At 34.2% G+C, this 60,126-nt stretch overlaps 1 protein-coding gene across 1 annotated transcript; it reads left to right on the forward strand.

Annotated features, from left to right (window-relative positions):
• The first annotated feature begins 1,883 nt into the window (after positions 1-1,883).
• LOC146998794 (uncharacterized) lies at positions 1,884-16,111 on the forward strand. The gene is made up of 2 exons (XM_085811624.1): positions 1,884-3,013; positions 15,541-16,111. The coding sequence occupies exons 1-2, from the start codon at positions 1,887-1,889 to the stop codon at positions 15,824-15,826; spliced, it is 1,413 nt and encodes a 470-aa protein (XP_085667750.1). The 5' UTR covers positions 1,884-1,886; the 3' UTR covers positions 15,827-16,111.
• Positions 16,112-60,126: the final 44,015 nt, after the last annotated feature.

The following is a 60,126-nucleotide window of genomic DNA, read 5'->3' on the forward strand; positions in this document are numbered from 1 at the left end:
CACACCATTCTTAATTATGCTTTTTTTCCCGTACAATCCATTTTGCTAAGATGTTTCTCGAGAATGTGCCACAAGGTCTTCGGTTGTATTTCAGTTAGGTGAATTTCCAAGCCAATATAGCACAATAATTTTATTTTCCAACATGAACCTTCTGATCTTGGCATGGAGCCAAGTCATGCTGAAACGATCCTGCAAAGGTGTTCGAGAATGGCACAATCCTATGTTTTAAAATTTCTGTTATATTTCTCCGAATTCATCAAGTTTCCAGTTCCATATGCAGCGAAAAAAAAAAATTGAAACATTCGTTTCTGAAGGTATTTAGCGGTCTGTCGGATATATTGAGGTCTTATTGATTCACTGTTGCTTCCTCTAACAACATCAGATGTGAAAAAATAAACGAGACATGATCTTTTCCCAGTCAGTTATAGTCCTAGATTTGTATTTGTTTGGACCACAATAATCGTTTTCCTTCATTTGACGTGTCGAAAGTTGTTTCTTATAGGGTTTCTCGCCGTTCTTCTCGTAGTGAAAAGTATATATGCTGTACGTTTGAAGGATGAATATCAATACCGAAAGATAACAGATTTAAGGTCTTTACTAGTTTTCATTGCATTAATAATGCCATTTCGAAGTAGGTATCGATCAACTTTTAGACTTGTTTTTCTTCTCCTTACCCATTTATCCTTCCTTTTTTGAGAAAATGATCCAGTTTCATTGTGTCTCCTCGGAGTTTGAAAAACGCTCGATTTTCCACCAGGAACCCCAGAACAATATGTGTTACTGTCATGGTGGGTGACTGAGAATTGCAATAATATTTGCTCTCTTTTCTAGGTGTTATATTTATTTTCAGTACACTCAAATGAGTGAATTCAAAACATACTTAAAAAGTATGTAAAAATAACTTCTGTTGCTCACAGATACAAGCTTAAAATGGTACAATAATCCTAACTAATTGTCGAAACCAGTTGCAACTTGTCAAAACTAGACATGCAGCTGATATTACGGCAGATGAAACTGCTTTGCGGGACCTGCTGGAGCTAACTGTCAACCAACTTAAAATTTCATGAAAAAATCGTTTTTTCCCGATTAATTTGCACACTATAGTAACTCCAAATTTAAATGTGTAAGCAAGTTTCCTCTTCTTTATCATTTCTCTTCGTCGTATGATTGGAAAGTGTGTCCGGTTACCAGTCGGAACATTCGAAATCACGGAGTGGGCATTCCTAATTTTTCATGTTTCCTGTGCGGCAATAAACCTATTGACTCTACAAATGGGCTGATACTTTCTCCTCATCGGTTAACAAAAAGATAGTTTTGTAAGCAGACTATTTCAGGAAATTTTAGTTTTTACACCCGATGTTGTATATATGCCTCAATATTAAGTGGAATTCCAATACTTATTAACAAATTATATCTATAATTTTTTGTTATTTTCTCGCGATGAAACAAGGGCCACAGAAAAATGCCACATGTGGTCCCCTGGTCGCGAGTCAGCATACCTGTACTCACATATGTTCTTGCTAAGATATCCATATGCAGTCTGTAGGATAGATTTAGTTTAAAATTCGGAAATAGAATGTTTTAGAAATTTTATTCAAAATGCGTAATAAAATTCTTCTTTTAATGCTATCTCTGAATGGTCTGTCACATTAAAAAGTTAACATATCCATTTCCTTGCTTTTATCTTGAAGGGACAAATGTAGCATTTATAGTGCCAATTTTTGCAGAAGATACGGTACGAGATATTTCAAAAATGTTTATTTTCTATATCTTTTAATCTATTATTTGGAGCTGTTCTTTTCAGTTTGTTATTGAAGGAAACCTTAAAAAAGTTTGCTATTTAATATATTGTATAATGAAATGCATTAATTACTCTTTGATAGGTAATGGGCCCTACTTTTAAGGTCAGAAAGAAGATGAGCAGTACCATGACCAGTATCATTTGTTTCCTGTTTTTATCATTTTGCAGCACCTTTACAGTTGCAACTAACATACTTTGTGCAACTCTTTGTGAATGTGAAAATATTGAAGATAATGAAGTCGTTATAGCAGACTGTTCGAGAGTTTACCTTGCTATCGTTCCATCGGTGGATGACTGGCCGATCAATGTAACTCACATGGACTTGAATTCGAATAACATCTCATCTTTAGATGTTGGAATGACGCATGATTTTCTTCAAGTGTTAGACTTAAGTCATAATAACATCCGGAAAATTGTACAATATGCATTTGATGGCTTAAAAGGTTTGCGCTATCTCAACCTTGCAAGCAATTTAATTAAAACTTTGGACTATAATACCTTTTATGGCTTGGAACATCTTGAGTCTCTCAACTTAAGCAGCAATATTCTGGACACACTACCAGACGGTATTTTCTACAATTTCGTTGGTCTTCAAGAACTATCCCTGGCAAGCAACCCTTTGGTCCATATAGATCCAATTCATTTCAACAGGTTGATTAACCTGAGATGGCTAGATCTTTCAAATATCGATGGATATTCTTTAGCACCAAACTTATATCACACTGCAGCACAACTAGAGTTTTTAGATTTATCGGATAATGACTACCATGATGTTCCCACGGATGCCTTACGCAGTGCCAAGAAGCTCAGGCACTTGAGATTGAACGAAAATCCAATCGAAACCCTAGACAGAAAATCATTCGTTCGTCTAAGTTCTCTGGAGATTCTGGAACTGAATTACATGGAAAATCTGAAGGAAATTGGAGAACGTACGTTTACAGATCTTGTCAGACTTCATACTTTAGAAATGAAATATAATCGTCGGCTGAAGCAGATCAATGCATTTGCTTTTGAGGGGTTATTCAATGAGACTAGACCTACGCTTCAAGAGCTGGATTTCGAAGGCAACGAAATTAGCTCGTTTCGGAAGGGTAACATCCAGTGCGCAAAGATGAGAAAATTCAACCTTCAGAAGAATCCTTTAAATTGTGATTGCAATTTGAAATGGATTAAGGAATGTCAGATTCAACAAATATATGCTGCAGATTTAAGGTAAGTGCTTATCTGAAAGAAAATTTTAAGATAAGTTTCTCATACTTTATTAACATTGAGGTCTTATTGATTCACTGTTGCTTCCTCTAACAACATCAGATGTGAAAAAATAAACGAGACATGATCTTTTCCCAGTCAGTTGTAGTCCTAGATTTGTATTTGTTTGGACCACAATAATCGTATATATATAACAATAACAATAATTTTTCTAAAACAATAATTTTTCAATTTGTATTTTAATTTTTCAAAATTTTTCAAAATTTGTAACAATTTTGTAATATAACAATAATTTTTCTTGCACAGAAAAAACATTCAGCTAGATCAGGGGTTCTTAACAAGGGGAGAATTCTCCCCTAGCAGGAATTCCATACTTTCAAAGGGAATGCGGTCAGCCTTTTATTTATCTCTTAAGTATTTAATTATAGTTTGTGATTATAAAACGCAAATTTTATTCAAGTTTTGATATTTATCAATATTTTTTTTTTACTTTTTGTTGTTGAATTTTTAAAAAAAGTTTTAAAATGATTTAAATTTAAATGAAATCATCTATGCAATTTGCGAGTTTTGGAAAGGAGAAATGATCTTCTAGTAATAGTGAAAGTAAAAGTGGATTCTAGTAAAAGTGGATTAAAAAGACTTAGTGAGTTAGATCATGCACCATAAAAGCTGAAGAATGATTTTCAAATGTTAAATTTTATTATGTCCCAATTTAGGTTTGCATACATAAATTTTGTTAGCATGCATTTTTGCTCCGAAGATGATGTCTTTGAGAATGCTTTTTACTTCCTTGTACGAAGCAAAGGAAGTATTATAATCGCAAATAATTTCAGGTATCATATTCCAAGGAAAAAATCCATTCCAACCGCTCTCCCAATGTTATTGCATAACATCTGTACGTACGGATAGAATAAAGAAGTGTTTTTACCAAAAAGGATTGCAAAATGGGTTTAAAATGAACTCAGAAGACATTTTTTTACGTCTATTTGTCTGTACGTCAGTACTACGTATGTATCTCGCGCAATTCAAGAACGAGTAGCCATAAAACGTTGAAATTTTCTATATGGAACTGCTATTTGTTGCAATCGGCTGCACCAATCGTATATATATATATATATATATTATGACATATATAATATTATGATATATATTATGATATATATTATGATATATATATAGATATATAAAACATGATTTGGAACTTGAGGTGGCATAATAGATGGGTAGCGAAGAAACTTGGCAAGGCAGACATGGCCGGATTCATGATAATTTTATTATTCGGGGAAGGAATTCTGGATTTGCAATATTTGGTTCACATACGGACGGGCGTCTTATGCGCCCTACATTTTTGTTAGCTCAGCACATATTCAGTGAACAAAGAAGATAGCCGCAAAGTGTCTTGCCAGGACGAAAGCGTAAGCGAAAAGTGTTGCAACACTTCAGAGGAAGAAGGGAGGGAGTCAAAAAGTTTCAGTCCGAATTAAAAAAAGTTTTGGTTTAAAATTATTTAGTGATTCGGAAGAGGTATCTTCTGCATTAAGCGTTACGTAACGCAGTCTAGACTTCAGCGCTATTTTTAAGATAGAGAGAGGAAGTCCCCAAAATAAATGAAAAATAAAAGAGGTTATAGCCAATTAAAATGAGAAGTTTGCTTTCATATTTTTTATCTTACACATATATATTCCGACTGTACTACCTGGCTCCATTAGCTTAGTTTATTAATTCTTGTATGTTGGTAAATTGTGAATTTTTTGTTTTAAAAATTATTGAATTATGTAGATTTTGTGTTCCGGTTAAGGGCTTTTCTGCCTTTAGTTAATCCGTACTAAATTGTTGTAAAATTATTAACAATTTAAAGTTTTAAGGGGCGAATTAAGCCTAACGAGCTACCATTTGTTTACATTTGAAACTCAGTACAATAGTGTATTAAATCAGTTTCTGCATCAAGTGCCTTTTTACCGAGGAGGAAAAAAATAAGTCAGTTTCTGCATTTTCAATATCTTTTTTCAGAGTGGAACCAAAAGTAAACTTTCAGTTTTGTGAACCAAAAAATCTTCCTTCTTGCCCGCTGGCCGAATTGCTTATTTTTGCCTAGAAACTAATTTTAACTGTAAAAATTGTTTTTTAACTGTTTAACTGTATTTAACGTTTTAGGTTTTTCTGTATTTTACAATTTGTAATGAAGATGTTTTGAGTTTTTATGTATTTTTGCTTTGCGGCGAAATGAGAACTCAATTGATTGAATGAGAAATATGCCTCTAATGAAATTCGAGGAAATACTAAAAGGTACTTCTCCCGCATTTCTAACATGCCTTCGTGGTTCTAATATAATGCTCACTGCTTCTAATATAACGCTCATGGATCGGTTTGACACCATTACAAGGGAACATTCGTTTGTTTCACGGCAAACTCCACCAAAGTGGTAGAATCCGTCCCGCATTGTTTTTCCGCTTCGTCAACATACTTTCATCCACTTAGAGGATCATACCAGGTCTTCCTGTTTTCCGTTGTTAACATTTAAGCAAAGAATCCACACAAACCTCGCGCATGTAGTTAGTCCAGTTCACAACTGTGATTTGCAGCTCCTTTTCACACCATTTAACTGAAGTTAAATCTTCGCTCCAACCATAAGTAAATCTCACACAATTCAAGAAACTCAATTTCAATGACTCAAATTATGTGCCTTTCCGGATACTTCTTTTACTGCGACAAGTTGAAAGGTTACAGCGCCATTGAATTGTGTATCCGAAATACAATTTTATTTCATGATTATTATCACAAGTAGCAATTTTAGACAAAATACCTTATTAGGAAAAAGATGTGACTGATAAGAAATGGCCCTGACTTGTTTTGAAAATGTGGCTGTAAAAGGTTACCAGCGGGGATATTCCGTTTGGCGTCAGTTGTATCATTTTTGGCGACGATACCGCCTGTGATACTGCGGCAAAATGGAAAAAAGTGCCAAAACTTTTTCCCTTCTCCCTAGTAATTTAGTGCACTGAATCACTGCAGAATCTGCTTCAAACATTTTTCATATCTAGTTGTTAGCAGCAACTCACCGAATAAAGTTTTTGTAATAATTAAATATATAATATTGATGTGGCTACATTAGAAAGATAATAGTTTCTTCTTACGAATTGAAGCCATAAAAATTAGGTAAATCTAAATGCACTACAATTGGTAAATGTGTTTTCCATGACAAATATGCTTTACCTCGTGATTTTCTTAGACGTATTTAGTTTTCTGTAACTTAGTTTACTATAAGAATATATAAGGTAGGTTATGCTAAATAACAAGTTATTATGATTTTAGTCTTTACTATAACTTCTAACTATCCCATAAGTAGTCGAAGTTTCCTCTGCTTCTTCTGTTTAATTTAAGACTAAATAAAAAAGATTACTTTCACCTTTGATATTTGACAGTTGTTTGAGATGCATCGATTACTCGCTAGTAACGTCTGCAGAAATTTAGCTTGCATTTACAAAAGTACCCTACAAATACAATATCTAACATACATATTACATAGAGTATGAGTTAATTGATTCTTTATATTATCTGTAAAGTTTCCCTTCAATAGAGGTTGTAATTATTACAAGTTGTATGGGAATTCGAAATTTATAAACGAATTTTTGTCAGCGCAGAGGTGGTGTGGTGTATTTAATTATGGCAAAGCACACTAGGGCTATCTGCCTAAGGGGAGGGATGCCTTCGGGGAGGACTTTCTAAGGGAAACTGGCTCGCATACACGTTACACATGGGGAAAACCACGAAAACACCCATGCAGCCAGCCCGTTCGCGTGTCAGCGCAGAGGAAAGAAACACCTACCCTCTTTCTACGTTTTTCTTTTTTCTACGTCTTTGCTTTCTTCTTTGATTTAACCATTTGAAAAGATTGCTGTCTCACCAGATGATGAATTTTGTTTTGGAGGTCTTATATTAACTCATCTTTCAGGAAGAACTGTAAAGATCTCAACAATTTAAAATCACCATTTAGAAATTACATCCCCCTTTTTACTTCCTTCTACGAAGTATAGGAAGGACTGTAATCGAGAAATATTTCAGGTATCATATTTCAACGAAAATATTCATTTTGATCGCTCTCGAATCTTTCTGAACGATGTTTTTTTTTGTGCGTGACATTTGTATGTACAGACAGTTCCCCAGACGGATGAAAAATGAATTTAAAATGGATTCAGAACAGATTTTTTCGTGACGTCTGTACGTACATATGTCTGTATATCGCATAACTCAAAAATGAGTAGCCTCAGAAGGCTGAAATTTCGTATATGGAGCTGCTATGATACGTAGTTGTGCACCTTCATTTTTGGTTGCAATCTGCCTCACTAAAAGTATGTAAAAATATATATACCCACTTTGCTTCTCGGCTCGGCTAGCTCAATTTTTTTATTTTCTTATATGTTGGTAAATTGTGCCCTTTTTTTGCTTTAAAAGTGATTGAATTATATTGTTCTTATGTTCCGGTTAAAATAATTATGCCTTTAGTTAGTCTGCATGCAATAGTTGCATGCAATAGTCAACAATTTAAAAGTTGTTCAAGTGCAAATAAGCTTAATGGAGCAGCCATTTGTTTACATTTGAAACTTAGAAGAATAGTGAATTAAGTCAGTTTCTGTACCACCTTTTACCGAGTCATTATTTATTAGGCGTTTTATAGTTCAACTAACAACGGTAAATTTCTGATTACAGTTGCAATGAGTATGATTAAAATAAACAAATTTTCCATATTTAGAATTTAAAAATATATTTATTTTCGAAATTCGTTGAAAGAGTAGACGAAAGTTACGGATCAGGGATTGCAACGCAATCGTTTTGCAACTGAAGTTGAAACGAAAATGGGCATTTTGAAAATTTATAATTTCAGTCTACCAGTTCTTAAAATTACATTTTTATAATTAAAGGAAAAAACAATCTGAAATCTTTTAGATTTTACATTACGCCCAAAGGAACTTTTTTTAACCTTTTGTTTATTACCTTTATTTATTAAATGTTCTTTGCACTTAAACCATAAAATTCAATTCAACAGCAATATCGCAAAATAATTTTAAAATGAGCATATCTTTAGAATTTCCGATACACAGTCTCCCGCGCTAGCGATAATTTCTTTTTTTTCTTTTTTTTTTTTTTTTTTTTCGTACAGTGTTGCCATTGTTGGCTTTGAAATCGTTGAGTTTGTTAATAAAAAATTCGTTAAAGTGTTACAAAATATGAAATCGGCAATAAACCAAATTCCAAATTAGGGCTTCCAGATGCCCATATTCGCTGGAGGATTACGTTATTCAAACTTCAGTTGCTTTAGGTACCGTCGTTTTACGACAATGCGAAATAAATTCATACATTTATGCAGTTTCTTCATCATTTAATTTCTTTAAATATAATACAGGGCGATAATATTTGGTGGCAACAATTTACAACATATCTAATATTCACTTTAACGATTTTGTCCGTTACGCTTGTTTTCACGCTACTTCATTTTCCAGTAATTTCACGTTCAATACCTCTGTCGTAGAATCATTAACGAATTGTTCGTTCAAATGTAACGTACGTTAAATTCAGTACCTGCTCTTAAAGTTTACTTCTTAAAGGAAGAAAATAATTCCAGTTTTAGTGTAATATTGTCAAAACGCCCGTCTTTCTTGTAATTTTAAATTCACTGTTTATTAACAAAACTTATAAGAATTTTAAAAAAAAATTGGCTTAACATTAAAAATTTGTGACTAAGAAGAAACACACAGTAAATGAATTTGCGTAATTGAAACACACAGTAATTGAAGCTATTAAAAATTATAATCTTTTGCATCGCCAATTTCGAGGGTCATATGTCGCTCAAGTTTAAAGAGAATACACTTTTAATAACTTTGTATTGAAGAAATTTATCAGCTTTCTTTCTTTTTTTTTTTTTTTTTTCTCTGATCGTTTGCGAAACAGGATATTGCCAGATTACTTAAAGACTGCTTGCCTATGCTCTCATTTCACAATTAAATGACGTAGATAAAACGGAATGGTTGTCTCCGTTTTCTATCGATGATAAACCGGAATGGAATGCGAAGCTATCATCAAAAACTAAACAGCTGGTAGTTTAGGCTTGTAAATAAAGACGACGCTATAATTTACAGTAATATCATTTTTCTAGAAGTGTATTATGCTTTATATTTCGCCTCTTTTTCCGTTTTCCCTCTCTAATTTAAAACTGATATTCCGTATAAGGAGACTGAACTAGCCAAATTCGTTAGATAAAATTCATTTGAGCCTTTTTTTCATTAGATACCATTTTGAAAATTTTCATTATCTTTCACCGTTTCTTCCAGCGCTGAAAATGAATTGTTATTAATTGCTAATGGGAATCATATTTAAGCTATATTTTAGTTCACTTTCCAAGGAAATGTTTTGGATAGTTCGGAGAATTCAGTGTTCATTTCTGAGAAGATGAGCAGAGGATGTTATCAGATAGTTGTGAACAACAACTAAAGTTAATCTATTTCCTGTAGCTCTGAGCTAAACACAAATACACTCTTCATGGAATTTATGGTATTTGCAAGGCAAATGTAAGCCATCATCAGGAAATACCTTATACATAAGCATAGAAAATACAGATAATTTAGCCTTTCTGAATTTTAGGTAACTAGTGTTTAATTTAACATGAAGTAATGATTAAAATATTATTACTAGATATATAGTGAGACATTTCATCCCAGTTGCCCTTTCAATAAGACCTTCTTTAAAAGTGACTTGTATTTCGGAAAGCATAATTATAAAAAATAAATAAATAAAAAATCTGAAAGGTTTTTTACGTCCAAAAGGGCGTTTTTTTAACGTTTTGTGTGTTAGCTTTATTTATTAAATATCGCACTTAATGACAAAATTCAGTTCAACAGCAATATCGCTCTTTCCGCTTAAACCATAAAATTCAGTTCAACGGCAATATACAAAATAATTTTAAAATGAGTATAACTTTAGAATTTCGGATACGCAGTCTCGTGCGCTGGAGATAAAAATGTATTTTCTATGCAACGTTGTCATTGCTCGCAATGAAATCCTTGAGTTTGTTATTCAAAAAGTCGTTAAAGTTTTACAAAATATGAAATTGATAATAAAACAAATTCCAAATTAGGGCTACCAGATGCCCATATTCGGTGAAAGATTACGTTATTAAAAATTCGATGGCTTTAGGTACCTTTGTTTTATCACAATGGGAGAAACATATATACATTTATGCAGATTCTTCACTATTTAATTTCTTTAAATATAAAACAGGGCGATAATATTTGGTGGCAACAATTGAAAAAGTGAAACAACGCAGAAAGGGAATCGACACAAGATGATGCCAAAACGAGATTAATAGTCGAGATCAAAACGAGATTTCATTACGGTTATTCCCGAAATAGCTGCATTTGCTGCTAAATGGGTTAAGGGAACTGGCATCTCATTTTCATTTCCTGTGGAAAATGAAAATGAATAAACGAATGCGGAAAATAAAATGTGTCATGATTGGAGAATAAAACAGCAAGGCGTGATTCTGCTTTTCTAAGGGTTTTATTATATATACTGTGCTACCAATCAATTCATTGAATTCAGTTGTCACTTCCTGACAAGGCAAAAATACATAAACACTCAAAGCACCTTCATTAAAAACTGTAAAATGCAAAAAAACATAAAACACCAAATGCAGATAAACATAGTTTAAAAAAATTTTACAACTAAATTTAGTTTATACGTAAAAACAAGCACTTTGACAGGCGGGTGGGAAGGCAGATTTTTCCGTGCATAAAACTGAGAGTTTACTTTTGGTCCCACTCAGTCAAAAGACACTGAAGTTGGTGCAGAAACTGATTTACTTCACTAGTCTACTAAGAGTATCAAATGTAAACAAATGGCGGTTTCGTTAGGTTTAGTTCCACTTAAACAACTTTTGAATTGTTCATAATTCTACAACTATTGCATGCAGATTAATTAAAGGCATAAATACCTTACATAAGAAGAACATAATTCAATCACTTTGCTTTAGCAAAAAATGCACAATTTACCAACATATGATTATAAAAAATTGAGCTCCCCGACCCGGGTATATACGCTTTCGATGCAGCCGATTCCAACCAAGAAGAAAAAAGGTGCACAACTACATGTTATAGCAGTCCCAAGTACAAAATTTCAATGTTCTGTAGCTACTTGTTTTCGAGTTATGCCAGATACAGACATACGTACAGACGTCACTAAAAAACCTCTTCTGAATCGATTTTAAATTTATTTTACAATCCGTTTTGAAAAAAGAATTCTTTATTATATGCATACGAACAAATGTCAGGCAAAAACATCTTTAAACTGGATTCGATAGGGGTCAAAAGGGATATTTGCGTTGAAAAATGATACCCAAAATTTTTCTCGATTACAGAATTCGCGTACAAGAAAGTAAAAAAAGAATGAAACATCAGATCAAGTCAACCGTTGGTACTACTATGTCGTTATCGTTTATCAGAAAAGGTATTTTTGAAAGTTTTATTTTTTAAAAATCAGAAATCATTTTTCTGAATCTATGAAGCTGCGAACAAAAATTATAATAACAACTATGATTTAAAATAGTTATCCTTGTGTAATATAAAATATATTCGTATTCTGCGAATCCACCTTTAGAAAATCACCCATGGTTCCAGATGATTGCCGTCATCTCTAGAGGCAGTTGCTTTAGAAAAATGATGTTCGGTACCGATGCTTATTTACTTTGACAGAAGTAATGGTCATTATGATGTGAGTTCATCGGAGGAAGTTGGTCACCATAAAGGGTTTATTTTACATAATTTGGCTGTAAAGCGTGCGTGTTTTCCTATTTGCCTCTGTTGAAAAATTATCTAAACACAGTTCTGACCAAAAGCCACATTATCATACTCAGTGGCGTAGCTAGGTTGGGGCAAGGAGGGGGATGTGTCCCCGGGCGCAGCATCCAGGGGCGCCAAACTGATGTTACGAAATTTTAGAATGAAACTTTTTTCATTCTTGGCACACAGAAAGGGACGCAAGATCTTCAGCTGTCCCCGGGCGCTGAAAAACCAAGCTACGCGTCTGATCGTACTTTATCTAGTAATGAAGTTCTTTTTACGTAACTTATAAATGCCAACTCTATAGTTTTGAGTTATAAGCATTATACAGGCAGTTTTGTTACTTGATTACAGGTTATTTGATTAAGGGGAGAAATGTCTTCGCGAAGAACGTTTTGAGGAGAACTGGCGTACGTTCACGTTACAAACCGGAAAAATCACGAAATCCCCCACTGCAACCAGCCCGTTCACCAGGATTTGAACCCGGGTAGAGCTATGATTCAACAATTTTGCCATTCGGTCACCAATGAATTCAGTATCAGGAACTTAAGTATAAGAGATTAGTCACAGAAAGTTAACCCTACACGTACTTACGACACAGAAAGTTAACCCTACACGTTACCTACTTAAATCTTCGACAAACTCTTCGACGAATTCTCAAACATATTTCATCATTCTAAATTTCAGTTTACGCTTTTTTGCTTTGTTTAAGGTTCTAGCAGTCGTTTTTGATTAAAAAGAAAATGGTGTAATTATAATAGTAGTTCCACATTACCAAAGACACAATACAAAATTTTAAGTCTCTTTGTAAAATGCAGCGTTTTTATTAAGAATGACATGTCTGCTTGACATCAAGGCTTCGCTGAAGTTTGAAACGATGTCATGTACTTTTCTGTAATTCATCGGTTTTTCCTTATGTCAGTCAAGGCCTAAAACTGAAAACTTGAAAATTCTTCCTAGATTTTTGTTAGCATAATTGACATGATTACTGCCATACCACAAGGTTATTTGATATTTTCTTAGATCAGAAATGCAAACAAGCAAATAATTTTGTTTTCTGAATTTAAGTTTCAGAGAATTCACGAGATCAACAAAGATTTACATGTGAAAGTATTCCTCGATTTGTATTCTAACTCCGTTTCATATTATAAAAGTGGGAAGTGTACTATATTATCTGATGAATTTTAAAGTCATCTTTTGAAAATATTGCAGAAGGTAAGCTTAACTTCCGGAAGAGACTATATCGGCAAAGAGCAGTTATCTGACAGCCAGTTATTCAATGAATATTGTATTTAGAATATGAGATACATGAAAAACTAAACAATAACGGAATTTTTGCATTAATTAGAAAAAATTATTTTTCTTTCAAATTTGGAACATTCATAATTGAAATTTTCTTCGTGACAGCAACTGTAGAATTGCAATATATTTCGATAAAAAAATAATAATATGCTGCTGACGATTAAAATTACTTCACCTAAAGGTGCATCACACAACGAACTTGGAATGTGGGTGAAAAGAAAACTATGATGAGATGTGCAGATGATTAGCATTCCATGGCTTGCAGGCATCACAGCAAAGTGTAATGACACCACGAAGTAGCAAAAGAGAATGAAATGCCAATATTTCATTCTACAATGACAATTTTTCATTCTACAATGACATCTGCATTTGTAAGTGTGTGTGGAAATAGTGTTACGCCTCGTGTAAGAAGGAACTCATATTAGCAATATTTAGATTTCGTTGCGAGTGAATCTTAGTCTATCGGAATTGCGGATTATTGCAGCATTCAGTGGTGGAGCTCTAGAAACTGTTCTGAGAATTTGCAATCAATGAGTCCAGGAAGACTACAAATGGTGGCATGTGAGATCTCAGCACTACCTCTCCACACACACTCACCAGACTTCGAGATGAAAAGATGTTTTGAGTATAACCCTGTTAGGAATCGTTACAGTCAAAATATCTGACATATCGAGATAGTGAGTGAGGGGTTAGTGACATGTGAGATCTCAGCATACATATTCTGGGTCAGGAAACTGGCTGTGTTTCATAGCACCAAATATCTGATAATGCGTTGTGATTACATCTACAGTGAAGCGAATTATCGGCAAATCGACCATACTTTTGAGGCTATAACACAAAAATCCGTCTTAAAATGATGAAATTAACAAAACGCATAGTTATAAAGGGCATGAGAGAGTCTTTCCTAATAGATACCACTTTTGCTTACAGCATCCATATGTTGTCTCCTGCGTGGAGGCACTGAGAGAAAAGAAAGCTGGAAACTCATTCTTTATCGAAAATAGGCCAGCAGGTAGATTGTCGTTATGGAATGCTACTGAGCTACTGAGTATACATCTTCCACCACTCTATTACTGCGGGTTTTATGTCCGTGACTATGCCGTATCTTCAGGCTTTCTTTGTTCCACATTTCCTCAGGACACTGCGAGACCATACATTACCTGTGCTATGGGTATTAGATTCCTTTCTTGAGTGAACAGCGCGTTCTCTAGATCTCTTACCAACTAAAAGCGTGCGATTATTGATTGAAGTTCCTATAACTACTGCTACGGCACGTAATACGACAGATAAACTTCGCATTCGGTCCGCTTTTGTCTTCAAATAGAGGATACAAATGGTACAAATCTAGAAGGAGAGGACCACATGCTGTAAAAGTCAGGACCAACACCAGAGAAATTTAGAATTTCTGATCATCTTTATAGCTTGCCTTGGAATTCGATTTTGATAATGTTGTCATGAAAGTTTTTATATCATTTTATTTACATTTCCGTTATCTCACATTATATTCATTCCATCAACCGTCGCCTATTTTCAGCTCTCGTAAAATTAATTTTTCATCAAGAGTTGAAATTGGAAAACCACCGTTGTTGAGAATATTGCATCTAAATTTGTGACATTTCGTTTTTTTATAACATCTTGTATTTCTGTTCAGTTAAAATATTTTCGTAAAAATTTTATATGAATAATATTTTAAATATTTTTGAATAGAATAATGTCTTGGGTGTTTCAAACAAAATTTTAGATATTTTAGAATAGAATAATATTTTAGGTATTTTAAAGTAAATGATTAGGTATTTTAAAAATGTTAGGTATTTTAGAATATAATAATATTTTAGCAATTTTAGAATAAAATTTTAGGTATTTTAGAATTGAATTTTAGAAACTTAGATTACAATACTCTAAACCACCATCCAAATATGATTAATTCTATGTCCAGATGTATAATAACTATTACTGTTGACTGATTGAGATACTGGGATACCGATTTCTGCATATTCTGCATCTCAAAATTACTTCTAATTATTTCAGCTTTTCATTTTAATGAACTTTTCAAATAAATGTTATTCGGATAATTATTCCGTTTAACAACGTAGCAATTTTAATGGTTCCCAGTGTAAACAAGGAAAAACTTCTTGTGGCGACTTCCTATAAGAGTTGGCAGTATTCCTGGAAGCGCAAGAGAACAGCGGTTATAAACATCACTAGTACATGTTTCCCCTGAGAGGTCCTTGAGTACCAAAACTGCGCCAATGATTCCTGTGGAGTTTGAAGGAAAAGATTGCTCTTTATTTAGTTAAATTTTTTATAAATTTTGTGTAAATACAATCCACGAAAGGATTCACGCAGAAGTAACAGTAAATAACGCATGTTTTTTTTTTTTTTTTTTTTTTTTTTTTTCAGATGCAAAGGTCCAGCAGATGTTGCAGGGGCTTTGATTATCGACCTCAGTGAAGATGATTTCCACTGCGAAGACTACGAAAGCGAAATGGCGCATAATTTCGCACATCACGAAAGAGTTGTTAGAAGTGTATCAGCTGGCCTCGGGGTGGCATTATTGTTAATGCTCGCCTTGGGTATAGCTTTTGTCTTCAAATGGAGGGATCTCAAAGAATGGTACAAATCTAGGAGGGCAGGACCAGGTGCCGTCTACTACGTAAGAGCTAGGAGCAATCCCAGAGAAATTTAGAACTTCTGATCATCAGTACAACTTGCTTTGGAATTTGATTTTGATAATGACACCATGGAAGGCTTGATATCATTTTATTTACATCTCCATCATCTCATGTTATATTCATTTCGTCAAGCGTCGCCTATTTTCAGCTCTGGTGAAATGATTTTTTCATCAGAGTTGAAAATGGTAAACCGCTGTCGTTGAGAGTATTGCATCTGAATTTGTGACATTTTGTTTTTTACCATGCCTTGTATTTTTGTTCAATTCAAATATTTTAATAAAAATTTTATGTAAATAATATTTTAGGTATTTTATCGTTTTCAGTTTGCGAAAGTACAGGCATGAGAAATTTCGTAAAGATAGTTAATCTTATCACATTCAACATTCTTTTGTTTTAATCTCTAAATATTTTACATTTCTAAATTGTTTAGATCTTTCTTTTACAATACTTTAAGATAAATGTAAAAAAAATACTTTAAGATAAATGTAAGTAGCTTATTGTTAAATATTTCTAGCATGTATATACGTATATAAAACTTGGAGTAAGCTGGAACGGATTGATTTACAGCAGGAAGATTTTTTTTCATATTTGAACATTTATTTAAAAATATTGTAATTTCTTAGGTAAAGTTATTTTGGTAGGTGTATAATAATTTAGATAGGGATATTGCTGATATGAATAGGCCACTTGTTGCTGCTGGAAATTCCTCCACACCTGATTTTGAGGTACATACTGTCAAGGATAAAATGGCTTTGGAATACGATATCTAGTTGGTAAAAATGTTGCTGTAAATTTTGCTCGGAGATGAAAACCTAGGTACATTATTAGTATTCTGAGATTCTCCCTGCAAACGTGAGGTAGGAAATAGCTTATGCACTAAAGAAATCCACTCGAATAATCTCGAAACGAATTAATATTCTGGACAGTTAGCAACATCCTTTGTTGCTCTGGCAGTCCTTGATTTAAGACTTCAATTAACGTTTTATGATTTAATTTTAAGCTAGATGTACAACGTAATTTTTGTTTAAAGTACTTATCAATATCATCAAATTTGGAATAGGCGACAGCTACAAAAGAAGCCCGGTAGCGCAGTGGCTAGTGCATTGCGCAGCAGCATCGCATGTCAGATGTTCGATCCCCGGGCTGGACAAAGGACATTTTTTTTTTTTTTTTTTTTTTTGCTCAAGCACATTTTTTCTTTAGAACACGTTTGCATGGAGACATTTCAAACAATCTAGTTGGAGCATTAATTTCAATCCTGTACTGGCAAAAACAAAGATCCTGATTCATTCATAAAAGAGCCGGATGAAGATATACAGTTCACTGACCTTCAAAGCACTGGAATAATTTGAAACGTTGGAACTCTAAAAGCACTCGTCATTTTATTATAAACAACGCTGGATTAATCTTGAACGGCTGGTACTAGATTGCATTTTTCAGCACTTGCAGCAAATTTTTTTATGATGGGATTTTTGTTTTTGTTTTTTTTTCACTTTTTCACATTGCTGTTGAATTACGTTGCACTTATTAAATCACCGAGTATGCTGGATTAAAATTCTAAGAATGGATTGTCACTTAAAATATTTAAAATTAGCATCACACTTGTTTTGGAATGATTCGGTATAGATGACTTGCTGATTCCTCTCTACGTAAAGAGAGTGAAGGGAGCTGTAGATATCTTGAGGATTAGCACATGAAGACATTAACTCATTCTTATCGACAACCGTAGCCGCAATTTCGATGCTAACAGTTCGATGAAGTACAGGTACACATCCTGTCGATTCAGTTGTGATAAAAACTTAGAGTAAACTGCAACGGATTGACGATGGTTTTCTGCATTATAACTTGGAGAGACTATACAACATAATTTGAAAGATTACACTCGAAGTAGAGACTTGGAGAAAGACGTGGTCGAACTGAGCATAATCTTTATTGCTGGACACGAACTAATTATTGAAACCATATTTGTCATTACACATGATCATGAACACAATGCGCACACCACAATTTTATATAGAGTATCTCATTTTAAATAACGGCGTAGTTAACAGCACGACAATGCACAGCAAAATGAAATAGCGTCCATGAGGCAGCAGAGCTGCAAGCTACCTGCGCATTTAAAATCCAACATGGCAGTCTGTTAAGAGAAAGGTTTTGGGTTAGGTTAGAAAAGTTTCGGTTATGAGAGTTTAGATTCCTAATTATTACGTCATCAGCGTTAAGCAAGCTTCGTTGCATAGATTAATCTAGAAATGACGCAATCCAGGGAAGTTATTACGATTTTTAGAACAGAGGGGGAGAATTAAAGGGTTACCTTTAGTTTAAATTATAATTTTGATTTACGTATTTTTTATCTTACACACACACACACATATATATATATGAGTATTTTGTACATAAATATATGATACTCATACATAAATATGTAACTCATTACATAAATGTATAACTTATACATAAATATATGAATATTTTGTACATAAATGTATGAAATACTTAAATATTGTTTGGCTTTAGGAGAAGGGAGCGCGTAAATCATAACTAAAGATATTGTTGCTAGTTACCGGTTCTTCTGACACCTAGAAATTATATTCCAAACGTGCAGGAAGACACTGACATAAGGTTAGTAGAATTGAAGTAGAATGAAGTAACTTGAAGCGTCGAAAATTTAATTTTAAAAAAAATTAAAGGAACATATATACACTGATGAAATAAATTAAGAGAATTTGCATATTTTATCGAACTGCATGAAAAGAACTGCATTGAAGGAAAAAACACTGCTTCTAGATAAAAATGCAAATCTTGTACGGCAAATACGTAAGCGTACACGTGTGTGTATGTGGAGCCAGCAGAAAAACAGTCTTTATAAGCGCGTGGAGGGTAAGACGAATTGCGTTCTCTAGCACACCTCGGCAAATTTCTTGGTGTTATCTTGCAGCAGTCGGTTAAATTCACATTGGAACAGTAAAAATGAGTAACCACTAACGTTTAGAGGATCGAATGAGGTAGCAAATTGTGGGGAGGATAGAGGCAGGAAACAGTTCCAGGATACTAAATCCATCGAGAGGAAGCCGCAAGGTCGTCCAAGAGCCACGCCGCTATTATCCAGAGAAGATCGCTATTTATCCATTTTTAGCTAGGTGTACTAGAGGGGCTACAGCTTCTCGGCTCTCTCGATACCTGTATGTAGCCACAGGAACACGTGTAACAAGGGTGATTGTTTCCAAAAGACTGAATGACAGAGGATTGTTTGCCAGAAGACCGGCTGTTTGCGTTCTACTAATGTCTACGGACAGGAAAGTCCGATTAGCATGGGGCAGGCAGCATAGTGAATGGAGTACGGAACAATGGACGACCGTTCTGTTCACCGACGAGTCCCATTTTAGCCTAAACATCGATTCGATTCTCACCGTACTTTCATATGGAGAGAGCCAAGGACTCGCTACCTACCCTCCAATGTCCGCGAAATCAACAATTATGGCGGTGGCGATGTAATGGTCTAGGTATGTATCATGTTGGATGGCCGCACTCCTCTCCACGTCTTTGACAGAGGATCTGTGACTAGTGTGAGGTATAGGGATGAGGACGTGGAGCCTTATGTTCGCCTTTTCCAGGGTGCAGTAAGCCCCGAGTTCATCTTACAGGACAATAACGCTAAGCTACATAGAGCTCTTCTGGTCGACAAATTTCTCGAGAGTGAGGATATTCGTCGGATGGATTGGCCAGCCATGTCTACAGCCCTATAGAGCATGTCTAGGACGTTCTGGGGAGGGCATCTGCAACTCGCAATCCCCCTTTGAGAACCATCCAGGAACTGAAAACAGCATTGCTAAATGAGTGGAACCAATTGCCACAGACACTGATAAACTGCCTTATTTCCAGTATGACATCGCGCTGCGAGGCCTGTATGGCTGTAAGAGGGTAACATACCCCTTATTAACGCATTCATTTTGTGTCTTCTGCAATGGCTGTTTCAGACCTTCAGAATGCCACGAGTGTTACACACGCACATGTGTGTCTATTATGACTGTTCAATGTTTATTTTGTTTGTATTATATCAACCTATGTGAACACCAAATTTTATTAACATCTGGCCAGTAGTTGTGGAGATCGTAGATCAAATATGAAAACTCTCTTAATTTCTTACACCAGTGTATATATAATGATTCGTTGCAGATGACTTGTCGATTCCCTGTAGCGTATATAAAGTGACAGAACCCTTGAGCATTAGAGGGTACATCTGATGACATTAAACGAACATTTAGTGTCTGAGGAATTTAGTGTACAACCCTAAATCATAATTCAGCTAGTTGCTAAATCGTACGGCTGATTAAGAACTAAACTCCCTAATTTATATACTATATCCCGAAACTACACTCATGTCCATAAATTAAGGATAATTCGCAGTCACGGGGAAATCGAACTCTAAAATAAATATATCACCTGTAAAATCACTACACACAACTTCAAGAATCATATGCAAATTTCAGGAAGTTACCAGATGACACCGATGGTACGTCACTATGACGAGAGTGTAAGAGAGTGATATATAAGGAATGCAGACAAAGAAGTAAAATTGTTCGCAGGCGCTTTATAAGCATTTCAGTGCAATAACCGAATAGTTATGACACAAAGGATGCATTTGGATGATTTTTTACGTGGTAGAATTATCGGCCGTCTGGAATGTGGGCGTACGCAACTGGAAGAATCATACGAACTTGGAATTGCCCAGAGTGTCATCTCCATGCTTTGGCAACGATTCCAAGATGATGGTAATGTGAGTAGACGTTACAGCACAGGTCGCCGCAGAGTTACAACGCCGAATGAGGACCGGTATTTGGCCGTTACTGCCAAAAGAAACATGCGGAGCACAACCTCAGACCTTCTCGTCAACTCTCTTCAGCCACTGGTACGACAATTTCAAGGCAGACCGTGTACAGACGCTTAGGGCAGATTGGTCTATATGCTCGTAGAACTGTCAGATGCTTTCCACTTACTGCAACTCACTGTCGCCTGCGGTTAGCCTGGAGTAGAGAGCATGCATTGTGGACACCGCAACAGTGGGCTTGTGTGATGGTTTCCGACGAGTCCAGGTTTAGCTTGCAGTCTGATTCTCGCCGGACTTTCATATGGAGAGCTCCAGGCACCCGTTACCACCAAGAAAACATCATTAAACGACACCGTTACGGTGGTGCAGGAGTGCTCTTTGGGGTGGAATTATTCTGGGTTCCAGAACTGACCTGCATGTTCAAACTGGAACCATGACAAGCCAAATCTATCGGGACGTCATTCTGGAACAACATGTACGTTTGTTTCGGGGCGCCATGGGCGCACAATTGGTGTTTATGGATAACAACGCCCGTCCTCACCGTGCAAACATCGTAAGCAAATGCCTTCAATCGGAGGATATCACCCGTATGTGGACTGGCCAGCATTCTCACCGGCTCGTGTGGACATGCTTGGCCGACGAGTTGCAGCCCGTCAACCTCCTCCTACATGTCTACCGGAACTTCGGAGAGCATTGCGTTTTGAGTGGTGTAATATCTCCCAAGATCAGATCGATAATTTGATACTCAGCATGCCTAAGCGTTGTACGGACTGTATTGCATCGTCTGGGAGACATACAATGTATTAACAATCATACCAACCATGTAATATTGGTTTTTTGTAAATAGGTTTTTCTTGTAATTTGCTCCAGGGAGAAATAATCGCTAAATTTTTAATAATATCAAACATATCGCATCTTTTTTTGCTCTTTACCTTTTGTTTAATAAATAAGCTTTACAAATAAGTCAAATTTGTTTTGCTTCTAACTCTTCCTTTGCCTGATTTTGCATCATCCTTAATTTATGGACGTGAGTGTATAAACTATATCATGGGCTATGGAAGCTTCTGGGAGGATCGGTCATAGGGATTCAAAAGAGTATTTTGCCGAATCTTCTAGAAAATCGCCATGTTGGAAGAAATAGCCTAATATTACCAATTTGGCAAGAATTTTTGTCGCCTATGACCGGCAGGAGGAAATTTGCACATATCTCGAGTTTTATTTGATCCATTTTTTCAATTCAAACGTTATTGCACTCGAAATAACGAAAATATCATGTTAATATCTGCATTCGGGGAAGAAATAGAACCGAAATTATATATTTATGTCGTTGAAAGATTATGATTCTGTTTTATTAAGATACCCGGCAGACATTTTGCCGGCAACGACGGATCTTTTGAACGAAGATTGTTCATTACCTGGATGCATATTTCACAAGTGCACATCTGTGTAGCCACCGAGGGAGTGGCTTCTAGGATAGACCAATCGGCATGCAGGAATATTTCTCTCATGTCATATGACCTTTCTTGTGCTTTAATATTTAAGCAAGATGTTTAAAAATATTTTGAAACGCAATTTTCTGTACGAAATAATTAAATCATCGTCCATTTCTTTTGAAAATGTTCATTGCGAAGTTGGATCAAATATAAACAACTGTGAAGATTTCACTACCTGGTTGAAAGGATTTGAAGTAAATAAAAACACATGTTGGATACTCTGCAAAAATATCCATGTGAAATATTATTTAATGAGTGGTAAATAATAATAAGAAAGAAATATGTGATAAATATCCGAGCCCAAATGCTATCTTTAATATAGTGATATACTTTATATACCTTTTATATAGTGGCCCATTCAGGTACAGTAGGAATTCGTAACGATATTGTCAAGTTTGACTCGGGTTATGTGATCACTAGATGTTCTTTTAGGTACCTTCTGGGAAGTTGGATATTATAACCGTGTATGGACTGCTCGACGGTCTAGGTCTGCATGTCTTTCTCTCTGGTGCACTACGTGTGGCGAAAATATACCTGTACAGACTAATCGTGAAGTTCCGATGCCCAGCCCACTTCTACCTGTACCTGTAACCTAATCCGTTGCCGCCCAGGCGGGATAGTGGTTAGAGACTCTGACTGGTGTACCGAAGGCCCTATGTTCGAATCCTGGCATAGATGTCTGTAAGCATAGATGAAGGTATAGATGTCTATCATAGATGTCTTGGTAGATCTTGGGAGACGAAGGCATAGATGTCTGTAAGCGCATAGTGGCTGTGCAGCTAAAAGGCACGCAAAATACATGGTGAGCTGAAGTCCCTCTGGAGAGACTGGTGGTAGGAGAAGAGAGACCCTTAGACAGCTCCTTGAACCTACCAATCTAATAAATGCTGCTAGTTTCGCTCAGTATGTTCATTAAGGTGTTTCCATTTTGTGTGTACTTGTTACCACAGAAGGGTTTCAGAGATTACAAAGTGTCTTCCTACACTTGCGAAATCAAAACCCAAATTATTTTGGGCTAAGCAATTTGTGAAATTAACAAGATCATTGAACTGTCCTTATTTCCTATACATCACTTACCCTTTAGGTTCGGTAAAAGGATGGTTCCATATATTTTTCTGCAAATTACGAACTTCAAAATGTTACTGCAAAGAAAGACAGCTATCCTTTGACTAAGACTGAGGAGTTTCCCTTTTAATAAGTATACTGAAACATCTTTTACTTGTGTGACAGAACTTGTTGACATTACAGCTTAACTTCGTAACCAATTCCGCTTATCACATTCTCTCTTCTTTTGGTGACGGATGGTTACAGCAAAATGAAAAAGCTTATTTATTTATTTATTTATTTTTAAATTTTTCCAAGATACTTTTATAATCGTATGCTACTTTAAACTGCTGGAATGAAGCTGGAGTTCAAATCCAGTACCTCTTCTTTACGCGTTCAGGCTAATTTCATTTTTAAATTACCAAATCCAAGAATCGATTTTCAAATATTTTCTACTAAAAACTCGAACTTGCACTTTGCCGAAGCACTTGCTCAACACCACAACGTGGCAAAGTAAACCTTCCAGTATATTATAAGTATATAATTAATAATTAAGATAACAATACAAAAAGTAATGAATGATTAAGTAAACTATAAAATAATAACAATTTAATTAACATTAGAAATTAATAATTAAATGTCGGCACACATAATTATCGTTTATACTTTAGCAGTTTACTTTTAATTAATCTTCTGAAAAATTTAATTGATTCATGCATCATGTTATAATTTGCTGATAAAACTAATGTTGTCATACTGCAAATGCTCACGTGCTGTTTATCGAACATTAAACATGAGGAAGGACGTGAAAATTAATTCTCTTTCAGAGTTTCCAAAAAATATCATGCTCACTACTGTTGTTCGACAGCTGGAACAAGTTCCATAGAGATAAACGATAGAAAATAAACATCATATTTACTTAAAGATTTTTTTCCAGGTTGGTAAATCTGCAGCGATAATATTCGGATGCAGAAGAAGACATTATAACAATTCAAGGGTAAGAAGGATTCCATAATCCCGTTCATTAAAAATTAAAAAAAAAAGAAAACCTTTTTCTGTTGTTAATGACACGAGTAAAGTAAGGATACATTTTGCGTTTTTCATTCGAGTAAAACACATTAAAATAATAAAATGTTTCTAATTTGTTACTTGTTACTTTCAGTATAGCCATGAGAAAGAATTTCACTTAAATTTACTAATATTTCTTGCCGCTACCGGAAATAACCTCGTGCCAGCGTAGGAAGGTAATTGAGTAATAAACTAAGCGGTTTAAAAGCAATAAACACAGATCTTAAGAATATTTTTTCTACTTTTTAATGCGATTGATTTAAAGAAATATGTATTAAAATCATGAGGGACCTAATTAAATATATTCAATATTTTTATGATATTAAGCCAGCTGGACTCGTTAAAATCATAATATATATATATATATATATATATTTTTACGATAACTATTTTAGGGAATTGGCTGCGCAAGCGGCTGGTTTTTAAAGTAATAATATGGCGAATATAAAAATATGTATGACAAGCTCTAACACTGTATCGGAAATTCTAAAGATACACTGTTTTTAAATATTTTGCAATTTTGCTGTGGAATTGAAATATACCCTAAATGAGCAGAACGCGATATTTAAAAAAGTTAACACGTAAAAATTTAATACTAAAAATACAATTTTTTTAGCCCAATGGAACATTAGTTCAGAAGGGCTATTAGTCTCAGCGTGGAATCACTATAAAAGTCTGAATCTCTTTCCAAATTATTGCCATCAAATATTATCTCCTTGTATTATATTTAAAGAAATTAAATAATGAAGAATTTCTAAGAATGTATGCATGTTTTTTGCATTGTTAAAAAACAAAGGTACCTAGAGCCATCCAATTTTAAATAATCCGAATTTTGAATCTGATTTATTGTGCATTTCATATTTTGTGAAACTTTAACGAATTTTTACTGAACAATGTCAATGATTTCAAAGCGAGCAATGGCAGCAACTGGACAGGAAAAAACATTTTTATCTCCAGCTTGCGAGACTGTTTATCGGAAATTCTAAAGATAGGCTGTTCTTAAATATTTTTAGCTCAAAGTAGCATTAGACCAAATGCTCTTCAAACGTGCATGTGCATGTAAATAAATAAAAAAAAAAAAAAAAAAAAAAAATAAATAAAAAAAAAAAATAAAAAAACATTGTGCATAATATAAAATTTAAAAGCTTTCAGTTTTTTCTTCTTCCTTTTTATCTATCTATCTCTTTTGGGGGTTACCCATCTAAAATAAATAAATAAATAAACAAAAAATAAATAAAAATAAAAAATAATTGAACTATGTGGCGTTGTTGAACTATACGTGGCGTAAATGCGAATTAAACACACTAAAGCCGCATATTTTTCTAAGTTTAGCTTTATTAGTAATAATATTATTAATTATTAATTATTTATTATTAATTATTATTAATAATAAAGCTAAAGAGACAGAAGGGAAAAAAAAGTTGGTTAGCAGGAGTGAGTGCAAGAGCAGACTAGTATATTGCTAGCTCAGCGAGAGCGAAGAAGATCTTAACAAACCATTTTAGGAGACCATTAACATCTGAAACCTTTCTGTTTTCCTATTCTTTTCTTTTTTCCTACCACTTCCCAAAAATTATTGAGGTCAAAAATATATGCGAACTATTTTTCGGACTTCGGACGTTACTGAAAATTGTGAATAAAATCATCTATTTAAAGGTAGGGAGGGTATGAATCAACGGCATTGTTTGGAATCATAACAATGAATAAATGGGAAATATTTTCTGCTTGAGTTCTTCACCATAATTTTCATTGAATTTTTATTATTTCAATATTTTGTTGTCATGGCTGTCTCAAGAATATACATCTCATTAGAAATTATTGGGCTAATTCTTATTGTTCGAAAGGCGCAAAAAACGCAAAAGGAAATGAAAGAAACCAATTTTCAAAAAAACCTCTAACCTGAAAAATTTAATAATTCACCATTTCTTGATAAAATAAATTATTTCTGAATCTATTACAGAATTTAAGATGCAAAGATGTTTTGGAGAGCAAAGTTGTCCTGTGAAAAATCAGGCATTATTATCAGAAATTTAAAGCACAGTATGACTGAGCGTTCCCAAGATTTGCAGTAGATCTTTCTAAAGTGTCTTTTAATGGAAAATATTTGTTAAAAAACTAATTCCATTTGCAGGATGTTGTGATCAGGTAATACAGAGAGAAAAATACTTAAAAAAAAAAAAAAAAAAAAAAAAAAAAAAAAAAAGGAAAGCAAAATTATTTTTTGATAAGGGAAAAAAATTAAAAGATTTCGGCAAAAATATTTTAATGGAAGACTTTAAAATAATGTAATAAAGTTGTACTTTAAACGAAAGCAAATTTATATCGTTAACTTAGATAGTCAAAATGAACACCTAATTAAGAATTTGAAAAAAAGAAATAAAAATGAAAGAAACAAAGAAAGGTGTCCATTTAACAAACTCTTTTTTTCTTCTTCTTCTGATTTTTATGCATAATAATATAAATTTTAAAAATCATGTTATAATTACTAAACATTTAAAGCACACGTGTAAACTGAAATGCACCATAACAATTAGAAATCCCCTCACTTTGAATTTTGAGAAACCAATATTTTTTGTTATTCTCAATAGGTGGCAGCACATCTTTGGGCTCTAATAATCGACTGGAAAAGCCTGTGAAATGCAGCGTTAAATCCCCCGAACGCGCAGGGAAGTCACGTGATCGTCACTTCATGCGTAAGCCGACGTCACAATGAAGCAATGGAAGCATCAACAAAAACTTCGGTTGATGTAAACATAGTTCGCAACTTTGATTCTGAAATCTAGTCTTTGCGGATATCTGTGAATATGTATGTTTGAACAATTTCGAGCATTATACAACTGAATGGCTTGGTTATGATTCTCCGCATAAGAAAACGAAAGAATAAATAGAGATATTTTTTTTAGATTGGTCTTATATAGAAAATGTAGTGCACGTAAAAAAATCTCCAGTAAGATATTCTAGTATCAGATATTTTTAATCTTATTTTTACATGATACGATTGCTTTGTCAAGTTCACTGATTAAGCCAAATTTAATCTATAAATTTCTCTTTCAAACAATATTCAGAATAAAACTGGGATTATGTTAACCTCACAGTAAGATTAATAATTTAATTCACAATGGAACTGTGTTTGAATAAAAAAATATAAATAAACAGTGAAAATATAAATAAAAATAAAATAAATAAAAATAAAAAATAAAAATAAAAATTTTTGAAAATGCCAATCAACTGCATTTCCATATATTTGCTATTTTTTCCTCGTGTCAAATCATTCATCATCATGGTCAAACTTGTGAATAAAATTTATGTAGTTGCTACTAAAACATCTGTGTATTTTATTGGATTTATGATGCTTTCATATATTTGTCAGATATTTGTCATGCCACCTTCATACTTGTTGATAAATATCTGACTCTCATACAACAGTTTATAATGATATCAACACAACTAGAAACTGAATTTCTTTGCTCCAGGCAAACTGGGATTTATGTTTCCTCGCTTTCCAAATCAATTTAGTTTTATTCAAAATCTAGGCTCCTATTTTATTTACCTAATTTTAAATAGTTTTCTTGCCAATTCAATAAAGTTAGAAAAAAGAAGGCAGTTTCTGTTCTCTGACTTCGCAAATCCAACAGATACATAAATCAGAAATTACAGAAAAAATGACAGTTTTTTATTGCAAGCTGAAATTAGGTGCATTTCAGTAAAAGTTTTATTATATGATGCAATTCAAATATAAAATGAGCAAAATTTCAGGTACACATCTTGTAAATACTATTTGCATCATTATCATATTTTTCAAACAAGAAGCTCACATGTGTTAAAAAAAATGATGCACAATATTCCTATTAAAAATCTTGTGCTCATTTTTTCTCTAATAAGTATGTTTTTAAAATGTTTGTGTACTTTTATCGTGCATTTTAATAATATAAGTGAAACTGAAAAAAATTAATAAATATGAGATTTGATATATGCCGCTCAACTTTTGTTCTGCAGTGTTGCCTCTGCTGTAATTTGATGGAACACTGCATTTCTGAATATTAAAAAAAATGGATATCAATAGTATAGGCTGCATTTTTATGAAAGACAAATTAAATGCAGATTTTGCCTAACTGGGAAATAATAGGTAGCAGTGCCAGGAATGCATTTTTTTCTATATATATCAACCATTCAACTTCCTTTCCTGTATTTTCAGCATTTATCTTTACCACCTGCGTTTCTGTCACTAAACTTAATTTAGTATTAAACTATTATTTTAATTATCAGGTATGCGTAGATGAAATTAGTTTCATTAGTTAAAAAGATTATTAGTAAGTAAGATGCTTGCTTGCAATGGTATATTTCTAAAGATATATAAGCATGCAGGAAAAGAATTGTTTTAAAGGATATAAATTATATCTTAATAGATGAATCAACATAATCAACAAACCAATCAATAATATAATTTGCTATTTCAGAATTTTCAGCAACAATACATTTTCTTTTCTTTCTTTTTTTTTTCTTTTTTTTTTTTAATTTTTCAAAGCTACAAAACAGAAAATAAATCCGTGACTGTTTCAAAATTTAAATACTCAAAGAAAGTGTTGAGAACAAAATATGATTTCAATAATGAATATTTATAAGGAATAATATTTAACATTTATCAGAACTGTTCAAATAAACTATCACTAACAGCAACACATGCATCACAACCACAATGAGGTAACTGGCATATACTTTGAAAGATGGCCGACATGTATTTCTACAGCAGTGGTGCTAATTTGGTGCCAAGGTCTTACTAGGGTTTCAAAAATTTATAGTCAACTATCACAAATTCTGCAAAAAGGTGCCTTGTGATATATAAATTTTTTTTTTTCAAATTTTGTACATGCCAAACAGGTATTATATCTCCTTTTGTGATCTAGTTTTGATTAGCCTATATCAAATAATGTAACAAAACAGTTTGCATCAAAAAGGCAATCTGTCTCTTCAAAATTTGTTGCACTATGCATGAACTATTTTCTCTGTAAATACTTCTGTTTGACAGTTCATAACTTACAGTAAACTTGGAAAGATTTGTTATGTACTGCTAAGCAACGTTTGCTGTATTGAATCTTACTATTACATTAGTGTTTATAGAGTATAAACTCTGAAGGGACATATGATACCTCATGTTTTAAAGAAATTATTCTGTACTTTGCTATTAACGCAATTGGTACAGTCTATAAGCAAGCTATTCTTTTTTCTAAAATTACAATTTTAAGTTTTTAAAATTATTGAATATAGTTCTGTTTGGATCATAATTATACTTACAAATTAACACTGCATTATTTAGATTATAAATAAGGACTGAACAGCTATTTGCCTAAGAGGAAGAATGCCTTTGTGGAATATTTTTTATAAGAAAAGTTTCTCGCTTCCATGTTACACATGGAAAAAACCACAAAAACTCTCATACAGTCAATCCATTTGCTGGGATTTGAAACTTACAGTACACTTACAAACTTACAGATTTGAAACTTACAGTTTAGCACTCCTAAGTTTTACCAGTTGCCTATTGTGAGCCATTTCCGTCGCAGGAAAATATTGTTAATACACATTAAATGTGGTTCCCACCAGTCGTTGGGAAGTTATGACTACTGAACACTGGTAGTTCAACCCAGGTTTGAACACACTCTAATGGGCTAGCTGCATGATTGTTTTTCTCCATGTGTAACATGAATATGACCTAGTTTTCCTTAGAAAGTTCTCCACAAAGATATCCCTGTCCTTAGGCATGTAGCCCTTGTGTACTTGTGCCATATTAAAATAACCTAACTTAACTTTAAATTTGAATGCAGTGTTCACAGTTATGGTAACTCAGACATTTTAAGGTATTTTTTAAAAACTTCTTGAACTGTAGAGAAAATGACACATTATTTGTAATATGTGTTATTGATCGTTTCGCATTCCTAGACATCCATACCCTGTATGGTCATTAGGCCTTTAACTGTAATAACTCATTTGCATCATTGGAAAGAAACATTATATCTATTGCAATGATTCATCCCCTGCCACTTGTTTTTCTATATAACGCATACATATACATCTAAGTTTTTGTGCTTTTGTTCTCACCATATACATAGTCGTCTGTTTTCAGGTAAGGAAACATCTGAGACTATTATAAACTTGGTATTAAAATTCCAAAATCTGAAAGAAGAAAGAGGCGCATGATGTCTTTAAAGTAAGCCGCATTACAGTCTATGTATGCAGAAGCCTAAATATGAGATTTTGCCGAAAACAATTAAAAAAAAAAAAAAACTATGCTGTCCACCACTAGGCCAAAACATTAAAATTCCAATTGGAGGGATCATAATATGCAGTCATGCTACTGAAAAACCATCTGGGAGAATGCTATACATATGCCTGGGTTGAACAATAAATATTTTTTGGTGACATCATGGGTTGCCACGTAAATGCTTTTTGGCGACATGGTGCGTTGCTTCATCAATATATTCTCATGGCTTATCGGTGAAGGTGTACCAAAAAGAAAAAAAAAAAAAAAAAAAAATCATCTAGCAAAATATTAGGTACTGTTCTATTATCGGGACCGGATTACCAAATGTATGCATTGTAGGCATTATATGTACATATATGTGTATGTATATACACATACATTCTGTTTCGGCCACCACAGCTCTCTGCCTGTCTGTGAGATATTATTTCGCAATGCGCAGATCGTATGCGCAGCTCGCATTTTGTTCTTGCATTCTTGCAAACGCTAATTGTAACTCTCTCGCTTTGTTGTGTTGTGTTGTGTTCTAAAGTTAAAACTGCCGAATAAAGGTTAATGTACAGTCCACTCGCATTGATGTATTCTTATGTTTATTAATTTAAATTTAAGATACCCCTACGCTACATTATTTTGGTCATCCTACGCCGGAGCTTCGAAGAAAAACCGCGCTTTGTGAATAAGAATTCTAGGTGTTCGTAATGGTGTTGATAATGCACTTTCGGTTTAGAATTCTCAAGAGTTACGCAACGGATACAGTGTTCGAGGTGAGTGCAATAGTTAACGCATTTTAATTGCATTTGACATTTCGTTATTGCTACTTTATTGTGATTGAAGTATTAGTAAAATCGAGAATTTAGAATATTTTCAAAATGTCAGGTAGAGAAAAAAAGCGAAAGAGAGTTTTGAAAACACAGTTAACGAAATTCATCGAGAGAATAGATTATGATAACTTATATAATGCTGAAGCTGAATTATTTGCTTTTAATAAAAGAATTCTTAACGTTTCACAAATAAAAACGGAATCTGCATCCTCGATATTAAGTTTAGTAGATAACGTAAACGAAATAACTCGCTCATTGGAAATATTAGATCAAAGGATAGATAGTTTTAGTGATACTTTGTTGATGTATATTATTTTTCAAAAACTTGATGTTTCGACAAAGTTGTGGGGGAAGCGTCAATTAAAAAAAGACGAAATACCAAAGTTGAATGACTTGATAGAACTTTTGAAGAATTACGCTAGAACATTACAGAACAGTAAACCTTTAATTAGTAAAACGCATAAATCAGATAAACCAGTGTATATTAGAGTTACTTCTCTGATTACTAATTCTACTTGCTTATTTTGTAAAGAAGATAATTTTTTACACAAGTGTTCTAATTTTTTTAATTTACCAGTGCAAAAACGAATAGAGTTTGTTAAGACTAATAAATTTGTTTTAATTGCTTGTCTAATGTCCATAAAGTTAAAATGTGTAAGAGTGCAAATACCTGCAAGCTTTGTTTTAAGCATCATCATAGCATTTTGCATTTAGAAAATAATTTCAAACCAAAAACTGCATCTAGATTCCCTTCACCGGAAGCACAAGTGTTTGTTCCGAAATCGCAAATTAAAACAGAAAACAGCTTGAGTGAGGTTTCTCCAACTGTTTGTGCAAACAACTATGAAAATAAACATTTTGGAGCTCATGCTAATGGTAAACGTAGTCATGTACTTTTGTGTACTGCTTTAATTAAGGTTCAAAATTCAAAAAATGAATTCTTAAATTGTAGATGTTTACTAGATTCAGGTAGTGAAAAATCATTCATTCGTCGGAAAACAGCTATCAATTTAGGATTGAGCATAAAGGATTCGAAGATATTAGTGTCCTGCTTAAGTACTTTCAATACAACTACTACTGGAGAAGTTGAGTTGTTGTTTACACCTCATTTTAATACTAATTTCAGAATTTCAACGTCCGCTTACATAATAGACAAAATTACAGGAAACATTCCAAGTGTAACATTACCTTTGAATTTATATGAAAGTTTCCAAGATTTAACTTTAGCAGATCCTACATTTCATGAATCGGGAAAAGTTGATATTTTGCTTGGAGTTAATGTATTCCTTACTTTAATCAATGGCGAGGTAATTAAAAGGGGCAAAAATCTTCCATTTGCGTGTTGTTCTAAGTTAGGATGGGTAATTGCTGGAACTACACATTTTGAATTCCCAAACCGTAAGCAGGTTTCAGTCAATACGCTAAACGTAAACACGGAGGAATTAGTTAAATCATTCTGGGGTTTGGAACAAATTCCCACATCGAAACCTTTAACTAAAGAGGAAAGATTGTGTGAAAACCATTTCGTGGAAAATCACGTCCGTAGTGAAAATGGTCGTTACTCAGTAAAATTGCCATTCAAGCCTGCCTAAAAGAAATGAGTTGGGTAATTCCAGACCATCAGCCTTTCGCAACTTTCTTAGTCTGGAACAAAAACTAATAAAAACTCCTGAAGTATATCAACAATATAAAGACTTCATGTCCGAATATTTATCACTTGGACACATGGAAGAATTATCCGATGATAATCTAGATAAAGTAAATTTTCATTATTATATACCTCATCATCACGTGCTAAAAGAATCGAGTCTTACCACAAAACTACGCGTCGTTTTTAATGTTAGTGCCAAAACTACGTCAGGGTTTATGACACGCTAATGAATGACACGCTAATGAATGGTCCCAAGGTTCAAGACGACTTATTTACTATTCTTTTGAGGTTTAGATGCTATCCCATAGCCATTACTAGCGACTTATTGAAAATGTATCGACAAGTTCAAATTCATGATGAAGATCGCGATTACCAAAAAATATTGTGGAGAGATGATCCATCGAAGCCGATTAAAACTTACAGGTTGTGCACAGTTAAGTACGGCACTACTTCAGCTTCATACATGGCTACTCGCGTACTCAAACAACTAAAAATTGATGAAGGAGCTAAATTCCCAAAAGCAGCTGAGATAATATTACACAACTGTTATATTGATTATGTCCTATTTGGTTCAGACACAGTAGAGGACGCAGTAGAGTTAATTTCACAACTGAGTGAACTTTTACAAAAAGGTGGCTTTCAATTGCATAAATGGTGTACAAATGATCGCTCGATTTTAAAAACTGCTTTGGGTGCTCAGAATTCAAATTCTTCACGTACAGTAGTTGATACTAAATCCATAAAATTATTGGGTTTGGAGTGGTATCTTAAGCAAGACGAATTTACTTGTCAATTTGGAAATCTCGAGAACAGAGAGTGTTCTACTAAAAGAATAATTTTATCTTCTATTTCGAAAATCTTTGATCCATTTGGTTAGTTAGCACCCATTATAGTTGCAGCAAAAATCTTGCTTCAAGATATATGGAAATTACAAATCTCGTGGGATGATCCTTTGCCAGATGAAGTCAATCAAAGACGGAAAATCTATTGTGAAGATATCACAAATCTTGAATGCATTCATATTCCTAGGAGAGTATTATTGCCCAAATCTACAAATGTAGAACTTCATTGTTTCTGTGACGCATCAGAGAAAGCTTACGCCGAAGTGATTTATTTAAAGTCTTCAAATAATTCTTCAGTTTCGGTGCAGCTACTAACATCAAAAGCTCGTGTAGCTTCCCTGAAAGTAATTTCTATTCCTCGTTTAGAACTCTGCTCTGCAGTTCTATTAGTGCATTTGGTTCAAGCTGTGCAGAATTCATTGCAAATTTATGTTGACGATACTTACATGGAGTGATTGAATGATAGTTTTGTCCTGGATACAATCAGAACCAACACCCTGGCAAACCTTCCTAGCCAACCGCGTTTCAGAAATTCAATCAGTCTTACCTTTATCGCACTGGAATCACATAAAAGGAAAGGAGAATCCAGCTGATTGGGCATCAAGAGGTCTTTTGCCTTCAGAGCTTTCTACTCATGACTTGTGGTGGACAGGTCCTCAGTGGCTTAATTCAAATAATATTCCGTTCTCTATCAACTTACCATTTTCAGAAGAGTCTTTAAAGGAACAACGGAAAAATATTTCTTGTTCAATTGGAACAGTCGCTTTGCAAATTCCAGTCCTTAATGAAGTTTCATCATTCTTGAAACTTAAAAGAATCATCGCATGGTGTTTTCGGTTTGCAAATAATTTAACTAAATCTACCGCAACAAGGATTAAGGGTTACCTTAAAACTGATGAATTGCATTACGCTAGAAATGCAATTGTTAGAGTAGTTCAAGGGGATGAGTTTTTTTAATAAATATAATCTTCTGAAAAAGAATCAACCGTTAAACTGAAATAGTAAGATCCTTTCTTTGAACCTCTTTATCGATAAGAATGGACTTATACGCGTCGGAGGAAGATTAAGACAATCCAACATCACTCAGGACAGAAAATATCCTATTTTGTTGCCCAAGAAACATCAAACACAGATTATAGTGAATCATTTTCATGAATCCCATCTTCATGCTGGTTCCCTGCTATTGCTATCAGTAATTAGAAGAGAATATTGGATAATCCACGCTAGGTCAGTTGTAAGACAACAGATTTGGAAATGTGTGAAATGTCATCGTGTACGAGCTAAAACATCTACCCAGATAATATCTGATTTACCATCGTCTAGAGTCGTTCCGTCAAAGCTTTTCTCCAAAGTTGGAATTGACTACGCCGGGCCATTTCAAGTGAAGCCCAGGCAAGGTCGAGGAGTAAAACCAATGAAATGCTACATTTGTGTATTCATGTGTTTTACTACAAGAGCTATACATATTGAATTAGTAGGTAATCTAACATCAGAATTATTTATTGCCGCTTTGAAGCGCTTTGTATCTCGAAGAGGAAAACCAATAGAAGTGCATAGCGATTGTGGCATAAATTTTATTGCTGCAGATAAGGAATTGAAAAGAGTAATAAACTCCTTGAATGAAAATGAATTGGTTAATAAATATTGCTCTACTTAAGGTATTAAGTGGATATTTAATCCTCCCGCAGCGCCACATTTTGGAGGATTATGGGAAGCTGCAGTCAAATCTACAAAGTTGCATCTCAAGCGAACCATAGATGAACAACTTCTAACGCAAGAAGAATTTACGACATTGCTAGGTCAAATTGAAGCTTGTTTAAATTCGTGACCTTTGTGTCCAATGTCTGAAGATCCATCAGAATTTTCTGCACTTACGCCAGGCCGTTTTTTAATTGGTATTCCGCTAACTGCCTTACCTGAAGAAAGTTTACACAATCAAAAAATTCCCATATTGCAAAGTTGGAAGCTTGTTGAGAAATTGTTTCAAAGCTTTTGGAAAAGATGGTCCAATGAATACATTTCTAATTTGCAACGACGTTCAAAATGGTTGAAAGTGCAACGTAATTTAAAGATTAATGATTTAGTTATTATAAAGGAAGACAATTTACCCCCGCTACGATGGAAATTAGGAAGAGTGCTGGAAGTTTTTCCTAGCTCAGATAATATTGTGTATATCGTGAAGATCAAAACTGCTAATGGAGTTTTCAAAAGGCCGATTCACAAACTTAGTGTTTTGCCTATCAATGATTAAGTTTTTTTTTTTTTTTCCTAAAGCATTATAACTTTGTACTTTGCTTTAACTATAATTAAGTTCCTGAATTGTATCAAGGCTTCTGTGCATCTGTTTTGAGAACAATTTAGTTTCATTTCATAATTTCGTATTATGTCTTCTTGTGAATATTTTAATGATACATTTTTGCATATTTTAATATTGTTATGATAATTTTATTTTGTAAAAGCTATTTAGATTTGAAACTCTATTTCGACGCCGGGCGGAATGTTTCGATCACCAGAGCTCTCTGCCTGTCTGTGAGATATTATTTCGCAATGCGCAGATCGTATGCGCAGCTCGCATTTTTTTCTTGCATTCTTGCAAACGCTAATTGTAACTCTCTCCCTTTGCTGTGTGCTGTGTTGTGTTCTAAAGTTAAAACTGCCGAATAAAGGTTAATCTACAGTCCACTCGCATTGATGTATTCTTATGTTTATTAATTTAAATTTAAGATACCCCTACGCTACACATTCGTACTTACATATATGAACACATATACACATACATCCATATGTGCATGCATACATATCTACATTTCTGAATTAGGTCCTGATAAAAGAACAGTGGCAAATATTTTACAGAAATAGATAAATTATGTGTTTAATAGACAATACAGTGGGTATTAAAATAACGCCCTCGCCAACCAGTTAAAAATCCTTACCTGTTTGAACACAGCCTCTTTCTGCTCAGACATTTATAGATTTAGAAATTTCCTGTGAGGAGACATCAGTAAATTTTCAAGTTCTTGCTACACAATGTAGAGTTTTATGAAATTAACTAAAACATACGTAATACAGAGCAATGACACATTTCTATATTTTAGAAAGAAATTAAAAGACATTCATAATTAGAGGGCATCAAAATCAAAACATATTGATATGGCAACGAAATAATTTGAAATATAAACAGAATCTTAGTTTTAAAGACGTTACGATACTTCTTTAGTATTGCAGCTTCCATTTTTTAAACCTCAAGTTGGCATCAGAATTATTACCAAGTTCATGTCTCACGTACACTTTGTTGCTGCCCTGCTTCCTCAAATGTTTTTAATATGGCATAAGAAGCATTTTAAGGTCTCAAAGATTTTTGCTATATTAACTCTGCAAAGTAAGATTCATGATGATAGTGAAACGTGCCTCTTCGATTTTTATTCCACCACTTAGCGGAGCTCCACAGTCTTTCTGTACTTTATATATGAGCAGCTGCTCTTAGATCATGAAAATGAAATTTATGGTCCCCAGAAAAATGTCTGTAAGCTGGTATTTACCAGTTCCTATCTTTTATATTCTCACCAGAAGTTTGAATAAATTGTCATTCCCTCTTGTAGACGGTTGACAACTTTTGGCATGAGTGTTGATGCCTCTCTATTTAGAAACTGAGCGAGAAAGAATTTTTCAGTTTTTTGGCATAACTTGTCATATATACAGTACTGTGGAAGAATCATGCCAGTTTTGGTTTTTTGCAGTATGAATAGATTTTCCGCTATGTTCAAAATCATTTCAGGGCCAACTATTTACATATTTGGTTGGCGAATCATATGCAAAGGATACATCTCTCTCGTAAAAATGTTTCAGTGAATAGTCACATTTTTGTAGTGTTTCTTTCGTTTAATGCTGTTACAAACAGTATTGTGAAACCACTAAACCAGCTGTTAAAACATATACTTTTCTTTCATTTGCAAATTTTCAAGCGGCACCTCTAAATGCTTTCAGTGATGTAAAATTTTATTTAATGTCCATTTTTGCATATTCAAATGTGATGTAAAATATGTGCATTTCTTGAAAGAAAGATATAGCAAGCATCTTCCTCACTTCTCAGTAAATTAAGAATTTTCAGATTAAAATATAAATAAAATCCCTTAACATGTAGAATACTGAGAGCTCTTCTTCTGATGAGAGAATTCTGAGTGATTATGAATTATTAGATTTGCATGATAAGAAATATGATAACATGGTTTCCTCGAAGCTCATCTCATTAGAAGCAAACTGTAAATCATCATTTTTTGGGCTGCCAGATGTTTCAGAATAGTTTACATTGGCGATTTATCAAAAATCTTGACACCTTTGAAAAACAGGATCCATAATAATAAGGAAGAAACAATATCACATCCTTACCAAAGCTTGGTTTAATTTATTTGATTAAAACACGTAAGGACTATCAACCTAAAACAATGAATGTCTTTGTGAAGGACTTTCTGGGAGAAACAGGCTCATATCTACACTAGAAAATCCTGGAATCCATTTTTAAAGTCATTTTTAAGTCTAAAATTGATATTAGCTTTCTGTGAAAATACCATGGCAGCTTCACAAGGACTCATTTATATTAAAATTTGAGTGTATTTCACAGGATAAAAATGTGTTATTTAAATTTAGTGTGGGTGCAATATATTTTTCAAAACTATTCAGAACAAACACAGAATTAATGTATAAAACTGTACACATTAAAAATTCTGAACATGCAAAAACTATAAACAAAAAAAATCTTCCAGTAGATCTTTTGTTTAAATATACTGCATGATAAGTTTTCCATCCAAAGATTATGTAAATAATTTATATTTAAACCAGATTCCTTTCAGATATACAATAAAATAATACAAGTTGGCACATTTATTACAAAATGTTCGTAATTTTAAATTCATTAATTATTCATTTAAATAATATATAGAGAAACAAATATTAATATTTTTTCTAATACAACGATGAAATTAAAGCACAAAACATTAATTATTAGATGAAATGTATTGCAAATATTAGCATAATTAATTTAAAACGGAAATCCCATATATTTCTCAGTGATTTAAAATAAACGCAAGAGTATATTGGAAAGCAATACATGATCAAATGTTAATATTTGGTATGTATTTAGTTAGCATCTGTAGTATTTTCAGAAAAAATTTCTCTACTTCTGAAACTCATATTGCACAAGCATGTTTCAATTTATGCGCCGAAATCTACTGAGCGTAAGGGGCGTATCTTTGATATGACATCATCTTACTCCTAGTTCGGATGTCACGTGACCTCTCTGGGCATTTGGGGATTTAGCGCTGACCGTGAAATGCGTCCAAGAGGAGGAACGTCGATCAAAAGCCCAAATTGTTATTATTTGGCATTTCCCGCTGTAGACACATTTAATAGAGCGGTCAATACCAGAGTTGGATGCTGGCAAAACGCAGTTTTAGTATTTACAAATGCATTACTCTTTTAGTTTACACCGTTAATCAAAAGTAAAATAATATGATAAAGTTCATCATTAGAACTTTAGTTGAGAAAAATATATTCATTAATCTGTGTACCTTATTCGTGTATTGATTCTCAAGAATAACAGAAAGTCTGCAGCAATCGAAGCACATATTATAACATGTGAAGGAAATAATTGATTTATTGATATGATTAATAATCATTAACTGATAATAATTGATTTATTTATAAAATAATATAGTCAGCATGGCAAAAAATCTAAACTCTTGCATTAACGAAGTTCCGTTTACTTAACAGCTAAAACTTAAGTACAATTATTTTATAAATGTTCGATAAATCTAAAATGCTTCCGTAAGACTCCGTTCAGACGGTGGTATAAATGTCATAAAGGCATAGTCATAAGAATTAAAATGCGGGAGTTCCGTTTCACATTTGTGAGACAGAGTCTAAGCAGTAGCCAATTAGAGAAGGTAAATTTACGCATACGTTGAGCGTGTCTAAAGTTTTCCCACTCTCTTTTCCAAATCAGGTTTCACACGTTCGCTCTGATTGATTGACATTTATACCAAATCGGGATGAAGTTGGAAACTTCGAACTTTATGTAAAAACTCCTAGACCACTTTTTGTGACGTAGCAAGGTTTGGTTACCTAGCCAGTTATGGCATTTATACCACCGACTGAATGCAACCTAGGTGGTATCAATGCCTTAGAGGCCCAGGTTCCAAGTTCCGATGAATATGCCGCGAATAGCATGCATGCGGCATGCTTTGTTCCGGCTGTCTTTAAATCATGCTTTAAAGAGCGCATCAGGTAAGCGAATGGTGAACATAAGTCCGGGGAACAGGCTAGTTGGTGAAAGAGGGCGTGACCAATAGTCACGTGTAACAGTGAACGGCATCGGAATGGTGGATACACCACAGTAGTAAAATTAAAAAAGTGTTTTCATATCGAAAAATAGAAAATAAAATATGATTTTTTTTTCTTAAAGTACTAGAGTGAGGTCTGCATTGAAAAGTTCTTGGTCTCATCCCATTGTATAAGTCAAAATGTATCAAAGTACTTGGTAATCAAAAGTATAGTCAAGTTACATTCTCTCCCGTCGCAATAGTGAATCCAGATTTAATACGTAGATAAATCAAACAGAATAGAATAAAATAGTAAAGTAAAGGAAATTTTTAGTGATATTTATATATGTACATAGGCAGCATAAAAGTTACTGCTGGATTATTAATTATGAGAAACTACTAAGAGCCAAAAAAAAGCCATTAGTATGATCACGGTGACGTGATTTGATCGTCCTATCAACGGAAGCACAGGAATTAGCACTCGTAAGTTCATGATTGCAGTAAAACAGTAATTAGTAAAGATTAAGTTGGAAAATATAAATTTCCATGCTCTTGGATTATAAAAGCAGCAAAAGGTCGAAGATGCTTATCCTCGTTGAGAATATCGTAATGGAAAATTCTAAAGTGCTGCAGATAAGAACAGTCTCTTGCACTTTCAAAGAATTTCGCGTTAGTTTTATGCAGGTAATCCTTAATTGATTCCAGTTTCAGGTCCTTGTGAAGGAGATCATTTCGAACAAAATAATGTGCGTTTGTTATTATTCGTAGGTATTTATTTTGCACGATCTGGAGTTTTTGAATTTCTTTATCGATTGCCGCAGCCCAGGCGGGTGATGCACAGGTCATTATCGGGCGTAAAATGGAAGTGTAAACAAGTTTCTTTCTTGCTAAATCCAACTTAGAGTATTTTCCGATCATGGGGTGTAAGCACTTCATGACTTTGAGGGCTTTGTTGCGTACATGATTTATGTGTCCATGTAAACTCGTAGTTTAGTATGACACCCAGGTATTTGGCTTCTTATACCCTGGGACTTCTTCATTGAATAGAGTCAGTTGACTTCTTAAGGGTTCATTCTTTTTCCTTCGGCGGATGAGCAGTAGTTGAGATTTTTGGGCATTTATACAGACTTTCCATTTCATGCACCAGTTCTCAATAAGAGGGACGACTTTCTGAAGTGGCTTGATTGCGTGGTTAACCTTTGCAGACTTCACTGCTAGAGCAGTGTCGTCTGCGTAGCAGGCCAGTAAAGCATTATTGTGAATTTCCATATTTGGGAAGTCATGATCATAAAATAGGTAGAGTAAGGGCCCGACGACAGAGCCCTGAGGGACTCCAGCATCGATGTTTTTAGTAGCAGAAAGTGCCTCTCTCACATCAACACGGAAGGTGCGATTTGTAAAAAACGAGAGAATCACTAGAATGAGTTCTCTTGGCAGATGGAGATCAATCAATTTAGCTATGAGTCCGTCATGCCAGACGCGTCGAAAGCTTTCGCCATGTCCAACATGAGGAGAGCGATATTGAGCTTGAAGTGGAGAGCAGCTCCAGTAAATTTTGTGATTCTTAATAATTGCTTCGTGGTGGAAAGACTTGCACGAAAGCCAAACTGCTCAGGGGGAGAAGGCTAAGATAGGGTTTTAATCTATTGAGTAGGATTCGTTCATAGCCTTAGAGGCTTAGTCATCAGGCATATAAAATGCGGAAGTTCCATTTATACGTGCCAGACAGGGTCTAAACCGTAGCCAGTTACAGAAACTAAATTTGCGCATGCGTGGATGTGTCTCCAGTTTTGCCACTGAACAGGTTTCGCGCGTTCGCTCTGATTGGTCCTTTCTTATACTAAGTCGGCATAGAGTTGAAAACTTCGAACTTTATGCCAAAAACCCTAATACAGTTTTTAATACAGAATTATACGGATTATATTAGTACAACAAAAAAATCAATATTTTAAAATAGCAAACAATAAACCTGCAAATAATAACAAATTATGCTCTCAATATACATATTACTTTAAAGAAAAGAGAACTTGTCACGTATAGAAAATCATTTCTCATTCCAGAAGAAAATAGCTAAAAAGAATTATGCCATTCTTGAAAAAAAAAAAGACATTAATATCTTAGCAGTTAGTTATATAACGCTAAATATCTTAGCATATTTCAAGATTCATTTAAATAAACAAATAAACTTTAGTGCACTTTTTGTTTAGGAATAAAACATTCTTAAGCTCCGTTCAGACGGTGGTATAAATGTCATAGAGGTTTAGCTATAAGTTACAAAATGCGGGAGTTCTGTTCACACCTGCGAGATAGGGTATTAGCCGTACCCAATCAGAGAAGCTAAATTTGGATTTTTTTTGGATGTGTCTGTAACTTTCCAGCACTGTTTTCCTTTCAGGTTACACGCGTTCGTTCCCATTGATGAATGTTTAATACCAAGTCGGCAAAAAGTTGGAAATATCGAACTTTATGACCAGACCCCTAGTAGACCAGTTTTTGTGACGTAGCAAGGTCTGTTTACCTAGCATAAGCTCGACTTAAACCAGTTATGCCATTTATACCCCCGTCTGAACGGAGCCTTAGGAACCAAGTACTCCCAGTATTTCATACTAAAAATTTCCTGTATCAAAAAAGACGCAATAACTATATGAATTAAAATTACAGTTTCTGCAGATTTTAATACACTTCAGGAAGTGTACATCCGATTTTTTCTTATTAGACTAGGTTAATAAAAAAGTGTTTAAATGCAACTGGTAGAAAAAAGAACCGATTTTCACCTTCTTTCTGGAGAGAAGGCTCCTAAAAGTTAATGGTGCAGAAATGAAGCCGACAAAAATAGTAAAACGTCTTTCGCTGCTATTAAATTAAGAAGGTAATGAGTGCTCTTGAATTTGAAGGAACATTAAATGTGGCTGAACCAGATGCATGGAAGTCGCTTGAAAAAGCTGGCGACGAGCTCTTGGCTAACCAAAAGTCAGAAAATTACAGAGAACTAATTAGTGAGTTTCATGAAAGCTCTGAGGTGCAACACGCCGCTTTAGATGCGGTCTCTCGACCACCATACAGATTTTTTCTTCCGGAAACATAATGAGCTGTAAATGACGAGCCATGAAGAGCTACCCCGTCTCGATATAAAAAAATAAAGACACATAATTTAAGAAAAATTGAAATTCTAAACTATAATCGATTGCTAATGAACTGTAAAACGTACCATCGGTCAAATATCGAAGGAAACCAGACAAAAATTCATTCTAAGATAGTTGTCACTATCTGTAATGGCTTGCACAGAGTGATTAAAAACAAATATAGAGGGGATCAAAATAAGCAGATTTTAAAATGGAATGTGTGGGCAGAAATGGTTTGGGTTATGTGATTACGGCTAAGCCTCGAGAGCTATCTGCCTAAGGGAAGAGATACCTTTGTGGACGACTTTCTAATGGAAACTACCTCGTATACACGTTACACATGGGGAAAACCACGAAAATTCCAATGCAGTCAGCCCGTCCGCGAGATTCGAACCTCGGACCTCTTCAACTATTTTATAGCTCGGACGCTGGTGAACCGTGGGCAGAAATGGAGCGTTGAGGTGGTACAATACGCTGCTGAGAGCTACGTAAAAGCGGCTTCGTAGCGTAAATCTTCCTTCCCCATACGGATTTCGAAAGTTATGTATACTACATGAACGCCGACATGCATTTTATCTTAGGGGCTACAACAGACGGAAACGGGCAGTTACTCAAAGAAGTTATAGAGAAAGATTCTCGAGTATTTAATATTTTGGCCCAAAAAATTCTGCGAAATTCCCAAACTTTGCAACCGAACATTTTAGTCAGTTTTCTTCCTACCGGAATTTTTCTTTATTTACTTTTTAGAATCAGTACACGCTTTTAACTGTAAGTATTTGGATCAGGAAACCATACGAAATGTTGAATTTCGCAATTTTTATAAAATCGGTTTAAAAAATGCCAAAGTTGAATATTGACGTTATTTAAGGATTGTGGAGATAAAGACCGCGTACTGATTTTTATGAATGCGGTTTATATTAAAATATTTCTTTGTAAAGAAAAAGAAAACGGTATTACTCAAAAAGAATGTTCGTTAGAAAATATACATCTGTTTATTTGTTAGACGATTATGGCAATGATAGCAAATCTAGGTTATCTGCGGCTATGTTGATGAAATTTATTATTATTTCCACGCTTCTAACGATATTAGGATTATTTTCATGCAAAGATTATTTGAAATTAATGGGCAACATCTATTCAATCAAGGATTCCTGAGCAACATCTATTTGCTATTCAGGGTATAATCCTCAATAACTGTTAAATCGACATGTCCCCGAAGCCCGAACTTAAGTTGACCCTCGAAGGCATACCGCGACTGGATTACGGCAAAGTAAATGGAAACTATCGGTCTATGGGAAGGGTGTCTTGATGGAGGACTTTCGAAGAGAAATTGACTCGTATTGATGTTTCACATGGGAAAAAAAAAAAAAAAAAAAAAAAAAAAAACAGGAAAAGACGGATGTACTGAGCCCGTTACCAATATTCGAACGGGAAAAGTGGAGGAGGTCTTAAAGGTAGAGTAACGAAATTTATTTTATTTCTATTATAATACTAAAACTCTACTTAATGCCTACCACTCTAAAATCGCATTCAGTAGTTATGAATAATGCAGAATTCAAAATTTTAATGCAGAATTTTCCAAATTTTGTTGTGTTTTTCTCATATTTATTAGCGCCAAATGTGCTATTAGTCTCGATCCTCACTTTTGTATCTGTATGACTTTTCAAATGAAAGGATGATGCCAATTAACGTTATCGCCATATATTATTTTTAAAGAAATAGTATAGCAAATTGTATGGCTACACTGAGCACTCTTTCGCGACAGGCTGCTTTTAAAACTTTTGTAATTTTACTGTTGAATTTTATATGGCGTAAGTGCAAAGAAAGAGATATTTAATAGTAAATTCCAAAAGCCCGCCCGTTAAAGTTTTACAAAATATGAAATAGACAATAAAAGAAATTCTAAATTCCAAATTTGTGCTTCCAGATGCCCATATTCAAGTGGAGGATTACGTTATTCAAAATTTGATGTCTCTAGGTACCGCTGTTTTTTCACAATGCGAGAACATACATACATTCATGCAGATTTTTCATTATTTAGTTTCTTTAAATGTTATGCAGAGCGATAATATTTGGTGGCAAAATTTGAAAAGTGATTCACATTTTTTTTTGTGAACCACTGCAAAATGCCAAAACGAAATTAATAGCCCTTCTAGGCTAACGTCCTTTGAGCTAAAAATACGGTAAGGAGTGTTAGAGCAGTTTGGTAAATAGTGAGCTCAGCGAGAAAATAAAAACACCTTAACGTACCTTTTGGTGCGACATAAAAATATGGATTCCTTCATATTTTCTTTTCTTTTCTTTCTTTCTTTTTTTCTTTTTAGTCCAAATTGGCTTTGTTTCTGAAGGACTATAGTTTTCGTTTTGCGATTTTGCGTTGAAACTTTAAAAGGCTGTATCACTTTTCAAATCGTTGCCACCAAATACTATCGCCTTGTATTATATTTGAAGAAATTCAATAATGAAGAATCTGCATAAATGTATGTATATTTATCGCATTGTGCTAAAATAACGGTACCTAGAGTCATCCAATTTTGAATGACGTAATCCTACTGCGAATACGGCCGCCTGAAAGCCCAAATTCGAAATTTGGAATTTGTTTTATTATCGATATCAAATATTGTAAACCTTTAACGAATTTTCGATTAAAAAACTCAGCGATTTAACAGCGAGCAATGGCAACACTCTACAGGGAAGGGGGACTTTTTTATCTCCAACGCGCGGAACTGTGTATCGGAAATTCTAAAGTTATGCTCAGTTTAAAATTATTTTGCGACATTGCTCTTGAACTGAATTTTATGGTTTAAGTGCAAAGAACATGATATTTAATAAGTAATGGTAACAAAACGTTTAAAAAACGCCCCTTTGGACGTAATTTAAAATCTGAACCCTTTCATATTTTTTGTTTGTTTCTCTTTCTCTTTTTTTTTTTTTTTTTTTTTTTTTTTCGGTTTTTGCAGTTGCTTACCTCGAGTTAGTTCTTGAGTCAGGCTTCGTTATAACCATGTAGGATGAATATACTCCAGTGGTTTAGCAGAGACCTTGAGTATTGGAAAATATCACTTCCTTTCACATTCCTATCACAATTTTGATTCAGAACACTCCGAAGGATGGAATCTATCTTTTCCCACGAACAGTCTGTTAAAAGAATTTCCTGACTTTCAGATTTTAAATCCCTTCTATCTGCAGTGACGTTACAGTCAGAAGGAATCATTGCTCATTCAAAGATTTTAACCTCGAACCTTTGATCAAGGCGATTGGTAGTTTTAACCTAATAGGTCTTCTGTTATAAATATTATGTTGCTGTTGGTGATAATAATACCAATAATAAGAAACTGGACAAACAGACCAAAAACATAAAAGCCTTTGTTTAAAAAATTCGACAAAATCTGACCTTGAACTGCAATTTATTTCCTTTAAATTCATTCAATATTTTGATAAAATCCTTCAGACTAAGATTTAATTTGCTTCAATTTTAATTTTGATGTCGAGGCAATTCTTTCCATACAATTTCAGAAACTAACCTGAACTAAACATTCTCTCTGCCCTTTAAAATGGCAATCATTCAGCATTTATGCATCTGTCCCAGTCCATTCTTTGAAACCGCAATGATATATGGAGGGAATTTCAAGTATGTGCAACAGTCTCTGAGAATCTCGGACTGAGATACATAATATGATGTCTCCTGTGAAGATAATCCTCACATAAGTCCGACTCTTTGATGAAGCAGAAGGCCTTTAATGAATAAAGCCTTGTTAAACAATGTCAAAGAGGTCAAAACCAAGTTAACCAAGGTTAAAAAATTAGAAACTGAGAACAAAGAGGTCACAAAGTAAGACCAAAAACAAAACAACAACAAAAAAAAAAAAAAAAAAAAAAAAAAAAACCTAGCTTATTAAGACACAAGATATCACAAATTAAGGCCAAAAACCTCAAAACCAAGTTACCCAAGACCAAAGACAAGAAGTAAAAGATGGCAATATCAATAGTTCTTTACCAACATAGAAGGTGATATGATGGAGAATTTTTCTTTTCAGCGAGATGCCAGCGATATGTACTACATGGCTTGAAGCGGAACATTTGTGTAAGGACCATAAAACTTTTCAATTGCACGGGGATTGGGAGCAAGCTATTTCAACAGAGAATGCACCAGGATAAAATGCCCAAAAGCTGTTTATGGAGGAAAATGGAGCTTGCAGTAGTTCCTGCTTGCTAGATGTTCAAACTGATCCTCTTTCCAATAGTAGTTCCATGCAGGAGCTTGCAGTGGTCCCTGCTCGTTGGTTCATCAGCGGTCGAGCGGTGAAATCGCTGAATACTGGTAGTTTGATCGAGGCTTAAATCCCGACGAACAGGCAGACAATATGGAAGTTTTCAAGTTTTTTTCACATATGCAACAAAAAACGAGCTACTTTCCTCCACGAAGGGACACTCCTCATCGTAAGAAGATACATCCCACCGCTGCCACCAGATATTTATACTTGTATACGTCTGAAATGAAGTTTTAAAGAAATCTCGAAATTTTTGAACTAACAACCAACTTTATTAGTCAAAATTTACAAAACAAAACATTTTTAAGCGCGCGAATCGTCTGCGGATATTCTTTCGGATAATCGTCTGCTGTAATTTACATTTCGTAGTGGAATTACGTTGGTAGCGTAGCAACGCAAATGCGTTACATTGTCCAGAGCTTTCCATAAATTAAATAAACCATTCCAAATCAACCCCTGCTAATTAAATTTTGTGCAAGGAGAATTTCTTTATTTCCTGCGTAGAAATCCTAAAATGAAAAATCGCTGTTTTGGTTCGGAAAAAACTTTAAGCCTAAATTTCTGACAGTTCTATATATAATTCAAAAAATTCTTTCAAGAAATGTTTTAGTTGGCAACTAAAACATTTCTTGAAATCTGCAAGCTTTAGATATGCCCACAGAAAATACAAAAGGAAAAAAACAAAAATCTGGAAGTTTTCAGATTTTAAATTACGTCCAAAGATGCGTTTTTTTAACGTTTTGTGTGTTACCTTTTTTTACTAAATATCATGTTCTTTGCACTTAAACCATAAAATTCAGTTCAATAGCAATGTCGCAAAATAATTTTAAAATGAGCTGTTCATGCGATGCGTGCGTTGTTATACAACAATTTCAAATTAACTAGAAGTGGACTGTACTAAATATTTTATTCGACAACTTTAATCAAATGCGTGTCATCTTTCAAGCGATGACTTACTACTAACAACAACAGCAATAAAAAATAAAACTGAGTAAGCATTTACAGGGTTGCTGTAATGAACATCTGCGCCATGCAAGGCGCCAAGAAGAGAAAAAATGACGTAATCTTACAGTTAAATAGTCTTAATGACTTAACATACCCCCCGGCGTTGAAGGGTTACTTCAATAGTTTCGTGCGATAATACTCATAATAACCTACAAAATTGTACAATTACTACCTTATACAATAATGCAATACGAATAACATCTCTTAATTCAATATAATAATATTCAATTTTCAATACAAATTTTTATACACAATACAATGTACAATACAAGTTTTATAATAATAAGCTAACACTTAACTAACTTAGGAAGCTTCTTCTTGGGGTAAAATTGCAATTTTTGTAATTCCACGCTTAATGATGCCCTTTGCTGTCTGTATTTCTACTACTCTAACCTTACCGTCAACTCCAGGAAAATTCTTGTAATGCGCCCCAATACCCATCTACAAACAGGAAGCTCATCCTCCTTAACTAGTACTAACATACCTATTTTAATATTCGTTTGTTCTACCTTCCATTTTGAACGCTGTTGTAGTGTGTTTAAATAGTCCCTATGCCAAGGATTCCATATCAACTGGACAAATCTGGTAGTTCGTTTCCATCTTGAGAGTCTGTTTTCAGGTATATCAATTAATTCGGGTTCTACTATAGCATTCAAGGGTCTTCCAATGAGAAAATGACCTGGTGTTAATGCCTCTAAATCATTTACATCGGAAGATAAGGGAGTAATAGGGCGAGAATTTAAAACAGACTCTATCTGAGTTACTACAGTTAATAACTCCTCGAAAGTCAACCTTGCATTACCTACAATCCGCTTTAAGTGATATTTCATGGATTTTATTCCAGATTCCCATAGTCCACCAAAATTAGGTGTCCGTGGGGGAATAAACTTCCATACTATTCCTTCTTCACCTAAATAATCTGCTAATTTTTTGTCAGGATTTCTAATTAAATTGTTTTGCAATTCGGCATTTGCGCCAACGAATTTTTTTGCGTTGTCTGAGAAAATGATTGAGCATTTTCCGCGCCTAGCAATAAATCTCTTTAAGGTGGCAATAAATGCGTAAGTGGTGAGATCACTCACTAGTTCGAGATGCACTGCCTTTGTTATAAGGCAAATGAAAAGAGCTAAATATACCTTATGAAGAGTTCCTTTCCTCTGTCCCTTGTACCTAATAAAAAATGGACTGCAAAAATCGGTGCCGACATGATTAAAGGGTGAGCTTGGATTTACGCGCTCTGCAGGTAATGACCCCATAATTTGTTCGATAGTGACTGGTTCATTTTTACTACAAATTATACATTCATGGGTAATCTTTCTAGTTAAATTCCTACCTTGTAATGGCCAAAATTGTCTCATAAAACACAATAGTGCTTGCGAACCTACGTGTAAATATTTCTGATGATAATGCTCAGCAATCAGCTTAGTTAGTTTGCATTTAACAGGCAAAATTATTTGATGTTTTTGTGAAAACATTACATTGGCCCCTTGTAATCGGCCTCCTACTCTCATTGCATTATTTGCATCCAAAAAAGGGTTCAAAGAAAGTAAATTACTTTTATTATTAATGGGTTTACCTTGTGCGAGGGAGTTATAATCTGAATAAAAACTACATATTTGAACCTTTCTTACTAAAAAGGATTCTGCCTCATTTAACTCCTTTGAACTTACTCCTCCTGTTCTTCTCTGTGCTCCTTTCTGTTTTGCACACCTAGAGTTCCAAATGAACCTGAAAATATAACTAACAATACGTAATAATTTTAAATAATTGTTAGTGATATCTAGGACATTATCAATAAATTTTGAAGGCAAAGTGCATAAACAAGCAATGTCAGTTCTTTTTCTCAGTTCATTAGAAAATGTCTCTGTTTTTTCTAATTGTTCAAAGTCAATGTTCTTGTTAGGTATGACACCCTCACTCAAGAATGGAGGACCCTTCCACCACAGATCAGCATCATGCAGCTTTTCAAAATTCAGTCCTCGGGAAATAAGGTCTGCTGGGTTCTCCTCTGAACGCACATAATTCCACTGGCATGTCTGTGTTAGGTCTTGGATCTGCAACACTCGATTAGCAACAAAAGTTTTTAGTACATGCGGAGGATTCTGAAGCCACGCTAACACTATGGTTGAGTCACACCACAGACATATTTTACTGATGTCCAATTTCAATAAAGGCACCATCTTTGCAACAAGCTGTGCTAGCAGTACAGTTGCGCAGAGTTCCAGTCGAGGTACTGTCAGCGGTTTTAGTGGAGCTACTCTGGACTTGCTGCAAAGCAAATGTGAAGATAAATTATTGTCACTTCTACAGCGTAAATAGATGGCTACTCCGTATGCGTGTTCTGATGCATCTGAAAATCCATGAATTTGTATATCAGAAAAACTATCATGTAAAACATATCTACTGACTTTCAAATTGTTGATAGATTGCATTGAATCAATAAAAAGTTGTCAATCCTTAATTATCCTTTCGGGTAGCGGATCGTTCCAATCAAGCTTCAATAACCAAAGTCCTTGGATGAAGATTTTTGCTTTTATTATCCCTGGACCAAGCAGTCCTAATGGATCATAAATGCGAGCAGTATCAGACAACACTGTTCTCTTTGTGTAAGTAGCTGGTTTCTTGAAGGTTGATTTGTACGAAAAACAATCTATCTTTGGATTCCATAATAATCCTAAAGTTTTGATGCTCTGATCGTCATCGAAATTACTGAAAGAATATTCCTCTTGTCCATCCGGAAACTGCAAAAGATCAGGATGATTAGCACACCATCTGTGCAGACGCATTCCTCCACGTGATAATAGGTTAATCAATTGCGACTGTAATTCTTTAGCCTCTATTAGAGTATGGGCTCCTGTGAGTAAGTCATCGACATAAAAATCCCTTTGTACTATTGGCGCTGCTAACGAAAAATTGTTTTTCTCGTCTTCTGCTAATTGATTAAGTGTGCGTGTTGCTAGATATGGTGCGTTGGAAGTACCGTAAGTTATAGTCTTCAGTCTATAGACCTTAACTGGTTCTTCTTCACTACTCTTCCATAAGATGCGTAATAAATCTCTTTGATGTTCTTTAATCAAAATCTGACGATACATTTTTACAATGTCTGCTGTGAAGGCAATTTTATGCGTTCGAAATCTGCAAATAATATCAAATAGTTCGTCTTGAACTAACCCTCCATTCAGCAGAATATCGTTTAAAGAAATTTCAGTAGTCGTAGGAGCAGTGGCATCGAACACTACCCTAAGTTTAGTGCTAGGTTTCTCGGGCCTGAAAACCCCATGGTGAGGAAGATAATATGAGAAACTAGAGCTATCCCCTTCATCAATTTCTTCGGAATGGCCTAATTCATTATATTCCTTAATGAAATCTTCGTATAAGTGTTCCATTGCTGGATTGCGAGTTAAGCGTTTAAGTAGATAATTCAGTCTTTTGCTAGCGTTTTCTCTCGATTCCCCTAAAAGGCTAAGTCCTTCATCCTTAATTGGCATTTCCACTACATATCTGCCATCATCTTGCCTCGTGTGTGTTCGAAGAAAGTGCTGTTCACAAAATTCCTCTTCCTGACTTTTCACTTTTTTCTGTTTCATTAATACCTTCAATCTCCCAAAACCTTCTCATGTTGTCAGATAAATTATCCCCATTTTCCACAAACCCACAAAAATTATCAACATTGCCTTGCTGCGGAATGCGTACTGACCCGCTAACGATGTATCCAAAAACTGACTGATGGAGAATCAGGTCTTGCATATTTATTCTATTTGTTCCCAGTAAATCAAAAAATATTTCGTTAGATAATAAAATATGTATTTGACCAGGTTTATAAAACTCTGGATCAGCTAAACCAATGAGTTGCAACTGCTTAACATCAGGAATGTTTATATATCTAGCAGGCGTTACGCGAGTTATTTTTGGAACAACAAAAAATTGTTAGGTACGAATAAAATCTCTAGTAGCGTTAGCGATGGTTGCTATAGCTTTTTCCTTAACACCCATAACTGTACCATTGATACCTGAAATAGAAGCGTTTATTTTTCTTTTCTTCAAATTCAATAACTCAGCACCTTCTTTAGTAATGAAATTATTTTGAGAACCGGAATCCAACAAGGCTCTCAGCGAGATAAATTACCCTTAACGAAAATAATTGCAGTTGAAAGTAGAACTTGTTTATTAAAAGAACTGGAAATATTCAACGCAGTACCGTTAATGGACTTTGCTTGGTTGGTTTCATTAGTGTCACTAACCTTTTGGCTGCTTGCCATTGGAGTAAATGTATCAGCATTTGGAGAAAGATTACTGCTTAATTTATTAGTCTTGTTTGTGATTTGATTCGATGTGCCGTTTGCTCTATCGAAATTTTTTTCATTTCGATCAAAATGTAAGAGCGAATTGTGAAATTTCTGACATTTTCTGCATGTATTAGAACTTTTACAGTCCTTGATTGTGTGGACCGAAGATAAACAATTGAAACATAGTTTTTTTGTCTTTACAAATTCAAATCGTTTCTTGACTGTTAGATTTAAGAATTGCGCACATTTCAACAATAAATGATCAGCTTTACTTACCTTACTTTAAATGATCAGCTTAAGGACAATTTTTTGAATTTTCCGAAAGTGATGTAAGAGCTTTGGTATTAAATGAACGTTTCGATTCCCCATGCGGAGGTTTGTAATGTGATAGGGTGCGAGCGTGTTCCTTCAAAAAACATGTCAGTTGTTTAACCGTTCCTATCTTGTCTTTTTTAAGTGACCTTTTCCACCAACACCGAGTATTTCTATCCAACTTTTCAACTAATAAATAAACAATTAACGTGTCTGAAAATTCTTCCACCTTTTGCTCCAATGCTTCCAAGGATCGTAAACATTCATGCACCTTATCGATAAATTTTAAAAGTGACGAAGTAGAATCACTCGTTTGAGGTATAGAAATTAATTTCTTTATGATAGAATTAATCAAATCTTTTTTGTTGCAATAGCGATCAACCAACAGATTCCATGCTATGTCATAATTCGAATCTGAAATTGGAATGGACTGAATAATATTTAAAGCGTCTGCCTTACACGAACTCTTTAAATATTGCAATTTTTGCGCATTAGTTAATTTGCTATTTTTATGCACAGCTTCGGAAAATAAATCCTCAAATTCAATCCATTCTTCGATTTTCCCACTAAATACTGGAAGAGACAATTTAGGCAATTTTATATCCGAAACAATTATGTCTTTACTCGAACCGTTTTCATTTGAACAGCTATTCCTTTGAGAACTGATCTCAGAAATTTTTCTTTTAATTTTCAAATGAATTTCATCGAGATTATCTACTACATTTCCCTTTTCCTTAATGAATTCGTCAGTTTCCTTTTCTTCACAATGTGCAAATAAAGAATCGAAAATGTTACTTAATTCCTTTTTAAATTCTAATATTTTTGATTCGTATAACTCCAATAAGGAAATATCTGCTTCATCCACTGTAGAATTTACCTTATTTTCAAATTTTCTGATACTGCATTTTAAACTTTTTTTGTTAGCTTTAATTGCTTTCAATTCACTCATCATGAACAAATAAATAATTTATCACTTACCGTGATTGCAGATTTCTCGACAGCGACACCGGAAATGAACGATGACACAGTATCCAATCTTAATTGCGTAATCCACACGAAAACGAAAGCATTCCAAACACTCTATATGAAGTTATGTGTAATACAACCAAACGAAAGTATTCCAAATGTTCTAAAAGGTTAATTTTAGCAACAATGTCTTTTACCTCCGGCTCGACGGACCATAAAGTGTTCATGCGATGCGTGCGTTGTTATACAACAATTTCAAATTAACTAGAAGTGGACTGTACTAAATATTTTATTCGACAACTTTAATCAAATGCGTGTCATCTTTCAAGCGATGACTTACTACTAACAACAACAGCAATAAAAAATAAAACTGAGTAAGCATTTACAGGGTTGCTGTAATGAACATCTGCGCCATGCAAGGCGCCAAGAAGAGAAAAAATGACGTAATCTTACAGTTAAATAGTCTTAATGACTTAACATGAGCCTATCTTTAGAATTTCCCATAAACAGTTACGCGCGCTGGAGATAAAAAGGTTTTTTTCCACTCCGTAGAGTGTTGCCATGGCTCGCTTTGAAATCCTTGAATTTGTTAATCAAAAATTCGTTAAAGTTTTATAAAATATGAAATCGAGAATAAAACAAATTCCAAATTTCAAATTTGATCTTCCACATGCCCATATTCGTAGGAGGATTACGTCATTTAAAATTCGATGGCTCTATGTACCGTTGTTTTATCACAATTCGAAAAATATGCATACATTTATCCAGATTTTTTATTATTTAATTTCTTCAAATATAATGCAGGACTCTAACATTGGGTGGCAACATTTTGAAAAGTGAAACGGACATTTATAGTGATTCAACGCAAAATCGCAAAACGAAAACTATAGTTCTTCAGGAACAAAGCCTCTTTGGACTAATTATTGTTGTTGTTTTCTGCCTAATCTTGGTTGTCTGATATCAAAGACATCATGAAATTCGTTGAGTCTGTCGTTGGCAACAGCCTTGGGTACCATACAGGTGACAGCTATTTCAATACCACCCCCAATTTTGAGAGAAAGAACCCCGGGAGGATGGGTCTGAGGGTTTCCTACCCCTTCTTTCCCTACCACAGCCTCTCGAGAGAACTTTAGGCTCGCCACATATTTAGAGTGTCCCATGCACACAGCCACTCTACATTTAAAATCCTCCATGCCTTCACCGGGACTCGAATCTCGAATCCGAGCCCTTCGGTAGGATAGTCAGAGTCAGTAACCACTAGCCGGTTAGGCGGCAAAAGGCATTATTTTGATATGAATGGAGACCAGACATTATTCAAGCAAGTTCTTAATTTTTTTAGTTAACTTAATTAATTCCATTACCTAAATCAAAGCACATAAAGAATTCTTCTGCTTTTTTCAATCACTGCAATATTTTCGATTCGTTGAAATTTCCATGTTTTTAATGTAGCTATGCAATTAATGCCATGTATACAGCAGCGGTGTTATTGCATCTCCATATCATGAGTCATCTTTAGGTAGAAGTAAAGATTGTAGAGTCAGCAGGTTATTTTAAAGCAGGAGATATTTAAAAGGAGCAATATGCCCTCGCCGGGACTCGAACCTAGACCTCTTGAATACGGACCGAGTGTGCTACCGTTACACCACAAAGGCATGTTGCAAAGAGGAAGAAAATACCTTATATACTTCCCCTTTTACAGGGCGATTGGTGACTGCTGACCCAGTCTCCGAATCCTGGTGGTGACGAATTATCATCCACTTCTTTTAATTCCTGGACCACTATAAAGTCATTATTTTATTTTTTAAAGCAGGGTACAGGAAAAATGAGCAATGCCCTCGTCTGGACTCGAACCTGGACCTCTCGAATACGCATCGAGTGTGCTACCGTTACACCACGAAGGCATGCTGGAAGGAGGGAGAAAATAATCAAAGAAAATTTAAGAAATATGAAGAGGAAACATTGTGTTTTGTTACATTGGGTGCTCATGTGGGCTTTACCGGCAGCGAGAGGGCGGACTTGCTGGCTAAGGAGCGGCCATGGTGGAAAATGAAAATTTTATAGAATTATACGGTTCAAAATAATATATAATTAGAGTAATGCAAAATAATAAATATTAGCTTGATAAATGGTCTCAGCAATGGAATAGTTCAATAAGAAATAAGGACTTACTGAAAAATATAAAAATAAATCAAAAATGCCAATATTTAATGATATAGATGTAAATCAGTTTGTAACACATCATGGTAGATTTCCGGATTATCTCAGTAGATCTGGTATACAGGAAAATTCATTATGCTTAGCTTGTAATTCACCTGGCTCCGCAGAGCACTTCGCGTTTGAATGTAAAATTGACAGAAAGTGTACGATAACAAATGAAAATTGCAAACTTTACGTAAGTTTGCCAAAGAGATTGTAGGAGTTATTAACCTTAAACGGAGTGCATGTGGTAATTTTATATAATCAAAATTACAACTGTATTAACTAAAAATTGTCTTTTTATTTGCATTTTAGTGATCTTAAAATTTGATTTGGAGTTTTTACTTGTAATTTTATTCATTTTGACTTACTGAGATGCTAATTTTATGCCTTGCGATTTTTTCGTTATGTCCTTGTTTCTTGTTACTTGATATGTATTAATTGTATGTTTAAAGTTTGTGTTTTAATGTTGTGATTGTACTTGAGTTTGGTTTTTGTGGTTCCCACCACATAAACCAAACTCACTTCCTTATTTTGTGGTGAACTTACAGGCGACCCAAACGAGATCATACGGTCTATTTTTAGACCAGGTGGATCGGGTCGTATTCCTCTCATTTGTAACCGTATAAGATAAGGGAGGCGAACTTTTAACTTTGTTACACTTAAGAATCGAATACAATATAAACTAACAAATGAATGATTGTAATTGATAACACTTGAAAGACAGAAAGAACAAATACAAAGGTTCGGAAAACCGAAATGGCACTGATAATTAATAATTGAACTTAATAAAAAGAGGGAAGATAATTAATAACTAACAAAAAACAGTCACAGTTACTAATAATCGAGATAACGACGTAATGGTACTCAATAATTGGTCAAAATGTCCCCGCTTTCTCGATATTCCTGTAAGGGAAAACCGTACACCTTTGATAGATTTTATCCATCTATTGAATATCACTTTATTCAAGAGAAATGAAAAAGAAGAAGCAGTTATCTAAGTGAGAGAGAAGGACATTTCATGTTTGTGTCAAATCGCATCCGTCAGAACATCTGCGCGCCCGTCATCTTACTTAGGGCGTTGCTGAGGCGGTCTTCTTTGCGCTGACTTCGGAGAAAAATCGACTTGTCACGACAAAGAATTCGATCGCAGATTATTCTTGTCCTTTTTCTCGTAATTCGTTTCTTGGAATCAGTTGTAGACGTGATCGGAGGCTCAATTGAACTCTTGGAATGGATTGCGACAAATTATCCGCACAGTTAAATTGCAGAAATACAGTCTTCTTCTCGTGAAAGCTTACTGCTTGTATGGCCTAAAGCGAGACCATTAATTTGTTAAGGTCTACAATTCGTCTACGATTAACTGAAAGCTTTTTTTTTGGGAAATTCTGTGAACGATGATATTGCAGGAATCGCTTTTGCGTTTATGTTTGCTGAGTTGAATGATGTAGTGTTGATCCTTGAATAACTTGGGTTTGAACTATGTAACTGTACCTATACGCAAGTATCCCCCCCCCCGTCTTTTACATACATTGAGGCACGTTTTGGAAACTTGAGACTATTTAGAAAACTTACAGACAAAATACGCAGCATGGAAAAAAAAAAAAAAAAAAAAAAAAAAAAAAAAAAAACCCTGATATGGACACTACATGACTTCCTTGTATGGCCTATTAAGTTATACACATTTTTTGCTGCATTTTTATTGAAACTTATTTCCTCGAATTTCACTGTAGATATTTTGCTCATTCAATTAATTCAGTCCTCACTTCGCGGCAAAGCAAAAATACATAAAAACTTAAAATCATCTTCACTAAAAATCATAAACTATAGAAAAACATAAAACACCAAATTCAGTTAAAACAAATATTTTTTTTTTTTTTTTCCAATGAAAATTAGAGTTTCTCTGCAAAAACAAGCAATTCGGTCAGCGCGCGAGAAGGCAAATTTATCGGTGCATAAAACTGGTCACTTTAAAAAATTAAGTTTAATTTTGGTCCTACGGAGCAAAACGACGTTGGAGCTGCAGAAACTGACTTAGTTTACTATTCTACTGAGTTTTAGATGTAAAAAAATGGCGGTTCGTTTGGCTTAACTCGCCAACAAATTTTTAAATTTCTGATAATTCTACAATTATTGCATGCAGATTAACAAAAGGCATAAAAACCACATAATTTAATCACTTTTCAAGTTAAAAATGCTCTATTTACCAACGTATAAGAATAAAAAAAACTAAGCTCACCGAGCCAGGTAACAGAGTGTGAAAATGTATATATATATATACGATTGCTGCAGCCGATTGCGAAGGAAAAGTGAGGTGCACAACTGCATGTTATAGCAATCCCATACACAAAATTTCAACGTCCTACGGCTACTCTTTCTTGAGTTATGAGAAATACATACATACGTACGTACGTACGTACAGCTGGTCAAGAAAAATAATCTCTTTTGAGCCCGTTTTAAATCAATTTTACAATCCTTTTTTGTCAAAAACAGTCTTTTATTCTGTCCGTACGTACAGATGTCATGCAAAAACATCTTTCAGATGGTTTCGAGAGCAGTTGAAAATATGATACCCGAAAATTTTCGCAATTATAATACTTCCTTTATTTCATACAAGGAGGTAAAAAGGGCACAGGATAATTTTTCAACTTATTAATGAATCAGTTTTAATACTGCATTTACAACAATATATTTAGTTTCATAATAAATTTATGACTAAGATTGTTGAAAATATAACCTATATAATTAATCTATACAATAAGTATTAATTCCAGAAATTAATTTTCTGGAATTATTAATTTACAAATATAGATTTTGTTTCATGATAATTTTATGAGTAAGATATTTAGTTGAAAATATAAATTATATAGTTCCTTTATATGATGCAATAAAAGTATTAATTCCAGAAATTATTTATTTATGACACATTTGGTTTCATAACAAATTATTAAAAAAGTTAGTTCGAGAACATAATTTAAACAGTTAGTTTATATAACGTAATATAATAATATAAGTATCTATTGAATACATTAATTTGTTATACTATTTAATTTTCTCATTGTCTTAAAACATTAATAATTATATTCGTTGGGGACACTTTTCGAAAATATAACAAATGTTTGCTATGTAATATTTGATACTGCACTGTAAAAAAAAATCTGCAAGGTTACTAAGAAAACGCATGGAAACTGGGATGCCATGGGTTGTTTCAGTAACAGAAACAGGTGTTTTCTTTGTAACATTACAAGAGTTTTGCCTGTAATGGTTACAGATCTTTTTCTTGTAATATCACAACATATAGTTGTGTAAGTAGAACATATTTTTCTCATGTAAATTCCCAAACGATATATCTGTAATGGTAACAGATTATTTGCGTGTAATATTACAGCAAATAATTATGTAAAAAGAACATGTTTTTCTCATGTAAAATCCCAAACGATATATCTGTAATGGTTACAGATTATTTGCGTGTAATACGAGTATTACAGCAAATAATTATGTAAAGAGGACACGTTTTTCTCATGTAAAATCTCAACAGATATATCTGTAACCGTTACAGGTTATTTGCTTGTATTATTATAGCAAGTTATTATGTGAGTAGAAGATACTTTTCTTACGTAAAATTCCAATGGTTGTATCTGTAAAGGTTTCAGATTATTTCCTTCTAATATCCCATTAAGTAATTATGTGTGTAGAATATATTTTTATAGATAATACTAAAGGATATGTCTATAAAAGTAATAGAATTTTTTGTCTAAAATGATGCTTATTATAATAAAATATATTGAAATCAAGATGTTTTGAGTAAAACAATATTTGCATGTGTATATCATTATACAGAT

The sequence above is a fragment of the Stegodyphus dumicola genome, chromosome 2, assembly GCF_044657685.1.
Source record: "Stegodyphus dumicola isolate Sdum_Otavi_A_Nest chromosome 2, ASM4465768v1".
Taxonomy (NCBI): Eukaryota; Metazoa; Arthropoda; class Arachnida; order Araneae; family Eresidae; genus Stegodyphus; species Stegodyphus dumicola.

What these genes read in the sequence shown, in the direction of transcription:
- LOC146998794 (XM_085811624.1), top strand. Translation starts at nt 1,887, where the DNA reads ATGGGCCCTACTTTTAAGGTCAGAAAGAAGATGAGCAGTACCATGACC. An exon ending in ATATATGCTGCAGATTTAAG is followed by an intron (nt 3,014 to 15,540) that starts GTAAGTGCTTAT and finishes TTTTTTTTTCAG; the next exon opens with ATGCAAAGGTCCAGCAGATG.